Genomic DNA, 72,089 nt, shown 5'->3' on the forward strand with positions numbered 1-72,089 from the left:
TGTATTCACGATAAGCTGGCCTTCTACCTTGAATACCACTCCACAAAGTAAACATCTAAAGTGACATCAGACAGCACGATATTCTGCAATGACTTGCGTTAACTTTACCAGAAAGTCACAGTCGCCTGCTAGACGCTTGGCCCTGCAAAGATTTTTGTTTTGATAAGAGGAAATGGTTGTCGTTGAGAAACTGGAGGTCTCTCTACAGTCGTGCTCTGTGGCTTCCTGCAGCATCTTCAAAACAGGTGGATGTTGTGCTGTGAAAGGGCTTGAGCGTGGTGCAGAAGAGCGGTCGACAAGTCAGGCTGACGTATGTGCAGCTGTGTTGATCTGATGAGAATGTGTAAATAAGCAGGGTATTGCCAGCATCTCAAGAGATCACTGGGGATTTCATTACACGTGCTGTCCCTCTTTTACTGAGCTTTTCACTCTGCAGCTGCTGCTGCCTGACCTGTCTCTTGGTAGTTAAATGTCCATGTTTTTCCCCCTCTTTTTGCTCAGCAGCTGCCTTCATAGATCAGTGACTTCTGGCTATATGATGGAGCATGGAAGCCATTTGAAAGATGCTTCACCTGCACCATGTGAACAATTCTGTTTGTCACCTCCTATGACTCCATGGAAATGTGTCTTCAGCTGAAAGCCACACAGTCCTGACAGAGCTTCAAGAAAAAGAACATCAGACGTGGCTTTTCTTGGAACTGGGTTTTGTTAATCAGACATTCACAGGATTCAGGAAATGCTCGTCTAGCATGAGTGAGCTAAAGTATTTTGGTGATACTAGGTGTCCAAGGGATCAGCATTTTGGTTGTACACTTTGTAGGTACCTAACTCAGCTACCTCCTAGACATGGATGCAGTAAGTTTGCTGAGTGGTGAAGACTATTTTAATGAGGTAGCAAAACAATCTGCTGGAGGAACTCTTGAGTAACACGCACAAAATGCTGGAGGAACTCAGCAGATTTGGCAATGTCTTTGGAGGGCTACGCAATACCATGAGAAGGTGGCATCCTCGCGCATCCTGTGGTCATTCCGATTATTGGCTTCAAACTCTCGGAATAAAGACTATTAATGAATCTCTGAATGCACAGTAGATGGCAAGCTGTGAGACACTGTAAGTTCTTGCAGCTCCAACCAAGGGGTTTCTGACATGTGAAATTTCACTCGCGTGCTCACCTTACAGGCACCAAATAAAGTGATCACTGAGTGTAAGCAGTGCAAGAAGAGAGCAAGATAGAGATGTAGTGTCCACGGGTTTATGGGTCATGCAGAAATCTGATGGCAGAGGGGCTGAAGCTGAGTGAGCATCCTCAGGCTCCTGTACTTCCTCCCTGTCTGTAGCAATGAGAACAGGGCATGTTCCTTAATGATGGACGCCACCTTCCTGAGGTACGGCCTTTTGAAGATGTCCTCAACGGTATGGAAGCTCATGTCCACAATGGAGCTGGCTGATTCTACAGATTTTATCGATCCTGTGCATTGGGGCCTGCATACCAGGTGCTGACACAACCATTCAGAACGCTCTTAAAGGTACATATGTAGAATCTTCGGTAATGTATCAAATCTCCACAAACTCCTCATGAAGTCTGGTGTGCCTTTTTCATACTTGCATCGATGAGTTGGGCCCATGATAGAACCTCTGAGATGTTGATATCCAGAATTTGAAGCTGTTTTCCACAGCTACGCCCCCAATTCGGATTGGTGTGTCTTCCCCTTGCTGGAGACCACAGTCAGTTCCTGGGCCTCACTGATGTTGAGTGCAAGTTTGCTGTTGCAACACCACTCAACCAGCTGCAGTAATCTCATTCCTGTGTGCTTCTTCATGGCCAGCTGAGGTTTTGCCACCAACAGTGCTGTCACTGGATTAACTTATAGATGGTATATGAGCTGTCCATAGCCTCACAGTCACGGGTGTAGATAGAGTAAATCACCGGGCTAAGCACATATCCTTGGGTTGACTGACAGTGAAAACGAGATGTTATTTTCGATCCACACTGACTGTGATCTGCTGATGAAGAAGCCAAGGATTCAGTTGCACAGGGAGGTACTCAGCGGCTGATATTGTAAAACACTGAGCTGTAATCAATGAACAGCAGCCTGACGTAGGTATTGCTGTTGTCCAGGTGACCCAAGGCTAAGAGGTAAGCAACATTAAAATTAAGCCATAGTCGAACAGGGTTTTGATGATGAGAATTCAGGTCAATGATGATTCAGTGGTAGTAGTGTCTAAGGTGGGCAAGACTGAGTATTTTGTGTCACTGACCAAGCAGTTGTTGTCAAACCTTATCTGCTGTTTGCTTTACAGGTTTACATGTACTGTTGTCAGGAACCAAAGTTGTCACCACACTAGAACTATTGCATTGCATGGTCAACTGAACATTGCTAGAGGAATTCAACAACACTGAGCAATTCGTACATTCAAGGGTCTTTATTCCAGCAAAGTGACTGCATGGTTGAACTCATCACTAAAGGTGTACAATTGACAAGATGCTATAAGGTATGGATTGTTGCCTATGTAATAAAAATGAGATATTCAAGGCCACAATCAATAGAAAAAAATCTTTGAATATGGAAGTATTCAGGCTGCTGCGTAAACATAATGTCATGCTTACAGGAATGAAGTCCTCATTCATACAGAATGATTTGCACAGCAATTTATACTTCTGCATGTGTCTAAGATGTAAAGTAGAACAGATCTTAGCTCAGCTCAATATTGAAGGAAAAGTGGAAGGGAGACGGTTGACGGGAAACAAAATTATGAGTCAAGCTATTGTGAGAAACACTTCAAGCAACATCCCTGTACTATTCCTTGGGTAAATCTGGATACAAACAGTCAAAGGAAAAGCAGAAGCAATCATGAAAGCAAACAATCCAAAGAAGTTGCAGTACTTAAATCATGGTGCAGTACTGTGTTAAAGTACTGCTGGATCTTGCAATAGTATTGAACCTGTTCTGTCAGTTACTGACAAAAACCAACAACATAGAATTGAGGCAAAGAGCAGCATGCAGCTTATGACTTAAATAAGAGGATTCTGAAAAAGCAGGTTTTTGCTCATTCACTCTGCATCACTTAATAGTGGTAGAAATTATATTAATTTTGAGAAAAGGGCATTATGAACTAGCTCAGAAGTGAACAAATCATCAAGTTGTTTAGTAGTCTTTGCTACTATTCCTGATCCTAAGTGGCTAATATGCTTTGAGATTGAAAAGTTGGGCCCTTGCCTTATCTCAATATGATTACACCATCCAAAGTTATCATACAAAAATTCAGACATCGTGAGAAAGTACAATCTACACATTTAAAATAGATGTTTTTTTCAGTACAATATTGTTGACAGCTAAGAAGACACAAAAGGATACCATTCTAAAACTTCACAAGGATGAAATGAAACAGACAAATGTCCAAATAAAGATGTGAAACAACAATATTTCAGGTGATGTGAGTTGACAACTGGACTAATAGAGATAAACAGGGTGTATATTAATTGTATTGAGAAGAGAAGTTTTAGAAGGACTTTGCACTGAACATCTGGTTTCCTGAGCATGTAGACAATAACCAGACTCCAAATATTGTCCCTGATTCAATAAACGTCTTGAAGTTGATTTGGAGTCTACTGAACCAGCCAACAAAAAAAATACACCATTAAAAAATGGCTAATGAAAACTTTACATTGATTATTGAGATCAACATCTATTGAAGAGCAGTTAAGGATGGGCTATAAATGTGGGGCTTTCCATTCATTTCTATAGCTTGAAACATCAGGCCTCACATTTATAGCCCATCCATGGATCCATGGTATGGTAAAATATCTTGTGAGAGAGAGGAGAAATAAATGAAGTGAACTTAATTTATTGAAAGGAAATGCAAGAAAATGTTGGAGAGAGATATGGATTATGAGTGTATCCCAGAAGCTTTTCCATTGGAGACTTGTTAGAAATGACAGAAGGTTATACTGATTTGAGGCAGTCAAGTGTCACTTCCCTTGAGTCAAGAAATCAATGTAGTGCCTACAACACAAGTTCCTTTGAGAAGTTTAAAGAAACTCAGGAAACTTATAAACTTGTAAGATCTAAGAATTGTAGGAGAATATAAATCACTTTTTCAAAAGATTGAAAGCAGTGTCATGTACATCACTGAAAACTCTCTCATGTTATATATATTATATGTATGTGTATATATATAATATACACACAGTATATACGTACGTGTGTGTGTGTTATCATGAGGAAACGGCAGAGGTCAGTTGGTGAAAATCAATGAAGCCACATTGGTGTGATCTACTGATTAACTCTGTAGGGAGTAAATTTCTCACAATTTATAATCAGACCAATGAGTCTTGTCTGGTTCTCCCAGCAATCTAGTTCTCCCATTAATTCTCTTATAACCATTCTCTCCCACATGCCATCCATTCTCCTGATTGTCCTACCAAGCAGCTACAAAAAGACAATTTGAGAGAGAGAGAGAGAGAGAGAGAGAGAGAGAGAGAGAGAGAGAGAGAGAGAGAGAGAGACAGAAGAAAGTGAAAAGATTGAGGGAGCAGTGTCAGGTGAATTTGATACATACGACTCAGTTTCAGGCTCAGTGTGAACATATGATAAGAGAAAAGGAGAAAAGGGAAGAGGATCATAAATAGGCAAATACGCAATTAGAGAAGTGGAAAAGTTAGTCATAATTTACAGACTGCTATGAACGTTGTGCAGAAATTAGCCGCAGGAAAGAAAGGCATCACTGATCACACCAAGAGTATAAAACAGATCGAGAAACTGCAAGTCAACTCTCAGCTCAGAGAGGAGTGATACGTGCATTAGGGGTGAGGACAGATGATGAAGGTGATATAGATTGGGGTGATTTAGCGTGTGAGGTGGCGCACTATAATTGTGAGGATATTGGGAAATTGGCCCATCTCCCTCTGGACTTCTCCAAGAGGGGATGGAACCTTCAGCATCCACTGCCCCAACAATGCCGATGGTAATAGAGAGAGTTCAAGAGATACCAGAGCCAGGAGGGGGCTCGGGTGTGAGGACCAGTTGTAACTCAGTACTCAACCCTTTTTGACGTGGCTCAGTTGAGTGCTATAGCTGCAAATATACTGTACCAACGCGAGGGCTGGGAGAGGATCCTCCAGAACTTTTCCAGTGCATCCAGCAGCACAGGATAGTTCATGGTTTAGACGAAGCAGAGGAGCCAAAGTTCACCCTTCTGTCTCTAACTTCTTTGTTACACTCAGCCCTGCCAGAGGAACAGGCACAAGGCCGGAGTGATTTATATTAGAAGCTGCAGGGACTGATCGAGGTGACCCAGTAGAGGCTCTGCACAGATGCAGAGGGCAGAAAGGGTAACACCCCAGTGCATTTACAACAAGGTTGTAGTCAGTTTTCACCAGTGTTTACAGTTCTATTTTGGATAGGCAGAACTTGACTGAACAGCTGGGTGATAACTGCCTGAGGACTGCCTTGTTGCACAATACCTAGGAGAGCAGAAGGGTGCATGAAGTGTTTGATCCCACTGATCCCACACACACTGTAGCATGAGTCCTCAGAGGGATGATACAAGTTGGGAAAAGGAAGTAAGGGAAAAGTTACTAAGGAGGATAAGGGGAAACAGGGTTCTAAATTGGCCCCTATGAGAGAACAAGGTGCACAGTGGCAGAATGAAGGGAGATGGGAAGCCTGTCAGGGCATGGATGAGAAGTCTGTCAGAGTATGGATGGGAAGCCTATCAGGGTATGCTATGCCACCTTCGTGCTTGGCAGCACCACCTATTGCAAAGGGCGGTTGAGGATGTGGCTGGAAAATCGACATTCCTCCTGTTATGAATAGTAGACTCCCATGGAAATGTTTCAACTATGGACATTAAGGTCTTTTTGCTAGAGACTGCTCACAACCCAAATGGGTTGGGAAAGGTCAGGTTGTAACTAAGGCTCCATTGCCCCTGGAAGGTCCACCATGTTCCCCACAATGTAATGTCCAGGGAGCAGAGACGAAACCTCTACTGTATCCATAGTTACCTATAGGGATGGACTCCCAGTGTGCAAAGGTGGTGTCAGGCCTCCATTATGTGGGTATACACCGCAAGGTGGGATGATGCAGGTAGACCTCTTGTAGAAGCTAGAACAGAAGGCGGCCCTATAAAATTTTTTTGGGATAAAGGAAGCTCTCAAAACACCCTGAATACATCCACATTCAATGCACCTGGTTGGGAAACACAGAATACTATTCTTTTAATTGGATTAACTGGGTATTCACAGGTAGGGGAGTTGATTACATATCTGTACATATATGGATGGGACAACTGAGTGTGCCCCACTTGGTTGAGCTCATCAACCTGCCAATTGCTCAAAATCATATTCTGGGAAATGATTCTATTAGGAAATTGGGTTTGGATTTAATCCAAATAATTGTATGATTTGGCACTTTAATGTTGATAAGGAGCTGCTCCCTATAAACATTCCAGTCAGACAATATGGGGAAGGGCAAGTACAGCTGGGGAGATGTGGGTGAAGGCAGAAGATATGATGGGGGATAAATTATTTTAGACTGCCAGGCAGTACTTGCTAAACATGAACACGACTGTGGCAGGATGCAAGGAGAGGTGTGTATACGAGGCCCGCATCTGAAACCACAGAAGCAAAATGGAATTCCAAAACAAGCAGAGGCAGATTTAGAGAATGTTTTTCAGAGTTTGTTAACATGGGGAGTTTTGTTAGAAATGACATCTACAAATAATTCTCCTATATGACCAGTTCAAACATTTGATGGAAACTGGAGACTCACAATAGATTGCAGGGAACTCCTTTAACTCCCTCCACTGTAGCATCGAGTCCCAAGACTGATTAAGCAGAATACTGTAGCAAAGTGGTTCACAGTACTGGATATAAGTAATAGATTTTGGTCTGTTCCTTTGAAAAGAGAGTATCAATGTAAATTTCAATTCACTTGAAAGGGACAACAGTATAAATAGACAGTATGAAAGGTTTTCATGATTTGCCTGTCTTTTTCTGTCAATGGTTGGCAAATGGGCTGAAATCCTTTTCAGCTCCCTAGTTTTTAATTCAATATGTAGATTACTGTAACAGACAAAGACTCAAGAGGAACATTTTGAGTTACCTAAAGAACTACAGCAACTTTTACAGCAGACGGGTTTAAAGGTAAACCCCAAAAAAAGCTTAAATCGTAACACAGTAGGTTAGTTACTTGGGGGTGGTCGTATCCCCTGGAAGGCGAGAGATTGAAAAACTGTGTGTACGTGTTATGGCAGAACTGCCTTTTCCCACTGATGTGAGGGGATTGGGGTTGTTTCTTGGTTTGGTAGGGCATTGTAGAGTCCACATAGATGGCTTTGCCGCCAATCTTACCCACTTATGGGGCTCTTGAAGACAGGTGTTCCATGGGAATGGAAACCGGAACACACAAAGGCAGTTTCAGATCTTAAAACCAGCCTTGCAGGAGCACCTGCTCTTAAGACCCCAAACCTTTCCAAGCCATTCTCCTTGGAGGTTCCTGCCACCAATAATGCAACATCAGTTGTGTGACTCCAGGAGGCACATGGCAAACTGGAGCCAGGGGCATATGCATCTCGAATGCTTACCCCAATCAAACAAGGATATACACCATGTGACTGTCATCTATTAGCAGTGTTTTGTGCAGTTAAACAAGTTCACTTATATTGTGGGTCTTAATCCACCAACCAACTTAACAGAGCATATTCTCATCCAGCTTTTGCTGGATGGCCAAATCAAGGATGTAACAGTCTGTCAAACTCAACTAGTCTGATAGACATTGCTATTACAGAGTCATAATGTCACAGTTAAAAGAATTAACAAGACAGCCATGACCACCGACAATTTAACTTATCGGAGTGAAACTCATGAATGGCAGGTGACAGCAGAACAAGTACGGAAAGGACCAGTTGTTCCCATCATAAAATCAGGAGAGGAAACTGAAGTCACGAGACCAGAAATTTCCTCTTTAGGGATCTTTGTTGATGGATTGTCATCAGTTCATGATGGAGAGAGGCTTACAGGATTTGATATACATGTAGAGGACAAGGAAGGAGTAGAGATTGAAAGAGTTGCGATTGCGTTCCCAGACAATGAGTGTGCAAGTGGCAGAGCTTGCTGCTATAAGCTGTTGTTGTCAGCCATGCAGGGAGATATCCTTCAGCAGCAATCTTACGCCCAGGCAGTCCGTATGTTTGTAATAGTTTGACTGAATTTTTACTGTTATGGGAAGGTAGAGGTTACATTTCAGCAGATTGTATACCTTTACCATCAGCGCACTTGAAGTATACGGTATATTTGAGAAGGCAAGAGGGAACACTTATTAAGCAAAAAAGATAACGCCTCGCTTAAAAACATCTCTGGAAGGGAATGAGAAGGCAGATGAGTTAGCCAAATTAGCAGCAAAGTGTGGGGAGAAATGGAATCCAGATACAGAGGGAGACTTCCAGTCAGTTGGTGGAATGCTCAGACGCAGCAGCCTCTCCAGGTCCAACCAAATGTGCTTTTGTCTTTTTTATGTTTGCAAGATGCTACTGGACATTAAGAACTTCAAGTACTACCAGCCTACCCCATCAGCAAGTTGCTCGTTGACGGAGGAGCTGAACTTGATGCGAACCATGTTGCTTCCCATTACAGAAGGGTTTCGGAGCCAGTGGACAGAAGTGGTATGCTGTCAAACAGCGAATGATTGCCTGAGACATTTTTCTTGTGATCACAAGACCCTGTTGGCCTTTGGTAATGTAGAATACTGCAAGTCCAGTTCACTGGTGAGATCAACGGTGGGGAGTTGTGTGGTCTTTGTTGTGGCATGGCATCCATGCTGGACTGGGGGCTGGCCCTCCTGTAGGTGCCACCCCCCAGTGTTCACTCAGTGGAAGACAAGCTGGATTGTGTGCATTCATCTGGACTGATGAGGGCTTGTTCTTGCTGACAACATCCATGCACCATCAAGCTATGGGACATGTCATTTTGGAAATTGGGCTATATTTTTTCGTGTGACTGCATTTTACTGCTATATTATTCAATTCAATCAATTCAATTCAAGTTCAATTATCATTCGATCAAACATGAATAACCATGAATATCGCCAAATGAAACAGTATTACTCCGGGACACAGTGCAAAACACAGGACCAACAGTCACACACAGCACCAAGCAGACATAGCATGTACAAGATAGCCAGTATGTGTAAGACATCAGCAAAATACCACCATGTAAAACAAAAAATACTCCAGATCCTGAGTCTATGAATGTAACAGAAATCTGCAGTCAACCATAATACAGCACGTCTTCTTCTAAGGAAAAACTGGGGGCAGCACTCATTCCAGACTGGACACCACACCACATTGCTCCCAGATGGAGTGTGCTGTCTCTGACGCTTCTCTCCTGGTGGCTGTAAACAAGTGACATTTGGCTTGAGGTTCAGCTTGTCTTCTTCCGAGTGAACACCGGGGGGCAGCACCGATTCCAGCCTGGACACCACACCACACTGCTACGAGCGGAGCACCCCAGCTTCAATGCCTTACTTGTGCTGTATATGCCTCATGCTGTGTATGACTGTTGGTACTGTGTTTTCCACCTTTGTCCCAGAGGAATGTTGTTTCATTTGGCTGTATTCATGGGTATTCATGTACAGTTGAATGATAATTCATAGCAGTCATAGAGTCCATTCTCACGTACGGATGCAAGATGTGGACATTCACCAAGACTATGCGAAAGTCTCTAGATGGTTGCTATACATGAATGCTCCTGATGGCTCTTGACGTGAGTTGGCAACAGCAAATGACGAACGTCGAGCTCTATGACGACCTACCGATGCTCACCACTAAAACTGAGGCGAGAAGACTGCAACTAGCGGGGCACTGTCTACGACACCCCGAGCTACCTGCCAGCCTAGTCATCATATGGGAGCCCAAGCACGGAAGGATGAACCCTGGGCGCCCTCCCGAGACTATGGTCAACACGCTCCTAGAAGACAGCGGCTCGGCTAATGTAGATGAACTGAACACACCGATAAGGGAGAGGGAGAATTGGAGAGTCCGTCATCGTGCCTGACGCCGGCCCTCTCGGCCTGAGTCGACGTAGTAATGAATGATAATTGAGCTTGAACTTGAGTGAAGACACAGAAAACAGCAAAGAACAGGCCTATAGACTTAGTCAAGGTACAGCAACAGGATCAGGAGTTAGCAAAGGAGAGAATTTCGAAGAGCAGGGGAAAATATTCAGGAATACAGGTAAGGAATGGGATTTTAATAATAGTTGATTAGTGGTGCCAGAAAGTGAAAGGAACCAGATGATATATTGGTATCATGACATTTTTGGGCATCAAGGAGCAGATAGAACTATGGAACAGTTAAGGAATCTGTGCTGGTGGCCAAAAATGCAAAGAGATGTAGAACATTGTTGTAAAAATGGTTTGATCTGTTCCCAGTATAACTCATATAAGTGGGCTAGAAAAACAGTTTTCAGACACACACACCCTGTGGAAGGCATGGGTTAACCTGCAGATTGATTTTGTGAGACCTGGAGAACTGAAATATATCCTAATGATAGTGAATACTTACGCCAAGTGGATAGAGGCTTTCCCAACTCAAAATAACACCACCAAGTTGATAGCTCAGATTTTGTTTGAGAGAGTTTTTACCTATTGGGGATTGCCAAGGAGTCTGGAACCAGATGAAGATTTCACTGCAAAATCTGATGAAGCTGTTTGGGCAAAAATAGAGGTTCTACATCCCTTATTGGGCTCAGACCAGTGGAATTGTTGAATGGATGAACAGGACTTTAAAGACAATATTGCCTAAGATGGTTAAACAGCACAGGAGCACATGGGTCTCTGTCTTACCCCATGTCCTTATGATAATCTATACCAGCAGAGCTTCTTCCACTGGGTTAACACCTTTAAATTGATGACTGGGAGAGAAATAAGAGTGTTAGGATTCCTGGTTGGGCTAGATTTATCAGAGCCTGAGTATGATGGTATTGTAAAGGAAAAATGAGTACTGCAATTAATTGACAATATCAAGGAAACCCATTATGTTGCAGCCCATAATATGGGACAGAAGAAACAGCAGGGTAAAGCTTACTTAGACATGCAAATGAAACATAAGGAGTTGGAATTAGGACAGAAGGTTATGATCTCAGTACATCAGCTAGTTTCCTTGACATCTCCAAGGTTTGTAGCACCAGATGATGTCCTTGACAGAAACAGTCCATCTGCCTATCAAACCTAGTCTTCTCCTAATAAATAAGGTTGGATAGCATTAACCAACTTAGCCCCTTGGAGAAAGTCAATGTCTTCTTGCAGCTGAGGTCCATAAAGCACACTGTCAATGGGATGTTCTGTATGGAGATGATAATGATCTTAGAAATATTTTTCAGGCAATTGATGGTGATGAGGATGAAGGAGCAATTGCCCCAGTCAGTGAGTTGAGCAAGAGATGGAAGAGTTAAATTTAGAGGAAATATCAAATAGTTAGACAAGTGCAGAAACTGCCCAATGTTTTTCTCCAGGAATTCTGAAATGATTTGTGTTGATATACTACTGATGAGTGGCCTCATAACAGTTGAAGGCTTTGCTGAAGGTTATATGTTCTACAATAAAGTATTGGATAATTATATATTCATCTGGACAGATGCAAGTTATGAATATTGGGTTGGAGGCAGATGGATTCCATCAGATGCCATGGTCATAGTAGACTCTGTGAATGAGGAAGATAAAATGGTAGTATGAATTTATGAAGAATTGAGACAAGATTTTGTAATACAAGTAAGACCAATGTCTGTTGGTAACACTCAATGACAAAGATTTTGCTTCCTGAATACTTTTGGGTGTGTCTTATGGATTTTGGGCTGCTGGTCATGAGAATCACCATGAAATTTCCCTATCACACACCATCTTTTAAATTGCCAATATTTGTTATTTTAAATCATAATTCAAGTCAATTAAAATGTTGCCCATAATGTAAGTTGAAAAGTTTTATACCTTCTCTGTGCATGCCTGGGCATGCTCAGATAAGACGAATGCTGCATGGTTTTAGAAAGGCTATAAAAGCATCACACACACACACACACACACACACACACACACACTTCTGTGAACTTTGTTTGCGTGTATATCGGTTTGCGATCACATTGATGCACATGCTCTCTGCACATATCATATTGTGTGTAATCATAATAAAGTAGTTGTATTTTCAGGAGTATCTGTGATAGCAAAATGTCTCACCAATGTTGCAACAGCTGTGATACTTCCTATTATATCTGTAGTGATTATATGTTTAAATCTCAAAGACGGAGCATGATTCCTCTTATTAAGAAAGCCTATGAACTCTATTTTAGGTGGAAAAATAGTGACAAAGACAAAGCCTGGGCTCCTCACATTTGTTGCACAACATGCGCTGTCGATCTTAGAGCTTGGCTGAGAGGTACTTGGAAGTCAATGCCGTTCACTGTCCAATGATATGGCAAGAGCAGAAGGATCATGTGACAGACTGCTACTTCTGTCTGACAAATGTGTCTGGTTTCTCTGCTAAAAACAAGAAATCCATTGAACGCCCAATCTCCTTCAGCCATAAGACCTGTGCCGTATGACGATGGTCCCCCAGTGCCAAAGCTACCAGAGGCATGGAGTCCAGAGAAGGCAGACGAAGATGCCACAACGTACGAGCCAGAAATGGAAAATGACACAAATTCTGATAGAGATTTTGAACCTTTTACGTTGAGTGAGCCTCATCTGATAACTCAATCTGAGTTAAATGACTTGGTCAGAGACTTGGGTTTGTCAAAGGCAAAAGCAGAATTACTGGGTTCAAGACTGCGAGGATGGAATCTGCTGTCACGAGGCACGGAACTATCCTTGAAGTATTTCAATACTCTAGCAAGTGTTTCCCAGAATAACTAATGCCAAAATTAAGGAAGGCATTTGTGTTGGTCCACAAATCAAACAGGCCATCAAATTGACAGGCAATTTGAAGAACTTTTAGTGGGACTGGAGGAGGTCGTGTGGAAGGCATACAAGAATAGTGTTGAAATTTTTTTGGTAACTACAAAGCACCAAGCTACGTGCAGCTGGTTGACAACATACTTCCAGAATACAAGACCATGAAGTGTAACATGTCACTAAAGATTCTTTTTCTGCATTCCCATTTAGACTTCTTCCCTGCAAGTTGTGGCACTGCCAGTGACAAGCATGGTGAAAGGTTTCACCAGGAGTTTGTGGTCATGGAGAAATGGGTTTAGGGCGATTAGAATCCATCAATGCTGGCTGATTATTGTTGGACACTTAAGTGAGAAGCCTCAGACACTGAGTACAAACAAAAATCCTCAACAAAACATTCTTTACTTAGTGAACTATTGCAAACTGTTTGCACCATTAGCAATTAAACACATTGTATTCAATAAAAGCTAGTTTATTGTTTCTCCAGATTCTGATGTGTTGCGAGTAGTCTGAAATTACTTTTATGTTTAGATTCAAATGGTCTATCATAATTACAATATATTTCTGAGGAAGTGATACCTTTGAAAAAAAATTGCTGTCCAGTGTAATCAGGGGCAAGTAATGGTGATATGGGGGAAAGAGGGGAGTGCTAGGCTAACAGTGGGAAGCCATGTATTTTTTCTGTCTTATTTCGGGAAAAAGAGGGCTTTTAACTTAAGTACATCTTCATTGTGAATGTAATGGTACTGTTGGCATGGACACAAATCAGAAATGAGATCATCGGTTAGCATGTGGGATGTAATTGGGATGTAATGTTGGATTTGTATAAGGTATTGGTAAGGCCAAATCTGGAATATTGTTCTGGTCACCGAATTATAGGAAGGATGTCAATAAAATTGAGAGAGTACAGAAGATAGTAAAATGTTGCCTGGGTTTCATCTCCTAAGTTACAGAGAAAGGTTGAACAAGTTAGGTCTTTATTCTTTGGAGCATAGAAGGTTGAGGGGAGACTTGATAGAGGTGTTTAAAATTATGAGGGGGATTGATAGAGTTGACGTGGTTAGACCTTTTCCATTGAGATTGGGGAAGATTCAAAAAAGGCATGGGTTAAGAATTAGAGGACAAAAGTTTAGGGGTAACGTGAGGGGGAACTTCTTTACTCAGAGAGTGGTAGCTGTGTGAAATGAGCTTCCAGCAGAAGTGATTGAGGCAGGTTCTATGTTGTCGCGTAAAGTTAAATTGGATAGATATATGGACAGGAAAGGAATGGAGGGTTATGGGCTGAGTGCAGGTCAGTGGGATTAGGATAGGGTACGATTTCAGCACAGACTAGAAGAGCCAAGATGGCCTGTTTCCGTGCTGTAATTGTTATGTGGTTATATGGTTATATGTGCCCCAGGCACCTCAACCCCAGTTGCTCTGGAGCCTTGAGACCTTCCATGTGTAACTTACCCCAAGATTGAGTCGACAACAACTGATACCACAACCATTGCAGTGTCATCTGTTACTAGCCCTATATTGTGTGATGAGCTTCAGACATATAGAAAGGGAGTTGCATCAGAAGAAACAGAAGATTGAATTATTCAGGTACTGGGATAGAGAGATGTGCAAGTGTTGTTCAACTTGACTTCCCTCCACGTTCCCAGCTGGTGTAGATTAAGCCTCTAGGAGTTTTCCCAACATTTACTAATTGAGCAGTTTACCCATTCAGAATTTAAAACACAAGAGAGGTGAAGAAGGGGGCTTATTGAATTGGCTGTTAGATTTTCCACAGTAAATACACTAGATATTGCAGAGGTAAACTCTCAGTTAAAATTCTCTAAGGCAAAAAAGGTGAAAGAAATTTAAAATCGAGACTGTGAGGCTATGAGAGGAGTGAGCACTTTAGGTATGCTACAAGCAAATGTAGTTTCGGGAATCTTCCATATTTTACAATCCTTGGGAGATATGACAAGCCAAATTATTGACAGAATTAACAATGAAACTATTCAACATAATAAGAATGCTGTATGCACAACCTCTACCTCTTGTTACTTTCTGTAAATGGAGTTAACATGGACCACTGTATGTTGGAGCTGTTCTTCATATTCATCAGCACAGTGACAACTGAACATACCCGCTATAATGTCAGGAAATATCAAGAAGGAGTTTGGACTTCACGTACTAATCTACCTCATATGCTATTAAATGACAAGGATCTCTACGGCTGTAAATTTGTCATCAAAAGGGAGAATATTGGGGTTAGCTAAGAATGGATTAACAAATTGTGGGTTTATTTCTTACAGTAGATATTCTCTTTCTATTTTGCCTCTCAATAACAGGACATTGCTAAAACTTGCTTTGGTGAATGATTGGTACTTCAAACACACTTTACAAGAAGGGATCTTTAGTTTGCAGTTTGTTAGCTTTATGGTGGTGGTTTCCAGTGTTTTGAGGGACTTAGTTTTGGTTGGTCAATTATCACCCAAAGCTGTTGTAAAACCACCTATTCACTTGAATGTATGTATCAGTAATATTACTGAGGGCTTAGTTAGGTATGTATTTCCTGCTCTTCCACCTATCCCTTATTTTACTGCACAGTTAATCATAATGAAGTCATTATTATGCAATGGGATGAATTATCCGAGACTATTCAAGATCATGCAGATTTAGCTAGTGATGTTTTGCAGAATCCACCCTTTTGGAGTAAGGTTTGGAACTGGTGTCTAAACACTAATGCATATTCTTGAATTTGTATTATTTAACATGTTATTATAATTCTGCACTTTGTTTTAATGATATCCAATGTAATTTGCTTCGTGGCTTTCAATGGCAACTAAAACAGCTTAAGTGTTTATGAGCCATGTTTCTTTTTGGTGATTATGTCTGACTTTGCACCATGATGTTGTCTTACATAGTATTATGTTCTTGTACATCATTATATTTTATTTGCTGTTATATATGGCAATATATGGTATGAAATTAGGTATGTTTTATCATGTTCTTTTATGTGCATTGGTACTGATATTTTTAAATATGCTGGCTTTGATATCTACGCTTTACATCTATGATATTTTGCTTGTATCTTTATCAGTATTATTTGGTGTTGTCGTGAATGCTGGCATTCCGTTTGGACTGTATTAAACTCAGACACATAAACAATAATGTGATCTCTAGCATTTTCTGTGGATCAAAAGGCGGGGGGGGGGGGTGGATGTTGGCCATAAGGAATTGCAGTATGAAAGAAAACATCTAACTCAAATGAGTCAAGTATAGTGGAAGTAGACAAACCAATTGTCTTTATTTTTGCCATGTGGTTGAAGGAATGGTGGCTGCCATTTTGTGGAGCTGCTCTGTAATCTCCATTTTGTGAGCTGTTGTGTGAACTGGTTCTGCTCAGGAATAGTTGTTTCAACGTGCTTTAATATGTACATAATGGTAATCCTGATAATCTGCTGAACTACCAAATATTTCCAAATTAAAAGTTATTTGTGAGGTGTTCCTTGCTAAAATAAAACATGCATTCATGATTAGGGGAGTCTGTGTCTGACCTGAGTAATCTGAGCTTGGTAACTGGCTGGTCTGCCATGATTCAGAACAAAGAGACATTAATTACGAGTTATTATTTGTGAGTTGGGCAATAAAGAGATGCTGGCTTGGACCAGAACCAGTGGAAAGCTGATACACGTTAGCCGGATAGGCCAGAGCCAACGAGATGGAAACACAGCATTTGAACTGATAAGGAAAGTCTATAAGAATGAGGGGATTCAAATGTGAAGCGGCTAGAACTCTAGAGACTAACTATCACAAGGAAGACCCCCATGCCAGGAGCTGGGAGAAGAAAGATCAGTCATTTGTCCAACGGGAGATCCCATTTTTCATCATTATAAATTGGAGAAATGGTCTGAGTGAGATTATTGGTAGAAAGGGAACAGTAGGTTGCTGGTCTGGGGTTCAACATGGTTTGTGCAGAGACAATAAAGTTCAAGCTTTAATTAATTAAGAGTTGTGTAGTGAATTGCCTAACCTAGATCAGTTGATGATAGTCAACAGTGGACGATGTGAAACTCTAGATAGATACCACTGGTAATCAGCGGTGAGCTGGATTTCGGATTTGTGAGGCAACGATTTTCCCAACTGCATCACAGTGCCGCCCATGCCTTACAAAGGGTTTTACAGAATGAAGTCAATTGAAGGTGATTTAACTCCCAATGCAAATTTAGGAAGATTTCTGACTAAGAGCAGTAATTGAGTCAGTGCCCTTACTTCATCATTTTGCATTCTCTCTACAGGCATTTTCATAGGCAAATCATATAGTGAGGAAGCAGGACCTTCAGCCCACTGATCATTAAAGACCCATTTACACAGATCCTACACACCTCTTATTTCTCTCTCTCTTTGTTTTAGGGCACTGCAGAGCACAGAAGGTAGGGCTATTATCTCACAGCCCAAATGATACAGCTTCAATTCCGACCTCCAGTTCTGTCTGTGTGGAGTTTGCACATTCTCCCTGTGACTGCATGCGTTACCTCAGGGTGCTCCAGTTTCCTCCCACATCCCAAACATCTGTTGGTAGGTTAACTGGCCATTGTAAATTGCTCCTCATGTGTAAGTGAGAGGACTGGCAAATGCTGGGATTAGGCTACGTAAAGGAATGCACACTGGCGAAGTGTGAGTGAAAGGAAGGAACATACCATGTTAAATTGGTGGAATACTGACCCATCCACCCATCCCAGAACTGCAGGCCCAAAAACCTTCCCCTAAAATGGACAGAAAATATTATCATTGCCCTAATCTACCCAGCTTCAATGATATAAAGCATATCTTGAATGGGTTTGAGGAGAACCATTGATGATTTTTGTATTCATCGAGGAAAAATGAATGCAACTCCTCCAAAAGCAGTGATACAACTTCTCAGAGAATATTGCGTTTTGAATTTGATTTTCAAACTGAGTCTTCAATACTCAATGAGGGCCAACTATGATCATTTTTTTCTAAGGGCATTTTGCAGCTAGTGTAGAGGATGCAGGTGCAAATGACATATCACCTCTTCAACCTGTTACTGCCAGTCAAGCCCTGATTCCATCTATGCAGTTTATGCATCAATGGGACTATATATATATTTATATAGGTAGATAGATAGATAAAGGCCAACTTCTGAATGGATATCATCCAAAGCTATTTTATTCTCTGAATGGTAAACATGCAGACCAGAACTTGGTTTGACAATTTCCATTATTTGTGAGCTATAAACAATGTCCAAATATAAAAATGATGCTTGTACTATCTATGGAGCAATTTCCAGTGATTGCCACATCAGTAAAAAGTCTGCAAAAGTATGCAGAATCTGTCAGCACTAATTAAATGCTACTGCACACTATTAACATCAGGAGTATTGACCATGATTTACGCTAGGCTTACTGCTTACCGTTAATATAATGGCTATAAATAAAATTGACGTTGGGATTATTACATATAATCAGTATTATGATTACAGAAACTTAATATTGTGATGAATATACTCCATTAGAATTGTACTCCAAACAACATTACTATCAAGGTTGGAGGAAACCATTAACGCCTGAGTTACAGGAATCCATTAATAACTTGAGCTAAGAGCGTGTATGGGTTCAGATCACAAAACTACTGTTCTTAATAAAAAGGATTTGAAATTGCAATGTTAAACTGGTGAAATGGGAAGTGGTTTGTTAACACTGAGCAGGGTGAAGGAACATCTGATCCCTACATAATGATAGAATCAACTCTCTTGGTGAAATATTGTGTGATTTCACCCAACTAAGCATGGCATTTAAAAACAGGGGAAAAAAACATTACTGTCACCAACCAAACATTGTGATTACTATGCCAACTGTCAAAGTGAAACAATAATAACCCAGATGTTAATAGTTCAGCAGATATTATTTGGGAAGTAAAATTAGAACAGTGCCTGCAAAGGGTGACCATTACTTAACTTGCAACTAAAACAAGTGAAAGTCTTTCACCTGACTTCTCTTTCTTAAACCCTTACACATTCTCAGGGCTAAATATGATGCTCCTCATGAAATTAATTTATATAGATATATTATGGAAAATCTGTACTGAAAAAAACTTATAAAGAAGAGTTCATTTCATATGTTGAATTTTAGGTTCCTAACCAGTCATCAGAATCTGTTCCCCTGAAGGGAAGTACATTGTGAATATTTTAGGGAGGGTGATATGTTTAGTTAAATCTAAGCCATAATCCATAAGCATTACAACTTGTGCAACCTGCATCAAAGTTTCTGAAGTTCATTCCAGGCATTGATGTGTGCAGCTATATATGACAAATGGTTTTCAAATCTGTGTCACCTGTGGCTCATTTGGTACCACTCTTCTTTCTCTGAAAGGATAGAATGAGTGAATGGTTAGGTAAGGTTTGCAGGGGTTCCCAACCTGTTGTCCACGGACTCCTCAGTTAATGGTAGGAGTCCATGGCATAAAAAAAGGGGTTGGGAACCCCTGGGTTAGAGGGTTGCAGACAAATGGAACCAGCTCAGTATGATGACTTGGGCTGAAGGGCCTAGTTCAGTGGTGTGTTATTATGACTTTAAGAAAACGGAAGGGCTGCCAGCAACGGTGGTGGAGGCGGATATGATAGGGTCTTTTAAGAGACATTTAGATAGATACATGGAGCTTAGTAAAATAGAGGGCTATGGGGAAGTCTAGAAATTTCTAAGGTAGGGACATGTTCAGTACAGCTTTGTGGGCCAAAAGGCCTGTATTGTGCTGTAGGTTTTCTATGTAAAAGTACAGGATCTGATTAAAGCAACCGTTATATTTTAACTTTATAGAGCGAAATTGTTTCTTGTTTATTGTCCATAGGATTCAACTTTTCTATAATCCAAAGTTTACCCATCACTGTTCAGTAGTTTAGCTCATGCTGGTAGAGATCTCCAAAATTTATTATGTGAATTTTTAAAATTGTTTGTGTTTAAAGCAAAAATTGTTTTAAGTTTTTCTTGGTGTTAAGTTGATTTAGGATTGAAATCCATAAAGTGAAAGGGTTTTGCTCCCATCTGGTTAGGGTAATTGGTTCAGTTAAGTTATATCCATGTGAATGAGTGCAGTAGAAATAGAGGGACATGTAGAACAATGAAATGGAAACTAACAGCGACGTAAGGCCTGATGAGCATCTTCAAACTGCTACTCATGTATAAATCCTGAACTTAACATGGGTGGATTCTGAGGTGAGAGAAATATCTCAACATTGACCTGCAGGTGATGTCAGTTCCAAAGCCTCACCATCCCAGTCCCTGGTTAGTGTTCATTATGAAACCCATTCCTGAATGAACAACTAAAGTGTCCAATTTGTAATTCAAAATTCCCATCAGAGAGCCAGCAGCTCCATGTGGAGTATTGGGAACTTCATGAATTTGAGGTGGAAAACCTACCTTGGCTTAAAGTTCCTATTCATCTCAGTGGCAAAGAGCTACAGGCAATTTACATTTTCAATAACTTAATTGAGTTAACTTAAGTCTTTATAGACTTTAATATATTTATATATTTTAAATGTTGGAGTATTTTTAGTACTTTATTTATTTATTCATGTTCTTTTTAACACTTGTGAGCTTTGGAAAACATTTACAAATATTTATGTCTTTTGCTACTTTAACTGGTGGATCAGGATGGAGGTAGAATTCAACTGGTTGTGAAGACATTTCTACAGCATCTTGATTAGTTTGTCCTGCATAGCCTGAAGCCTCATCAAGCAAGTTAGAATGAGCTGTTTTGAGTAAGTTCTTACTCTGGGTCATATCCTCTTCCCATTACTATCATCTGGAAGGAGGTACAGGATGTCTGAGGTCCCACACGCAGCAGTTTAGGACCAACTCCTTCTCCTCTGCCATTAGATTTATGAACAGTTTGTGAAACCACGAACACTACCTCATTACTTCTTCCTTTGCATTATTTATTTTGTTTTGTAATTTAGGAAGAAGGTACAGGAGCCTCAGGACTCACACCACCAGGTTCAGGAACAGTTACTACCCTTCAGCCATCAGGTTCTTGAACCAAAGAGGATAACTTCACTTACTTCACTCAACCCATCACCAAACTGTTCCCACAACCTGTCGAAGTCCTGACGAAGGGTCTCAGCCTGAAACGTCGACTGTACCTCTTCCTAGAGATGCTGCCTGGCCTGCTGCGTTCACCAGCAACTTTGATGTGTGTTGCTTGAATTTCCAGCATCTGCAGAATTCCTGTTGGTTGCCCACAACCTATTGACCCACTTTCAATGACTTCTCATCTCATGTTCGCAATATTGTTTATTTATTTATTATTATTATTTCTTTCATTTTGTATTTGCACAGTTTGTTGTCTTCTGCATCTGATTGAATGCTCAAGTTCGGCAGGTTTTTCATTGATCTTATTATGGTTATTATTCCATAGATTTATTGAGTAAGAAAATTAATCTTAAGGTTGTATATGATGACATATATGTACTTTGATACTGCATTTACTTTGAACTTTATAGATTTTCTTGTCTTTCCAATGCGTTGTTGCCGTAAGGCAACAGATTTCATGTCATATAAAACAATGATAATAAACCTGATTCGGATCCTCCCCAGGTAAGAATGGCCTCTGGGGTGGGTGATTCGTGAACGTGATCTAAACGCTGCCTCGTGGAAGTGTTGAATCGTTCAATGTGGTTTTACCATCCACCAATTGCAAAATTTAGAAAAAGGAATTAAACATTACTTAAATTAAAGCAAACTCAAAGTAACAACGTGAATTTGAAGTATGATTTTATTCTGTTGTTGAAGCCATAAAGTATCAAAAGCAACATTCACAAAGTGTATATTTTGAAATGAGGGTAGATGTTGAAAATAGTAAACTAAAAGCTGATGCCCGTTGTAAGTGACTTACAGATCCAAATGATGGTAGTAAACCAGTGTGCATGTACTAGTCCTTCATTTGTCTTTCTTGGTAAATAACTACTTTAATTTTTACATTTTACTTTTGAGATACAGCGCAGAATAAGCCATGCCAGCCCTTCAAACCGTGTTGCCACAGTAATCATGGGACAATTTACAAAGACCGATTGACCCAGGACTGGGCCAATTGGTACTGTGGGTGGAAATCGAAGCACCTGGAAAAAACCCATGCACTCAATGGGGAAGACATATAGACTCCTTCCAGAAGACATCGGAACTGAACCCTGAACTCTGACTCTGATGCTTCAAGCTATAATAGCATTTGCACTAACTGCTGTGCTACTGTGTCACCCTTTTACATTTACTCTCCCAAATCACCTAAATTACATTGTCATTAAATTTACTTTTATCTGAAACCTCTCTATTACTTTGTTGGGTCTCTGTAACTTAAATAATTAAGTAAACACCAAAAAACAGAAAGGAAGGTGCTGTTCATTGTGATGGATGCCTCTGTTTACAATGCTAAGACTGAGTACTACTCTTTTGAGTTGTGCCAAGCTCTGAGGATATCACACTACAAATCTGTGTTCATTTCCCGTAATCAGTGTGGTTGTTTTGTTAATACAAGAGGCCTATATCAATGAGCCAGCCAAGAACTGAGTCTGGATATAGTCAAACCTCATTGTTCTAACTAATACAAAATATTTTCTTCTGTGCTTCACAGTAAAACTTGATTATTTTCAAGTGCTGAGCTTAAACATGCGATCCAAATGAGGAGATTTACTTCACACTCCTCCATAACGTGACTAAACACAAGGGTTATCTGTTTATTATTTAGTGTCCTGTTCAGTCTTGGAGAAAGAAATCCTCACTGTCAAACCTTCTGAAAGTAACCAGGGTGTAGAAATTTGGCTTTGGTCCTGGTACTAAATGGGTGCTAATGCATTCAGTGCCTGGACATGCAGTCAATAACCAACAATGGAATTGAATATAGGCTGTTTTGCATTGATACTAACTGTTCTGTGTCATTTTCTTATCAGTTTCTACTTCTAAGTACACTTTTCAAGATAGAGAAACTTCAGTAATCCATCAGCTCCCTCAAACCTTTACCGTCATTTAATATGATCATGGTTGATCTATGCTGTCTTCAGTTCCTCTTTTGTGCCTGTTCTCAACATTCTTCTAGTCCTCCAAGGATCAAATACCTATATACAGATCCATCTCTACTTTAAATACTTCTAATGATCCAGCTTCCATTACCCTTTGGGCCGACTTCCAAAACTTCACCACTCTCTATAAGAAGAAATTTCTTTGTATTCAGTTTTAAATGACCAGTCTCTTACTTTTTAGCTAGGTTACCTTTTTGGTGACTCACCCACTAGTGAAAAAATTCAAATCTTTCACTTTCCCCCAGCACATCTGTCACAGGTGATGCATTTCATTGTACGAATAAACTCTTCTCGGGCTTCCAGCCGGGTACAGGTATTGATTTTAACTGATGTTTTGATGAAAAACTCCACCATCTTCATCAGGGCTGATGCCTAGGTACATCTCGTCCAGTGACATATCCATCCTCCTGATTGGCTAGTCCTTGACCAATCAGATTTCCCACCTTGTCCCATCTTGTTTAAAATCAAATTCCAGTTCCTTGATGTGGAGGTGTATCCATTTGGGTTACCCAGAGAAATTGGTAGTAGCAAAACATTGCATTCCCAATGGCCGTAGGATTGGCTTTGGTGGCACAAACTGCTGTGTTGCACCATTGGCTTTTGGGACTGCCTGGTGAAGGAAGCCATTGAAATAAGACTAGAGAAAAAGAATTTTAACAAAGACAAAGGTCTTACTCGAAGTAAGAACTGAAATTCCATTTAAACAAAGTGTGACAGTGGAAATCTGAATGGCCGAAGACTAATCAATCAGAAGGGATGGAATACGGGGGTATATATACCAATGAACTAGTTGAGCCCAGGCATCATCCCTGATGAAGGTGGTAGGGTTTGTCATCAAAACATCAGCTAAAATCAATACCTATACCTGGCTGGAAGCCCAAGAGGAATTTATTCATCATATACGTCAAGAAAACACTGAGTGCTTTTTCATTTCACTGTATGTTTTGTTGTTTCAATGTAAAGTACATGTGACAAATAAGGCTAACCTTTATAATCTTCCTTTCTTTCTGTAGTACTGTATCTTATATTTTTAAATAAGGTCTCCCTTTGTTCTTCTAAAGTTCAAGGAACACAGGCCTAAGCTATTTAAGTGTCACCAGGAATTAGCCCTGTGAATCTCCTATGTACTGTTTTTAATCTTACTGTCTCTTTTTCAGATAAGGGGACTAAAACTCTGCACAGTATTATAGGTGAGGACTTCCGGCACCTCACAATTGTAACAAAACCTCCCCCATTCTTAAACTCTGATCCCATTATAATGAAAGCCAAAATGATGCTTGGCTTCCTAACTACATAATGGACTGCCTGGTAGTCTTCTGTGATTCATGGATTAGAACACCTTGATCCCTCAGTACTTCACTCATTTGCACATCCTCTAGTTGGATAATTAGCATTTTCGTAACTCTTGCCAGATCATAAAATCTTATACTTCCCCACATTCAACTCCATTTGCTAGTCAAGGACACGACCCACCCAGCTAACACACTTTTCGTCCCTCTTCCCTCCGGGAGAAGGCTCAGGAGCTTGAAGACTCGTACAGCCAGATTTGGGAACAGCTTCTTTCCAACTGTGATAAGACTGCTGAACGGATCCTGACCTGGATCTGGGCCGTACCCGCCAAAGTCCGGACCTAGCTCTCGGTTTTTTTTTGTACTACCTTATTTTCCCTTTTCTATTTTCTATTTATGATTTATAATTTAAATTTTTAATATTTACTTTCGATTTGAACTCCAGGGAGCGTGAAGTGCAGAATCAAATATCGCTGTGATGATTGTACGTTCTAGTATCAATTGTTTAGTAACAATAAAATATAAAGTATAGTCATTTACCCAATTGCTCAATCTCTGCCATTTATTCAATCATCCAGTTTGAAGAATCTACATCTCAGGAACCGCAGCAGTTCAAGAAGGCAGCTCATCAGCACCTTCTTAAGGGCAGCTAGGGTTGGACAGTAAATGCTGGTTTGCTGATGATGCCCACATCATGTAAATGAATACATGAAAAAAATCTTCCCCAGAAATTCCTGCACAGCCTGCACAACTTCAGATGTCATTTCTCAGTTGTGAACCAGTCATAAAGTACCTAACCCACAATCAGACAGTGTTATGGATAATGTAAAGTAGCAGCACAGAGCTCTGAATGCATAAAGGGATGGTTCTGGGTTGGAAGAGTTTAGGAGAACGTTAATATTTTGATGGTTGTCAGGGACATGAAACAGGAGACTGGCAATGACTGGAGGGTGGTGGGTGGGCTTGGGCCTCAGATAGGAGGAGATTGCTGGGTTGGGAAGTGTCATATTGGGAACCATGGGATCTGGGACTCCAGTCATCATGGGATCAGGGTCTGCCAGATTTGGAGTGGGGAGGGTACATTGTTTGCAGTGTGTGTTGCAGAGGATGAGGGATAGAGTTTCAGGATGAAGCGGTAGGCTAGCGATTTACATGACAGATAAGCCACTCTGGCTCTTTGATAAGAAGACTACATTGAGCTATGGGTGGCTAGGCAGAGCATTGCACAAGAAATGATACTATTCTCAGCTCCATTGATGTAGAAACCACATCAAGTGTATGATCTGACTCACAACCAGAAGTTCCTAAACAAAAGTTTAGTACGTATACGCAAAACTTTCTAGAAGTGGGTTTTATTGCATTTCACTCCAGAAATCCAAAAAATTCAATTTTATTATTTAGAATAGCACTATTATATGGTTGGAATTTTAGGCTGAGAATGTTGAGAATATTTTCAGTGTACATCTCAGGAATAAACATGTAAAATGCTCAGCAGGTTATGCAGTATCTATGGTAGCAGAGACAGAATTCATTAATTGCTGAGAATCTTTCTTCAGAAATGGAAACTGTGAGAGATAATATACACCTCTGAGCTCTTTACCCACTAATTATTCAACATGACTGCAAGAGATGCGTGGCTTCACTTCTGTTGCTTGCTTCTCTTCTTGTTTATCAGCTCCAGGTAGCTGTCTGATTTCAGGAACCTGGGGTAAGGGTCCTTTGCCATAAGGCTATGAATGATATTTTGCGCCGTATCGAAGCTGGACTGTGTGGGCTCATTGATGTCTTTGGTGATATTCTCCCGTGTTGTAAAATCAATGTTAATCTATCAGAAAGAAAATCAAAAGCATGAGATCATTAGTATTTGAGGTACTTTTCCTTGGCTTATCTATTGATCAGGTTCGAAGTTTCCTGAAGATATCCTGTGATTTGTGTATACGAACAAGTGGGAGCTATGGACAAGGGCGTGTAACTGCAAATTAAGGAGCTGCTCGTTTAGGACTCAGGTGTGTAGAAATTTCCTCTTGTGAAATTCTCTGGAATGCTCTGCCCTGAAGGATGGAGGTTGGATTATTAGATGTATTTTGGGTGAAATAAATGAAAATTTGAAACAGTAAAGAACTGAGCGTTATGGAGAAATTGAGGCCGGTATAGATCAGCCATGACAAATTAAATGGAGGGTCCTGGTGACCTATACATGCCCATATTTCCTCAAGTTATAGAATCATAGGTTCATACTGCTCAGAAGCAGGCCCAACTGGTTAATGTTAACCAAGATTCCTAACTCAGCTACAGTAGTCCCACTTTCCCTTGTTTGACCAATGCCCCTCTAAATCTCACCTATCCGAGTACCGGTCCAAGTCCTGATGGAAGACATTCAGATATTTATTTGCTTTCAGGTTAGTTATGGTTGACTGCATTGCTACAATTCTAAAAATGTTTGGTGACTTCTAGTGTATTGTTTTGCTTCAGTGGCTAATTTGCAGGAAGCATCAAGGTGCTGGTGTGATGATAACATAAGCAGACAGCAGGTTCCTGTTCAGCAGAGCCACTGTCATTCTGCAAGCCCCAGCAAAACAGACCCAAGAAATGGGTCTGTTGGCCTGATTTCTGAACGGTTGTGATGTCATAGAACATAGGACATTGAAGATGACAGCACAGGAATAGGCCCCCAATGTTATGCAAAGCCAATTAAATTAGTACTCATGTCCTTCAATCTTTTTTGATTTCTACAGCCAGGACAGCAGTAGCCTCCATTTTCTCTACAACATACATGCATTGCTTGTGCTGCACTGCAGGCAGAGACAGATTATGGAGCCTCCCACCACTTCTGTCCCTGAAAGAAGACCTCCAGGTTATGCAGAAAGCTTTTTAGAAGACTAGCGCTGAACTGCTACTAGTCTTTGATATTTCAAACTAGTTTTCCAGCAAGCTTCCCAATGCACAAAATATGCCATTTTGCACCCCCGTCAGTCTTCGTTAGATTGGAATATGTCAAAAACCTGAAATAAAATGCTAGAAACACTCAGCGATCCTCTGTGCATAGTGAAACCAATTGAACATTTCGAGGACCCTTTGTCAGATTGGGAAGGACCAATGTGACCTTAGTTGTTATGGTGTCTGTACTAGAAATCAAGGTCCAAAATTTTTAACATGTTGCAATCTGTATGCCTACTTCTGAGGTTAATCAATAATGTGTCCTCTACATGTCTTTAATTTTATTAGCGAGTTTTAACACCACGAAGAAAGATAGCTGGTTGTGACGATTGGAGAAGAGGGCTCATGTGATGGACTCTTTCATGATGCATTCAACCAGAGCTGGCTGTCCTAACTGGTGGCTGTATGGCTGTTATAACACCCTTTCTGGCAGAGCTCAAATATATACAACAGAGACAGCTGTGGTCACTTCTATATTGATTCTATCTGGCCAAGCGACCCTATCACATTCAGTTGTTTCCCACGGTTTTAACTCCTCCGCATTGTTACCCCTTACCTCCTTTGATGAACTGAAACAGGCAGATCAATAATTGCATCGTCAAGCTTTACTGCACCACTCAGCAATCAAGCTTCACGCATTTAAACATAACCCAAAACTCCTTTCAGTATTTAAAGATCTTTATGATTAACAATAATAATTGGAATGGAATTGTAGCTGCTAACATTGGATATCTCCCTCTGTTATTGGAGCAATGGGATGTTCCTGTGCACAAAAAATGAAGTTGCTCCTCCAGAGGGTGTGGGTCCTAAGGCAGGATTAACAATATCTCTGACTATACACTAGATAACAAGGATTCTTAATCAAAATTATGTTTTTCTTCTGATCTGTTATGCAGACCTGCACTGGGAAAAACTCACAGACTAATATTTCCAATGCCTAATAGATGCCTAATTTGATCATTAGTTCTGCTTTAATAAAATTTGGGGAGATGTGAATGTCAATACTGGATGTAGAATCTTGGCCGGACATCAGCCTGCTACAATGCTGGAAATTGCATTAAGGACTACTATGTGGGGAGATACTTGGAGATTTGAAGAGAACAGATCGCTCGATACCCATGATTCTTGGAGCGGATGAAATTTGCTAGTCATTTCTGTTTCTTCTAGCTGCATGCTGAAGAATCTTTTTAATGGTACCCTTCATTAGTCTAGTGTTCTGGTGCTTTGTGGGGCTTTGTGTTTCCCTGTAGATTCTTTATTGTTTTGTAATAAAGACCACGTGCATGTGCATGACAAATTAGTAACAAAGACAGAAGATCATCAAAAAGTAAAGTCTGTCACAGACTGTGAGTGAACGGTTTGTAGAGTGAGCGAGCTTAGGAACAGTGTTACTTTGACCTTGAGCAAGAAATTGTTTAGCTCTACAGGCACACGATTTGGGTGCAACAAAGATATGTGGATAAAAAGAAATGACAGAAATAACACCACTATATATCATTATTCTCAAGCAAACCTGCTTTATTATAGCAGCAGGAAAGTATGAAATGATTATTCAGGTTCAAGCAGGTTCCATTGGGAGCTTCAGTGCAAAAAATCTAATGCATGAATCTTTTGGGATATACTCAGAACATGATTTTTTTTACTACAAATGACATAATGAAAATTGATAGTAGTGTTGAGATTGTGTCTACAGAAATTTATATTGTAGTTGAGCAAAATAAAAGCCATTCTTCTTGCTCAAATTATGCCACAGGAAGAAGAGGGTGTCAGCAGAAGTTGCAGGATTACCATTTTGATTCTTAAACCATCAAATATTATACAGAGCTACAAAAGTCGATGAGGATCATAGGTCAGGTGACAGTATCAGTAGGTAAGTAGTCTCTTTGCGTTTTTTGCCTCAGATGTAAACAATTGGCAAGTGTGTGCTGCATGACAGTTTTGTTTGTGGCTTAAACAATGAGTGTACTAAATCAAAGACACAAGATCTCTCACATTTGCTCTTGCAGGCTAAGTGATTGAGCTAGGGAAATGGCATCAAGGAATAACTAAAATAAGTTATCCAATGCAAGGTACACCAGCAACTGCAAAAAAAAAACACAAATAGTGCAGGAAACACTTTGTAGGTCAGGCAACATCCGTGGAATGATAAGCAGAGCTAACAGTTCTGGTTGAATTAACTTCAGTTTCTGTTTCTATTGCAGGCTTTCAGAATCTGCAGTTCTTTAATTTACGTCAGCAATTGTAGCTTATTGTTCTGGCACATCAGTGAGCACTGGAGTGGAAAAGCAGAACGTGAACTACTGTACATGAGTGAGATAAGTTGCGATCACTGATGAAATCAAAGCCACCAGCTCACTGTATATTTGTTCAATGCAAAATGGCAATACATTTTCACTGTCAGAAAAGGGGTACTTAGCTTCCAGCATGCAAGTTTGTAGCCAAGATTGTTAGTCAAAACAGTTCTAGCAGTGTAATCTCCTTATAGAGGAAAGTTCTTACAGACAGAAGCCAAGGGAAGAAGTTTCCACAATATTGAAATCAAAGTGAGCAAGGTTGACCGCTTTTGTGTTGTGTTTACGCCCCAGGTCTCGTTAAATGGTCAGGACAGTGATATGGGCATCAACACAGAAGGAGAATGCTTAATTATGGACAAGGATATATAATAAAGGAAGTTCAATTAGCCAACAGGGAACAGAAGCAAGAGCAAGCCACCCAGCTCTTCAATATAGTCCTCATATGGGTGGGTGTATGGGGTGTCAGGGAGGGCCAGCACCTCTGATAGGGGAACATGTCGCATCCTTTTCAAGGCGGTTAGTCTACCTTTGGTCCCAACCTGGCACTCAGGTCTCATCTGTGGCTCCCCGTAGCTGTTTGCATGCGACAGCAGCCACACCCCGGGCAATGGCTTTGGCAAGCCGGCTAAACCAGGTGAGGATAGCCAATGGGTCTCAAACCCTCGGTGAGACAGGGAGCTGTCTATCCCTGCATGTGAAGACAGACTCCAGTGGATTGAGCGGACGAGACCAATGGAAGGTCCAATGGTCAAGAAGATGGTCTCTGCAAGCGTCGTGGAATGTGTAGAGCAGGACAAGACACAGAAGACGTCCTGGTCATCCACTGAGCCTAGTCCCATCTCCAGTCGTCTCAACTCTTGTCTTGCCACTGGACCCAGATGGGAATTGAGAAGAGAGAGTGAGGCAGATGCTGCGCAACTCTCCCTCACTTAAATCCAAGTCATGCGCTTGTCTCGACACCATCATGATGGTGTTGAGGTCCTCGTTGATGACAATGGACGAACACATATGGGTAAATGTGATAAGTGTAGATGGGGAAAAGTTCAGCATGGACAGGGTGGTGCATGATTTGATGACTCTATGCATATGAGTGGCTAATGGAACAAAGTTTTTCCTAATGGGAACACACAGTTGTCAGGCCAAGCATGTCAAAAAGACAGATTTTGGAAGAACTTCACCCTGAACATTCCAGTCATGAAGCCAACTGCTAGAAGTTTTGTTTACCGGCTAAGCTTAGATAAAGATCTCGATGAGGCGATGGACAAATGTACTACCTGTCCACATTGCAAACCGACTCAGGAAAGAGTTAGAAACAAAAAAAGAGGGCTTTGCAAGGAGTATTCTTTGGAAAGAATATTGAGGGCGGCCCGGCCGCGGAGAGGTTGGCATACTGCTATTACAGTGCCAGCGAACCGGGTTCAACTTTGTACATTCTCCACATGGCTATATGGGTTTCCTCTGGGTGCTCTGGTTTCCCCTCACGTTCCAAGGATGTGCGAGTTAGTGGGTCACATGGGTGTAATTGGATGGAACAAGCACGGTGGGTCCGACGGGTCTGTTATAGTGATGTATCTCTAAGTAAATAAAAATAAATAAATATTCATTGCTTGTTGTGAGGAGGAACTTGAAGATATCTCCTAAAAAAATTGCTGGATATGAATTGATGTGAATCGGGTTGGGTCCTCCAACAAAGGGCCCTATCAAAGACTTGAAATCCATTATCTCATCTTGTCTTACTGGAAGGACTGGGAAAATGACCCTTGGTTATGTTCACTTCTACCTGGAAACAATGGCATCAAACCCTTGCAAATTTCAGGCAAAAGCTTGAGATACTGACAACATCTGACAGTTCGTCATCCACCGCTGGGTAGGTGGGTCAGTGAATCCATTCTAAGAAAGCTGACTGTTCTTTATACCTCTAGGCAAAGGGCAGCAAGTACTGTGATGCCATGAAGACTGCATGTAGAACACACACAAGAAAATCTGCAGATGCTTGAAATTCAAGCAACCCACACAAAATGCTGGTGGAATGCAGCAGGCTAGGCAGGGTCTATAGGAAGAAGTACAGGACGTTTCAGGTCGAGACCCTTTGTCAGGACTAAAGGAAAAAAGAGCTAGTAAGAGATTTGAAAGTGGGAGGGGGAGGGGAGACCCAAAATGATAGGAGACGACAGGAGGGGGAGGGATGAAGCCAAGAACTGGGAAATTGATTGGCAAACGGGATACAAGGCTGGAGAAGGGGGAGGATCATGGGATAGAAGGCCTTGGAAGAAAGAAAGGGGAAGGGGAGCACCAGAGGAAGATGGAGAACAGGCAAGGAGTAATTGTGAGAGGGAAAGAGAGAAAAAAAAATCTAAATAAATAAAGAAAGAAAGAAAGAAAGAAAGAAAGAAACAAAGATGGGGTAAAATGGGCCGCACATTTTAATTCCACATCCCCCCATTCCCATTCTGATATGTCAATCCATGGCCTCCTCTACTGTCAAGATGAAGACACACTCAGGTTGGAGGAACAACACCTTATATTCAATGCATGAGCATTGATTTCTCTAACTTCTGCTAATGCCCCTCCTCCCCTTCTTACCCCATCCCTATTTATTTATTTCGATATATATATTTTTTGTTCTCTTTCCCTCTCACAATAACTCTTTGCCTGTTCTTCATCTTCCTCTGGTGCTCCCCTCCCCCTTTCTTTCTTCCAAGGCCTTCCGTCCCATGATACTCCCTCTTCTCCAGCCTTGTATCCCGTTTGCCAATCAACTTCCCAGCTCTTGGCTTCATTCCTCCCCCTCCTGTCGTCTCCTATCATTTCAGGTCTCCCCCTCCCCCCTCCACTTTCAAATCTCTTACTATCTCTTTTTTCCGTTAGTACTGACGAAGGGACTCGACCCAAAATGTCGACTGTACTTCTTCCTATAGATGCTGCCTGGCCTGCTGCGTTCCACCAGCATTTTGTGTGTGTTGCATGTACAGCATGTCATTTTCTGGGTATTGCTAATCAACTCTGGAATAAACTTCAGACAAGACGCGTCAGTTTGCCCTGTGTCACCATACCCAGGTTGGTCCTGATATTCTGGCAGTTGTCATGTGCCCTTCAGACTGCAGTGGTCTGCTGTGTTATGGGGACAAATTATATCTGACATTTGGATGCTAAAGGCTAGCTGCTAATAACTGGGTTCTTGACCTTGATGTGTAAGCCATGGGTAATGCATTCAAAGAATGCCATGTTATCATTGCAACACATAGTACACCTTACCACTGACAAGCTGCAATGATGATTTTGCTGCCTTGACTGCTCCATGGACCTACAGGCACATAGCTGAAGGCCTAGACAATTGTTAACTCACTTCTTAATAAGTACTTGTCAGTGTACCTCTCCTGGATATATTTTGCTCACACTCTGATGTAAGTAGGTGAATTGGCATCATTTATGAGTACTTATCTCCTGATCCTCCTAAAGGGTTAGAATCCATGTCCCCACCCCTCTCTATGTGCAGTTGAAAATAGACAGCTGCAGCTTTGGGCACCATATGTTGAGGGAGGAGGCTGCTAGCCGCAGGCGCTTCCTAGGATGTTGAAAGAATCTGCAGAGAATTTTCATGGTTTTCAAATTTTGTCAAGCTGTAACTTGTTAAAAAGGTGGTGTGCAGGTAAATATAATTCCCATTCATACCACAGAAAATCAAACCATATAACTTTCATTGAGACTGAACTTCTGTTTTGTTAAAATATCCCAAATTTCTTTAGATACTTAATGGAAATATATTTTAGTGAAAGAGTAAGTAAAGGAAAGCTTCCGTAGGGTAGCTGGCTCAAAGAATGAAGGGTTTAGGGAGCATCTTAAAGAGGAGGGAAAGGTGGATACAGTAGACATGTCCAGGACCTGTCTTGCTGAAGGAATGACAATAAAAATGGGGAAAGTGAGGCAAAGGAAGACAAGTGACTAAGTTCATGGAAGGTTGTTAAGTCAGTGGCATTTACGAGGGGTGATTGATAAGTTCGTGGCCTAAGGTAGAAGGAGATGAGTTATTAACTTCAAACTTTCTGCATTTTCACTCAAAGAATTGAACTCCACGTACATGTAATGGGAGCTGTATAACTCATCTCCTTCTACCTTAGGCCATGAACTTATCAATCACCCCTGCTGTGGACCACCTGGAGGTCCAAGATGCTCTCGTTACATGCACATGCATAGAACCATAGAACCATAGAAACTACAGCACAGAAACAGGCCCTTTGGCCCTTCTTGGCTGTGCCGAACCATTTTCTGACTAGTCCCACTGACCTGCACACGGACCATATCCCTCCATACACCTCCCATCCATGTATCTGTCCAATTTATTCTTAAATGTTAAAAAAGAACCCGCATTTACCACCTCGTCTGGCAGCTCATTCCATACTCCCACCACTCTCTGTGTGAAGAAGCCCCCCCTAATGTTCCCTTTAAACTTTTCCCCCCTCACCCTTAACCCATGTCCTCTGGTTTTTTTCTCCCCTTTCCTCAGTGGAAAAAGCCTGCTTGCATTCACTCTATCTATACCCATCATAATTTTATATACCTCTTTGAGTGATAATGCAGAAAGTTTGAAGTTAATAACTCATCTCTTTCTACCTTAGGCCGCAAACTTATCAATCACCCCTGCTGTTGACCACTTCTACAGAGAAGGGATTCGTGTGCTCCATGACCGCTGGACTAAGTGTGTACATGTAGGAGGGGACTATGTTGAAAAATAAATGTGCTAGGTTTTCTAAAATTGACTTAGGCCACGAACTTATCAATCACCCCTCGTAAAAGGAGTGATGGAGAAAATTGGATAAAGGTGTAAGCTTTAAAACTGTGAATTTAGAACAATGTGATAAAAAGAATCCACTTGTCACTTCATCTGAAGTTAGTGCTAAAGCAATGAAACCAAATTCCATACCTCGTTAGGGGCCTCAACTTTTATGAATTCAGAGTAAATCTTCCTGGCCGTAGAAGCCATCTTCTCAGGAGAATTGATCTTCCTGTAAGCCTCACAGGCAAGCCAGAAGTCAATGTTCTCCTCACTGAATTCTTTCCTGAGGAAGTTTCTGAAAGCAACCTGGCCAGCTGAGAACAAGGAATGAAGACTTAGCAGAATAATGGAAATGTGACTGGGCATGCTACAAACAAAAATGGAAAGTATTGGTCACTTTCTGTAAGTCACTGTTCATCTGTGGATTCGAAAGGTAAGTTCAATGCATTAATAATGTTAGATGTGGTTCATTCAGTAGCACTTATTCCTCTGAGCCATAATCTCCCTCCAGATACATTTTGTGCAGTGGAAAGCATTCTCATTGGTTGCTTCATGGCCTGCATGGAAACTCCAATGACCATAAGTCAGTTACGGAGCTGGATAAAGTTGATTGGAATGGGACACTAGTAGGGATGATGGCAAAACAGCAATGGCTGGTATTTCTGAGGGAAATTTGGAAGGCACTGGAAAGATACATCTCAAAGATAAAGAAGTATTCTAAAGGGAGGATGAGGCAACTGTGGCTGACATGGACAGTCAAAGACACCATAAAAGCCAAAAGAGCACATAAAATAATACAAAAAAAGTAGAAGATTGGGAAGCTTTTAAAAATCAACAGTAGGCAGCTAAGAGCAATAACGAGAGAAAAGATGAAATATGAAGGTAAGCTAGCCAATAATACAATAGAGGATACAAAAAGTATAGAATCCCAGGGACCTGAAAGAGGTAGCTAAAGAGATTGTGAAGGCATTAGTAATGATCTTTCAAGAACCACTAGTTTTTGGAATGGTTCTGGAGGACTGTATAAATTGCAAATGTCACTCCACTTGTTAAGAAGGGAGGGAGGCAGAAGAAAGGAAATTATAGCCAGTTAACCTGACTTCAGTGACTGGACAATGTTGGAGTCCATTATAAGCATGAGGTTTCAGGGTAATTGGAGGCACATGATAAAATAGGCCAAAGTCAGCATGGTTTTCTCATGGGGAAATCTTGCTTGACAAATCTGCTGGAATTCTTTGAGGAAATAAAAAACAGGATAGACAAGCGCAAGTTGTTGAATGTTGTTTATTTGGAATTTCAGAAAGCCTTTCACAAGGTGCCACAAGTGAGGCTGCTTAACAAGATAAAAGATCATGTTGTTACAGGAAAGGTAGTAGCATGGATGTATAATTGGCTGACCGGTAGGAGGTAAAGTGTGGGAATAAAGGGGACCTTTTCTGGTTGGCTGCCAGTGACTAGTGGCGTGCCACAAGGGTTAGTGTTGGGACTGCTTCTTTTCACATTATTTCTTATTGATTTGGATGATGGAATCGATGGCTTTGTGGCTAAGTTTGCAGATGATACAAGGATAGTTGGGAGAAACAGGGCTTTCTGGTAATTTTGTTTTGTTCCATTTCTATTGAGTGCCTTGTTGCAAAGAAATTTGAGGGGGTGGACAGGGTGTTAGGTGCACAGGAAAGGGGTGACGTTAGCAGAGAGTGAAGGATAAAGGAAATCCATGGTAATTTACAGAAGGAAACCACTCTCCAAGAACAAACTTATAAAATGCTTTTAACAAGGCAAGAAAAGAAATGAACTGTATATTCTCCTTAACTTTTCATAGTGGTTAATCTTTGCTTACCTTTGTGATATAGTAAATTATCCACAGATTCAGACCACAGTAATGCCTCTTCAAGAGTCACCCTATTAGATAAGAACAGGTTACAATTGCCAACTTTGAAACTCTTTCCTCAGAGAAACCAACACATAAATTAATTTTTGATCCATGCATCCTTTAATGGTAACAGAATTTTGGTATCATCATTGCATATGATTTATTCCAAAAATACATACTCATCTTTCAAACAGTAACACCGGACAGCTAATTTCTTTTGAAAGTTTTGCTTTATCAGTGTTTTTTGTGGTTATGATAGAAAACTTGAAGATGAGCATAAATACAATTTCAGATTACTTGTATCACGTAGAAGTCTGGAGAAATGAGAAATTAACTTTTATTGAACATAATGTGTTTAATTGCATGATGGTGCTGATGCTTTGCAACAGTTCAACTGAGCTAAAAATGTGTTATTGATAATTTTCATTTGTACTTGGTGTTAGAGGCTTCTCGCTTAAACGTCCAACAATAATCAGCCAGCATTGATGAATTCTAGTTGCCTTGATACCATTTCTCCATGACCGCAATGTCCTGGTGAAACTTTTCACCGTGCTCATCACTGACATTGCCAAGATTTGCAGGGAAGAGATCTAAATGAGGATGTAGTAAATTAATCTTTAGTAACATGTTGCACTTCATGGTTTTGTATGCTTGAAGCATGTTGTCAACCAGCTTTACATAGATTGGTGATCTGTAATTGCCAAGATATTTTTCAGCAACATCCTTGAATGCCTTCTATTCAATTTTCTCTGGTCTCACTAGGGGTTTTTCGAACTGCCTATCACTGATGGCTTGTTTTATTTGTGAACCAGCAAAAATGCCTTCTTTAATCTTGGCATCAGTTGTTCTGGGAAACATTTGTCTCAAATATTGAAACCCTTCACCTTCCTTGTTCTGTCACAAAATTTTTCGTAAGCCCCTGTTTTATATGAAGAGAAGGCAAAAATATTTCTGTTGGGTCTACAAGTGCCTTATGTTCCACACTTTTCTGCCCTGGAACTACCTGCTTAACGAGTTTTTGTGCCTGGTGACAGCAGATTCTATCAATCAGATTGCAAACGAATGTATGTAAACAAAATGTATAGGATGGTATGTGTGTGATACTTCTATAGCCTTTCTAAAACCTGTCCTGCTATGCAGCATCCACCCTGTCTGAGCATGCCCAGGCATGTACAGACAGATAGAAAACTTTTCAGTTTATATTGTGGGTAACATTTTAATTGACATGAATTATGAATTGAAATAACAAATATAGGCGATTAAAAAAATGGTGTGTGATAGGGAAATTTCATGGCGATTTTCATGATCAACGGGCAAGAATCCATAAGGTGCAGCCAAAAGTATTCAGGAAGCGACATCTTTGTTGTCCAGTGTATTTAATGTAGAGAAAGTGTATTAAAATAAATGCTAACTCACTCTATTGCCATCTTCTTAGCCTTCTCTTGGACCTTAAGCTGAAGAGGCAAACCACCTGGTTGAGTTCTGTGAATGTAGAAATTCAATGTGTTTAGTCTTCAACCCCTCACTTTTGTGATCAGTTAAATATTAAATCTGCTGACTGGAAGTAAAATGTTCACCTAACATTTTATGAAATGCACCCAGAGGAAGTAACCCCTGGTAAGTGAATACAGTTGCTGGATTTGAAGCACGTTTAAGGAACATTTATTGCTTGTTTTATCACCACAGGAGATTGTGTATTGTGGATAATTTCAAAGAATTATGTTGAATTGATGCTACAGAAAAAGGTCATTCAAATTGTCTTATGTCCTATTTGTGGTCCATGTGAGCCTCTTCCTGCCCGTACCTAATCTAATTTAATTAACATTTCATTTAATTCTTGTTTATATCACACTTGCTCCTTTGTTGCATCATCATCATTAATGCTAAAATAGAATATGGTAATATAGAATATCACATTTCCAGACAGGGTGAGTGAAGCAGGACTGTGGATGAGAGCTGGATTTAAATAGGCTGCAGATTAGGGGTCGCCAACCCGTCGATCTTTGAGACTTTCCCAGTAAATCCCGAAAAAAATAAAAAATAAAAACACAAATATTGTTGTAGTGTGAGCATTATAAAAATAAGTAATACTAATTAGGATAATGGTAATTTAGCAATACTTTTGCTATTGAACGCTGTTTATAAAGAGCAATTGTTTCTGGGTTGCGGGGTTTCAGTTCCGTTCTTTCTGCCCAGTGCGCACGTGTATAGTTCCCCCGCCATGCACCGCATTTTCAGCGTAGCTTGTGCGGCATCAAAGCGACCAATTAGATTAGATAAGAGTACAGACTTTTGCAAACATCAATATACGGCAGTGTCCCCAACCATCGGGCCGTGGACCGATACCGGGCTGCGAGGCATGCAAGGGTGCAGGGGTGCAGGGGTATTCGGAACCCACCCAGCACATCTTTAAGAAAAAAAGCCGAAATAAACAAGCTAATTAATTAGGTGCCGCCTGGCACGTAAATGTCGGCCCAGATCAGAGGCGACGCAATCAGCAATCGCCGCAGAAACCGTCATAAGCATCGGTCTGTTGGGCCACAAGGCTCGGGGCAGACTTTAACTTTAACCCCCCAATGAGCGCAATTCATGCCTGGAAAGTTGAGGAGCTGAAATCAGGGTTGAGGAGCTGAAATCAGGGCTGAAGGCCCAGCATTGTTTTTTACAAAACTTTCTGCTCAAAATAAGACTGCTATTGAAGCATCATTTCGTGTAAGTCACCTTTTGGCTAAACACAAGAAGCCTTTTATGGACGGTCATTTATTCAAGGAAGCAATGGCCATTACCACAGTGTTTTTAATGAATTTAAAAACAAAAACGACATCGCAACCGCAATACATAATATACCGCTTGGCCCTGCAACAGTGACAAGGAGGGTAGAGTCACTGTCAGAGGACATGGATCAACTTGTCACTCTGTGAATATTTTTCACTACAGTTTGGTGAATCACTGGATGTAATGGAAACAGCCCAGCTTGTACTTGTCAGAATGGCTTTCCAGGATTTCACAACAAAGGAGGACTTCCTCACTCTTTTGCAATTAAAGGAGAGAACGAGAGGTGAGGATATTTACAATGAGTTTTAAAAATATGCTCATGAAAATGACATCCCCATTCATAAACTGGTGGCAATTACAACTGATGGGGCCCCAGCAATGTGCAGTGTGTGCATTGGTTTTATAGCACTAAAAGTCAGTGCCTACTTTGGGTCAACTTATCTATGTAAAATTGCATGAAAATTATTAAATCTACGTACAGGAGCTGTCTTACAGATACCTCTCAAACTGGCTGTCTGTAGTTATGAGCCAAATTTCAGGGAACTAGCAGAAAGTATTCAGCCCCAGTCATCACACTGAGTGCAACAGTCAATTTTTATTCATTTATTTTCGAGTTCAAATAAAAGTAAATAATGAAACTTAGAATTAAAGTGTGAAGTATTGTAATATTCTTAAAGAAAGACAGCTATGGCCTGTTTGATATGCTAGTTACAGTGTTTTCTTGTTTGAATTAATTTGAAAGTTTGACAGAAGTATTTTGTGTATTTCAAATACAATTAGCCCAAATAAAAGGCCTCAAATTAGAAGTACAATCTGAGCTGCTTTTTCTCTAAACGATTTAGTAGGTAGATCTTGCCTTTCACTAAGGTTGAGGTAGGGGATCTTGGACTTAAAAAGGTTGTTGAGCACTACTGCAGATGACGAGTTGGAAACATACCACAGGTGATTTTGTTAGCTGGGTGGAGACTGTGAGGTGCCTGACTGTGCAGGTCTGACAGGGACAGAATGGGTAGGTCCTTGATTGACCTAGCAGAATATGCTCACCTAAAGGAAGTCATCCAGTGGCACGAGCGCACGATCTAGAATCAGTAGGAAACCATTAACCATCCGCTCGTATTCTCTTCCAACCCTCCCTCAATACAGTAACTCTGCAACAGTCAACCTCCTCCCTCTGCCCTGGATTCTGGTGTCCATTGCTTCAATGGATTCCCAACCTAATGCTGCAATTTCCAGTCCCGGTGCATCTTACACTTCGAGCTCTAGCCATTTTTGTACCCTATGTGCTGAGCCAAGATTGCCTTCATCACCTCTTTTTTGACTGGGCAAGCTCTGACTTGGACCACTGCCAACTGGGACAATAAAACTACCATTTGCAATAAATATGAGGAATATACCACAGAGATGCACCAGGTTTTTGACCATCCAGGAACTGGAAATGGACAGTGGAATGGATACTCCGCCTGCATCAAGGTTCACGCTCAGTGCTACATTACACCATGGAATTTTGCACCCTCTTAGCAGAGTGTGGCTGAAATAGATGAGGGCCGATAGTCCATTACCACTTCGGCCTCTTAGTGGACTTGAAAGTCAAGCTGTCCACCCAGGGATGTCCTTGACTTCAAAAGCCTAATCACTCTGGCTCTCCAAATTGTCCAGTGTCTTATGGAACGACCCTCCAGATCACCAGCCAGAATCCCAGTCCCATTCCCAGAACCGTTCCAGGCTGCAGGCCCCTCATCAACAATGCCTCTAGAACCCATGTAGTTAGGGAGAGCTCCCTTAACCCCACAAGAACACCTGCATCATTGGAGAATCAACTTGTGTGCTTACTGTGGAGTCGCCAATCACCTATGCATCAAATGCCCACTGCGTCTGGGAAAATAGCACCACTGCGTAGAGAGTAGGGACCTTCTATTTGGTAAGCTCCCCCTGACCTTCCATTTCAGCACCATAGCCCAACTCACTCTCTCTGTCCTCCTCCACGCTTTGACATTTCTCTGCACACAGGAGGCTTTGGTGGATTCTGGTGCAGCAGGCAACTTTCTGGACTGGAATCTGTGTGTGCAGCCTGGACTGCCTACTGAGCCCCTCATATACCACGGCCATTGACAGGCGTCCCTTGGGGTCTGGGATGGTCAGAGTGCACACGCAGCCTGAGCACACGAGCATCGTGGAACACCTTGAGTACATCCAGTTCCTCTTCATCGACTCACCCAAAAGTCCTCTCATATTGGGTCTCCACTCATGAGCCTCACTTTGCCTGGTCATCTGGTCCACCACTGAGGCAACCTCACTTCACCCTGTAAATCTGTGGAGATGGAGAAAACCCTTGACCTCGCCATACTCCCAAAGGAAAACCACGACTTAGTCATTGCCTTCAGTAAAAGAGAGGCCAGCATTCTGCCATTTCACAGACCACATGACTACGTGCTTGACCTCCTCCTGGGCACCACCACTCCCCAAGGTCCTTTGTTCTTCCTCTTCCCTCCTGACACCCAAGCCATGAATGACTATATCACTGAAGTGCTACAACATGGCTTCATTTGACCATCCCAGTCCCCAGCTGGTGCAGGGTTCTTCTTTGTCAAAAAATAAGATGGTGTCACCATTTTTGCATCGACTATAGTGTGAAGCAATAAAATCACCATTAAGAATTACTACCCCCTCACCTTGATGGATTGTGCATTTGAAACACTCCACAGGGCCCAGATCTTCACCAAACTGGATCTATGGAGCACGTGCAACCTGATCCACGTCCGCCAGGGGTGGGGGATGAGTGCAAATCGGCATTCATAATACACACTGACCACGATGAATACTTGGTAATGCCTTTCAGACTTTCCAGGCTTTCATTCATGAGATTCTCTGAGACTTGCTACAAAGCTATGTGTTTGTCCACCTTGGTGATATCTTCATCTTCCACAAGGACTTCCAAGACTACATCTGTCATGTCCCTTTAGTCTTTCAGCATCTCCTCAAAAGCCAACTGTACTGCAAGTTAAAAAAATGCTAGTTCCAAATCCCAGCCAATTCCTTCCTGGGTTATGTCCTTCCACCCCAAGGCATAACCACGGACTCAGAGAAAGCATGTGCCATCATTGAATAGCTCTGACTACACTCCCTCAATCAGCCAGAGTACTTCTTGGGCTTCTCCACTTTTACTGCTGTTTCATCAGAAACTACAGCCAAATTGATGTGGGTGCTGGGACCATCCTCTCCCAATAAGGATCAGACAGGAAGATACACCCTTCTTCTCGTGCAAGTTCAACTCTACACAGCACCATCATGGAGTAGGAGACAGGGAGCTACTCGGCATTAAATAAGCCTTTCAGGAATGGAGGCATTGCCTGATTGGAAACACCGAGCCCTTCCTGATTTGGACTGACAAACAGAACCATTCAACGGACCTGCCAACTCAACCTACGTTGGGCTCGCTGCCCCCTCCTTCGAGCAGTTCAACTTCACATTCACCATCTCCTATCGACCCAACTCTAAGAACATTAAGGCAGATGCTCTGTCATGACAGATGACCCAGCTGAAATGGAGATCAACCCTTGGACCATTATTCCATCCTTGCAGATCCTTGCCTTGATCAACTGGAATCTTGAGAACCAGATCCACCAATCCCTACAGTCTGAGTCTGCTCTGGGTGACACATCTGACACTGCATGTACATGCTGGCCTCACAGCTCTTCAGCCGCCAGGTCCACAGCAGACCCTGGATCTTCTGCGATGCAGGAGCTGACGGCCCACCATGATTACAGATGTCAATTCATCACTTCTGCCCTCAATGTACCCAGTCCAATCCCTCCAACCAGTGGCCTTCTGGGCGTTTGCGACCCTTACTGTCCCCTGGTGCCCATTGTCCCACATCGTTATCGATTTCATCACAGGTTTGGTACCTTTTGATTGCCCATGGTGATCATGACAGTGGTGGACCAGTTCTCCAAGGTCCCCCACTTCATTACCCTCCCCAAAATTCTGACAGCCACTGAGATGACAGATCTGGTTTTCCAAAATGTAGTTTGCCTCCATCATTACCCTCAGGATGTTGTGTCAGACTGAGGCCCACAATTTGTCTTCCACTTCTGGTGAGCCTTTTGCTCCCTCCAACGCACCTCAGTGAGTTTGTCCTCTGGCTGTCATCCACAGGCCAACAGTGGGTCAGAAAAAGCCAATTAGCAAGTCAAGAAGTTTCTGTGATGCTTTGCTGTCTCTAACCCTTCCACATGGAAGGCCTACCTGCTTTGGGCTGCACTGTCCCACAATCTATACAGCTTCTCTGCCATGCGTCTGTCACCCTTTGAAGTGCTTCATGGCTCCCAACCCCTGGTGTTCCCCACGGGGGAGCCAACAGTGGATGTTCCGTCCCTGAGGGGTCTGGTTCACTGAAGAGGGCACAGAGGGCCTTCATAGGTGCCAATTATGCTTGCTGACACCAGGCCAACCATTGACAGTGCCCTGCCAGACTACTCTGGCCTGGAGACTGTGTCTGGCTGTTCACTTGAGATCTGTCCCTGCACATTGACTCCCACTAGCTCTCACCGCAGTTCATGGGTCCCTTCAGGATTAACCATCACATCAATCGAGCTACTTCCCATCTCCGGCTGCCACAGTCCTTCAAGATCACACCTACCTTCCATGTGTCCTGCCTCAAGCTTGTTGACCATGGACTAATCACCCCAACTAAGCCTGCACCTCTGGAACCTAGGATGGTAGAAAGTGGTCCAATGTGCGTGGTTTGCTGGTTGATGGATTCACATCAGCATGGATGGAACATGCAGTACCTCGTTTGCTACGGAGGGATAAGGCCCAGAGGAGAGATTTTGGGTGCCATCCAGTTTCATCTTGGATCCATCGCTCCAGGGCTGTTAGGTGTCGGCTGTAGTGGGGAGGGGGTTCCTGTCAAGCCTGCACAGGTAGACCCCTCCCAATCTCCACCCAGCTAACAGGAGCCACCTGCAGCCTATTTAAACCCAGCTCTCATCCACAATCCTTGTTCACTAATTGAACCAGACAGCCTCATCCAGTTTGTCCTAGCCTTCGGTTATCTTGTTGCCTGCGAGTTTAGTATCTGTTTTCTCTTGTGGACCCCTGTGGCTTGTTATTTTGCAAGTATCATTTACTGCTAAATTGTCCCACTGCTTTTCTGTGAAGACCCCTCTACATTGCCTGACACAGTGTGGGTTATAGAAAAATTTCTAATTCTGTAAATACAATGCTGTTATAGAATATGTTAATATAGATCATCAGCAGATCAAACAAGATCAACAAGACGGAAAATGGAGTTGAATGGGGATCCTCCATCAGAACAGGGGAAAGTGAGAAAGCAAGTACTGATTGATGCTTTGAGTTAGTGATATATTTGATTGCGTGCTACACTGTTCTTACTTTCAGAGTGGATTTACACAATCTGTAGTGAATGGGGCCCAGGAGCTCTGTGTGGATGAATGCATTATAATGGCCTTGACAGAACCTGCCAGTGATGACATTGTCCTTTCCCAGGAAGTGTATCATGGAGCAAATTTATCTCCATCATAGAGGCCTCTCTTGTTGCACTAATAGTTAATATGGTACGTACAGTTTCCAGGATTATTGGCCATTAATATTAAATAAAAGAACAATTATAAGGCGCAGTGAGGCAAAATTCATTCTTGGTAATGTCACCTGCTCCTCATACTTTGCTTCTAAAATTCAAGTCATGTAATTTCAAAATGTGTTTTATCCCTTTAACCTTTAATGATCTTCGAAGGTTAAGTTACTAACACACAACAGTGTCAAGAGATTTTAAGGCTGACAAGGTTTATAGTGTACATGGGGAGATGTCTGAGGTTAAAATACCATGGAATAACAAAGCAAGCATTCAACGACCATCAGTCATAGAACAGAACCAGGTCTTTCAGCCCACCAGGTTCATGCCAGTCCATTGCTTTGACATACTCCTGATGGAGTTCTACCACATGAAAAGCTGCCACTGGAATGCAGTCAACGACCCAGACAGAGTGGAGGTGGTGAAGATGTACCAGAATAGAAGGGGGTCCCTCTAGAACAGAGATGAGAAGGATTTTCTTCAGCCAGAGGGTTCTGAGTTTGTGGAATTTATTACCACAGATGGCGGTGGAGGCCAGAGGATTGGGCATATTTAATGCAGAGGTTGTTAGGTTTTTAATTAGTTGGGATATCAAAGATTATGGGAGAGGGCAGAAAAATTGGGTTTAAAGAGAAAATAAATCAGCTATGATCGGATGGCAGAGCAGACCCAGTAGTCCAAATGGCCTAATTCTGCTCCTCTGCCTTTTGGTCTATGAAGATTATGCAGCAGTCTGTTTGTACTTTGTATCCACGACATGGAATCAGTGACTTTACATTAATTAATGAATTTCAAGGTAAGCCAGATGGCAGAAGCTGTTTTCTGACATGATCAACAAAACAGCATAAATTATACATCGGTTTTTGCATATCTATTCACATTTAACTATGCCGAGAGTTGCTGAAATAGCTGCAATAATTATGCATAAATGATATGGGGCAGCATTAGTTTCACTGCACAGCTGGCAGTGTCATTTGACTGAATATACTTCAGTATAATCTTCAGCCATGGGAACCTAGCAAACAGTATAGTAAATTAGTAAGAGGGGAACGTACTTCAGAACCTCTTGTCATTTCCAGTAACGTGATTATATTCTGACATTTGTCTGTTCAGTGTAATGTATACTGATGACAGCCAGTGCTGCATTCATATCAGATCTGAGGCAAGGAAGTCAAATTTGTTGTGGGAAGCAACACATCTGGGCCAGAATGGATGGGGAAGTAATTCACAAGGCTGTTGCTGGCACTGGAGGGCTTGTGTTGTAACGAGAGACTGTTTTAGCCCCAGTGAAGGAGGTTGAGAGGTAACCTGGTTTAGAGGCCATGTGCTGTCATGAGAGGCTGGACAAACTTGGGTTGTTTTCTTTGGAGCAGTGGAGGCTGAGGGGAGATCTCAGAAGAGGTTTATAAGATTATGGGAGGCATAGGGAGAGTAGACAAGGAGTATCTTTTCCCCAGAGTAGAAGTGTCTAATACAAGAGGGCGTGCTTTGAAGGTGAGAAAGGGTAGGTTTAAATTGGATGTGAGGGATAATTTTTTTACTCAGAGAGGTGGATGCCTGGAAAGTGCTATCCTGTGTGGTAGTAAAGGCAAATGCATTAGAGGCTTTTAGAAACATAGAAACAGAAAATCTGAAGGCCCTTCAGCCCATAAAGCTGTGCCGAACATGTCCTTACCTTGGAAATTACCAAAGGTTACCCATAGCCCTCTATTTTTCTCAGCTCCATGTACCTGTCCAGGAGTCTCTTAAAAGACCCTATCATATCCGCCTCCACCACCGTCGCCGGCAGCCCATTCCATGCACTCACCACTCTCTGCGTAAAAAACTTACACCTGACATCTCCTCTGTACCTACTTCCAAGCACCTTAAAGCTGTGTCCTCTTGTACTAGCCATTTCAGCCCAGGGGAAAAGCCTCTGACTATCCACACGATCAATGCCTCTCATCATCTTATACACCTCTGTCAGGTCACCTCTCATGTTCCGTCGCTCCAAGGAAAATAGGCCAAGTTCACTCAACCTATTCTCAGAAGGCATGCTCCCCCATCCAGGCAACTTCCTTGTAAATCTCCTCTGCACCCTTTCTATGGTTCCCACATTCTTCCTATCGTGAGGTGACCAGAACTGAGCACAGTACTCCAAGTGGGGTCTGACCAGGGTCCTATATAGCTGCAACATTACCTCTTGGCTCCTAAACTCAATCCCACGATTGAAGAAGGCCAACGTACCGTATGCTTTCTTAACCACAAAGTCAATCTGTGCAGCAGCTTTGAGTGTCCTATGGACTCGGGCCACAAAATCCCTCTGATCCTCCACACTACCAAGAGTCTTACCATTAATACTATATTCTGCCATCATATTTGATCAACCAAAATGAACCACCTCACACTTATCTGGGTTGAACTCCATCTGCCACTTCTCAGCCCAGTTTTGCATCCTGTCAATGTCCCATTGTAACCTCTGACAGCCCTCCACACTATCCACAACACCTCCAACCTTTGTGTCATCAGCAAATTTACTAACCCATCCCTCCACTTCCTCATAGAAAACATAGAAACCATAGAAAAATTACAACACAGAAACAGGCCTTTTGGCCCTTCTTGGCTGTGCCGAACTATTTTCTGCCTAGTCCCACTGACCTGCACATGGACCATATCCCTCCATACACCTCCTATCCATGTATCTGTCTAATTTATTCCTAAATGTTAAAAAAGAACCTGCATTTACCACCTCGTCTGGCGACTCATTCCATACTCCCACCATTCTCTGTGTGAAGAAGCCCCCCCCTAATGTTCCCTTTAAACTTTTCCCCCCTCACCCTAAACCCATGTCCTCTGTTTTTTTTTCTTCCCTTGCCTCAGTGGAAAAAGCCTGCTTGCATTCACTCATCTGGGTCATTTATAAAAATCACAAAGAGTAGGGGTCCCAGAACAGATCCCTGAGGCACACCGCTGGTGACCAACCTCCATGCAGAATATGACACATCTACAACCACTCTTTGCCTACTGCGGGAAAGCCAGTTCTGGATCCACAAAGCATGTCCCCTTCGATCCCATGTCTCCTTACTTTCTCAGTAAGTCTTGCATGGGGTACCTTATCAAATGCCTTGCTGAAATCCATATACACTACATCTACTGCTCTACCTTCATCAATGTATTTAGTCACATCCTCAAAAAATTCAATCAGGTTCATAAGGCACGACCTGCCTTTGACAAAATCATGCTGATCATTCCTAATCATATTATGCCTCTCCAAATGTTCATAAATCCTGCGTCTCAGGATCTTCTCCATCAACTCACAAACCACTGAAGTAAGATTCACTGGTCTATAATTTCCTGGGCTATCTCTACTCCTTTTCTTGAATAAAGGAACAACATCTATAGCCTTCCAGTCCTCCAGATCCTCTCCCGTCCTCATTGATGATGCAAAGATCATCGCTAGAGGCTTAGTAATCTCCTCCTTTGCCTCCCACAGTAGTCTGGGGTACATCTCTTCCGGTCCCGGTGACTTATCCAACTTGATGCTTTCCAAAAGCTCCTGCACATTCTTTTCTTAATATCTACATGCTCAAGCTTTTCAGTTTGTTGTAAGTCATCCTGACAATCGCCAAGATCTTTTTCCCTAGTGAATACTGAAGCAAAGTACTCATTAAGCACCTCTGCTATCTCCTCTAGTTCCATTGACACTTTTCCACTGTCACACTTGATTGGTCCTATTCTCTCACGTCCTATTCTCTAGTTCTTCACATACTTGTAGAATGCTTTGGGGTTTTCCTTAACCCTGCCCGCCAAGGCCTTCTCGTGGCCCCTTCTGGCTCTCCTAATTTCCTCCTTAAGCTCCTTCTTGCCAGCCTTAGAATCTTCTAGATCTCTATCATTACCTAGTTTTTTGAACCTTTCGTAGCTCTTCTTTTCTTCTTGAATAGATTTACAACAGCCTTTTTATACCACGGATCCTGCACCCTACCATCTTTTCCATATCTCATTCGAATGTACCTATTCCGAGCCCCACGCAAATATTCCCTGAATATTTGCCACCTTTCTTCTGTACATTTCCCTGAGAACATCTATTCCCAATTTATGCTTTCAGGTTCTTGCCTGATAGCTTCATATTCTCCAATTAAACGTTTACTCCTTACTCCAATTAAACATTTCCCTAACTTGTCTGTTCCTATCCCTCTACAATGCTATGGTAAAGGAGATAGAATTGTGATCACTATCTCCAAAATGCTTTCCCACTGAGAGATCTGACACCTGACAAGGTTCATTTCCCAATACCAGATCAAGTACAGCCTCTCCTCTTGTAGGCTTATCTACGTATTTTGTCAAGGATCCTTTCTGAACACACCTAACAAACTCTACCCCAACTAAACCCTTCACTTTAGGGACATGCCAATTGACATTTGGGGAATTAAAATCTCCCACCACGACAACCCTGTTGTTATTATACCTACCCAGAATCTGTCTCCCTATCTGTTCCTCGATGACCCTGTTACTATTAGGTGGTCTATAAAAAACATCCAGTAGAGTTATTGACTCCTTCCTGTTTCTAACTTCCACCCACAGAGACTCCATTGACAATCCCTCCATGTCTTCCTCCTTTTTTGCAGCCGTGACACTATCTCTGATCAGCAGTGCCAAGCCCCCACCTCTTTTGCCTCCCTCCTTGTTCTTTCTGAAACATCTAAAGCCAGGCACTCAAAATAACCATTCCTATCCCTGAGCCATCCAAGTCTCTGTAATGGCCACAACATCAAAGCTCCAAGTACTGATCCACGCTCTAAGCTCATCCACTTTGTTCATAATACTCCTTGAATTAAAATAGACACATCTGAAACCATCGGTCTGAGCGCGTCCCTTCTCTATCAACTGCCTATCCTTCCTCTTGCACTGTCTCCAAGCTCTCTCCAATAGTTTTAGCAAACCTCCCCGCCAGGCTATTGGTCCACTAGGATTGAAGTGCAACCCATTCTTTTTGTACAGGTCAGTCCTGCCCCAAAAGAGGTCCCAATGATCCAGAAATCTGAATCCCTGCCCCCTGCTCCAATCCCTCAGCCACGCATTTATCCTCCACCTCACTCTATTCCTATACTCACTGTCGCATGGCACAGGCTGTAATCCTGAGATTACTACCTTTGTGGTCCTGCTTCTCAACTTCCTTCCTAACCCCCTGTAGTCTGTTTTCAGGAACTCCTCCCTTTTCCTACCTATATCGTTGGGACCAAAATGTACCACGACCTCTGGCTGTTCTCCCTCCCACTGCAGGATATCGTGGATGTGATCAGAAGCATCCCAGACCCTGGCACTTGAGAATCGCCTGTCTGACCCCCTAACTACAGAGTTCCCATCACTGCTGCCATCCTCTTCCTTTCCCTACCCTTCTAAGCCACAGGGCCAGACTCTGTGCCAGAGGCATGGCCACTGTTGCTTCCCCCAGGTAGGCCTTCCCCCCCAACAGTACTCAAACAGGAGTATTTATTGTCAGGGGGTACAGCCACAGAGGTGCTCTCTAGTACCTGACTCTTCCCCTTCCCATTCCTGATTGTGACCCACTTATCTGTCTCCCCAGGTCCCGGTGTGACTACCTGTCTGTAGCTCCTCCCTATCACCTACTCGCTTTCCCTGACCGGACAAAGGTGATCGAGCTGCATCTCCAGTTCCCTAAGGGAGATGCAGCTCGTGGCACCTGGTGCAGATCTGGCCTTCCGGGAGGCTGGGAGTCTCCCGGACTTCCCACATCTGACACTAAGTATAGAACATCAGCCGCAACACATTCTTCCTGTCCGTATTCTACATAGGCAACCTACCTCGCCTCGACCCATTATCGTCTAAGCCCCGTTGAGCCAAAGCCTTCCTACTCTGTCTCCCTCTACTCTGGCGCCCACTCTATAAAGTGTCTCCTTTTAAACTCTTCTCACTTTTCTCACTGACTGACATCCACGCACTTGCGCAGTCGTGCCCTGATCGAACCGCTGAAGAAATAACTGTCTCCCTTTAAACTCTTTTCACTTTTAAACTCTTCTCGCTGTTCTCACTGGCTGATGTCTATGCACTTGTGTAGTTGTGCTCCAATCAAGTCACTGAAGAAATAAGAGACATTGAAATAGGCACATGAATATGACGAAGATGGAAGGATATGGACATTTTCAGGTAGAAGTGATTTGTTTTTGGGGCTTTTTGATTTACTGTTTAGCTGGTTCCACACAATATTGTAGGCCAAAGGGCCTGTTCTTGTGCTGTACTGCTCTTCTGAGGTTTCTTCATTCACCATGGTCATAGGTAAGGTGAATGGTCGCACTCTCCCCAGGGTAGTGAAGTTTAAAACTAGTTTAAGTTGAGAGAAGAAACATTTAAAGGGGACTTGTGGAGCAAGCTTTTTCCCACATAGAAGGTCAGAATTAGGATTAGAATCAGGTTAATTTTCACGGACATATGTAGTAAAATTTGTGGTTTTGCAGCGGCAGTAGGGGGCAAGACCCGGAGTTACTATAAGTTACAAAATAAAGAGTGCAAAAGACAAACATTGAGATAGAGTTCATGGGTTCAAAAAACATTCAGAAGCAGAATGGCAGTAGGGAAGAAAGTGCTCTTAAAACGCTGAGGGTGGTGGGAATATAGAACCAGTTGCCAGAGGAAGTGCTAGAGGCAGGTACAGTTCCAACTTTTAAAAGACAATGACATAGAAATATTTACAGAGACATTGACCAAATACAGACAAAGGGGACTAGCTTAGGAAGGCAGCTTGGTCATCATGGATGTGATGGGCAAAGGGTATTGTATTAGTCCCTGATTTTACGGCTCTGTGAAGGATGCACAGAATACTTTGAGCTAAGTTATTTAAAAAAATTCTTTATTTATCTTGATAGAAGGAATTTTCCTTAAGATCAGAACATAAAGGCTTATTATGCATTTACATGACTGATCCAAATAGTTTGAATCTTTGAGTTCATTTACAAAATATTAATTTTATTTCTTATATCCAGATGCTGTCTGATTTGAGGTTTCCAGCTTTGTTTATTTACTTTTGGATTATATATTATTTCTTTTCATATGGAGTCATTGCTTCGTGCCTTCATTATTTTGTAGGAAATGATGGAATGTGCAATCCATAACTAGCTATGGGTTTAGTAAATTTATAGCTTATTCAGAGTAGTCAAAGTAGTTATTAGTCTGTCTTGATTGTTGATGTGACTTCCAAAACAGAAGTACAGAATGTGCTGTCGTCCTTTTATGAAAGGCATCAATAGTGATATTGAAATGAGTAATTCAATTCAAATCGAGTCAAGACAAGTTGGCTTTGTTGTTGTGTGGATGAGTAGGGTAAGAGACAGGTGCAGTGGAAAAACCTGCTTGTAGCAACATCGCAGGCACGGAAAATAAATTATACATAAAAGCATCTAGGATCAGGAGAGAATGACTCTGAACTTAAAACATGCAATTTATTGATTATTTTAAGGTAACTTTAGGTGTTTTCTTTTTCTTTGTTAGCACTTAAGATACTGATTTTGAATTAATTTATTTCTGCTTTTGATCTTCATTTTCACAAAGTTTAAATTTTGCCTAGTTTCAATTTGAAGTCAGAACCTTCTATGTTGAAAGTCCTACACTACGAGATGGGTCACAGAACTTTAGGCTGATACTTCTGTGCAGGGTTGAGAGAATTCTGCATTGTCAGTGATACTGTCCTTCAGAAAGGACATTAAATCCAGACTTCACTTGCTTCGTAATGTAGATACAAAGGATCTCCTGGTACCATCATAAAGAAGAACTAACGAGATATTCCAAGTGTCCTGATCAAACTTTATCCCTCACTCAACATTGTTTAAAGCAGATTATTTGGTCATGATCACATTGATGTTTGTGGGTATGACAAACTAGTTGTAGCTTTTTTAATGCAACAATAACAACAGCACTTAATTAATTTTCATGCTTTTTGGGTTGTCTTGAAAAGGCACAATATAAGTATTATTATTCCTCATTATCTTTACTAAATCCAACTGTTTTAGCCAGCTTTATTATAATTTTTGAATAATATACAAGCATAATACTAGAAAGAAGAGTTGCATCTGGTTCATTGGGTTAAATCCCATCTTGTCACACTACTGAATCAATCCTAATTGGCTTGCTCCTAATTTTGATCTGATTAAGATGGTGTGAAATGGAGATGTTTGAAATTCATCCATTTGGCTCTGCAGCATTTGAGTTGAAGCAGACAGAATGCTGTTCCTCTCAGCACCCTGTGACACACCGAGCAGCAACATTGCCATTTCTTCAGTCCTTGCCTTTATTTTCTACGAGGCCGAGTTGCTCGGTTGATGCTCAACCCAGCGCAGATGGAAAGCGTGCAAGGAACCAGCCGGATTAGAACCTGGGACCACTCACCTCAAAGTCCAGTGTGGATGTCACTGCACCACCGGCCAAGTGAGGACAGAGGTGCCTCTCATTTTTTGCGACTAAAGGTTCTTAAGTAGCTTCCACTGGCAGTAAAAGCAAAAAAAACCCCAAAAACCTCAACAGTTCAGGTAGCATCTATGGAAGGAGAAACGGTCAATGTTCTGGGTTTGAATCCCCTCATTTCAGATATCCAGCATCTGCTGCTTTCTGTTTGATATCTACTGGAAGTACCTGTGATGAATCGGATTCAGTACTGGTGGCATGGGTGGTTAACAAATCCATCATACACAAAGAATCCCAGGATGAGCAATATTGCAGTGAATGGCTTATCTTGTGGAACTCCCACTAAAGAATTAAGACATGGGATAAGGAGAATAGGGATGGGAAGCAAGCAGAAATATGTGACAAACACTTCCTAAATTGTAGTCCTTTAAAACACCGACCACACTATCTTGCAGCCTTTTCACCTCACGGAAGTAGCAAACCGGGTCACTTGCATGGAAAAAAGATTCAATCGTGTCAAATTGATCTCTTACAGTATCTGTGGAAGCAACATCAAAGGATATCCCAAAAACTTACATCATAAATATAAGGATCCTTCAAATCTGGGTGATATTTCAAACATTCAGCAAAAGTACAAGGAACATGTTCTAAACAGTGTTGCGCAGTTCCAACCTCTGCATAAGGTAATTATTAGTGGATAGATTTTAGTGGATGCAACATTACTAAAGTTTATGATGAAGAATACTGAAATATTTCATATTCTGTCACAATATCAGAAACAGAATTTGCAATATTTTACTGTAAACTTGTTTCCTCTTTGTAATAACTAAACAAATTATAGAAATTGAAAAATTCACATGACCAAAACTTACACGTTCTTCTCTTGTCCTACTCTCAACCTGTCGGGTGAGGACAATGCCTTACCTGGATAAGTCTGATGCAGCTGGCAGGTTTATCTGCCCTTTAGCTGACAGTGATCCTCTCCACTTTAACCGTTTCACATGCCAGACCAAACTAGTCATTCCTTGGCATTGGTAATTTACGGTGAGCGCAATCCAACCTTTGACATTGGGGTGGAAAGGGTGAACATGAGGTTGTGGAATTGGAGCTGATCGAACCAACAGTGGAAAGTAATGCAGTACTCAATATGCATTGTCCCTCTGAAAGGATGTTCTCTCACTCAGGTTCAAGGTCAATACAGCCCCAAAATAGCAAAGTTGCTGCTTCATTTGGAAACACTGATGTTTGTGCTATCAAAATAAGCAGTCACCGAATGAACTGAATGCAAATATTTGGTGACATTTCTAATTTCTCAATTTGCAGGAGATATGGTTAAATGCTCTGGTAAAGATTTTGGTTCTCATAATTCATATGCCGAAAAAAGAAGGGATTTAAGCTATTGAGACTATACTGATCTTCAGAGCAATTTCATTGCCCCTCGTATTTCAGTGTAACCTATTACATACACTGACATGGGATTGCAAGTAAAAATAATCCTTCTGTTTGCACTAATGGGCAGGGTTACCTTGCTACAACCCATTTGCAACACAAATCAGTAAATTGGCACAATTTTAAATTCAAAGATGAGGTAAACAGCAGAACAAGACCTTGAGTTCAAACATTCAATCTGTTGTGGCAAGGCTATATTGGGAAATGGCTTAACACTGTTAACGGTGGTGACATATTATACAAGAGATATTTTAATATTACCTGAGGATTTCCCCACATTTCTTTAAATTGCAGAAGAGACTTACTATGCATTGGTTCATCACACGATTCAACCTGCCACCAGATTTTGATGGATTATGATACCTTATTAGCAACTGAACACATTGAGTGGCACCAGTCTACTGCTGAGCTCCAAATGATTTTCCCTCCAGATGTGCCCCTATGTTCTTCTTGATAGAGCAGGAATGTAGCCTTTTGCCCAGCAGGGTGTTGATCTCAGGGAACCTGAAATAAACCAGTCGCCTTCTCCATGAGCCCAGTTTTGCAGCACACGCTACTGCGGCTGTCAGGCAGTGAAATCTGTCCATAGACCCACTGCAGGTTGGTGGAAATCAGGATAAAGTTGTGGACATAGAAAACCTGAAGCCAAATGCTAGAAATAATCAAAGGTCATGCAACACTCTCTGAGAGAGAAATAGAGGACTGGTTTAAGTCAAGGACCCTTTGCAAACGGATGGCAAATTAAACAACACAAACATGGCAAATTCATTGAAATTAATGGGAGACATTGTCTGTCTGGAGAATGATCACCAAAGCTCTTCATTTGACTTAAAGAATTAGTTCAAATAATTTATCGGTAGACGAAGTGTGCACCTGTGTGGATGTTTTGAGTGTGTGTCTATGTTCATGTGTGCATGTATTCATTTTTACATATTGTGTGTGCATTCATTTTAATGTGCTTCTGTGTGTGTTTATGCCTGCTTCTGTCTGTGCTTGTATGCTTGTATGTAGTGTGTATGTATGGTGAGCATATGTGTGTGTTCATGGTTCTTTTTGTGTGTCTGTATGTTCATGTGTGTGGTGTGTATCTGCATGTGTCTTTGAGGCTGTGGTGTGTGTGTGAGTGTGTGAGTGTGTGTGTGTGAGTGTGTGTGTGTGTGTGTGTGTGTGTGTGTGTGTGTGTATGTATGTGTGTGCCTTTGTGTAATATGTGTTATGTTTGTAGTTTAAACAAACTTGTCTGGATTTTCATACACAATATGTGTGTTTGTGTAGGTGTGTGCATTTGTGTATGCGCATATTCTTGTGTGTGGTTACCTGCACATAATCATTTGCTTCTGTGTGTTTCTGTGTAATTGTGTAGGTGTGTTTGTGTATAGTTCATGCCTGTGTGTTTGCATGCATAACTTTGTTTGTGGGCATGCGTGTGGTTTCCTATGTATAGTGAGTATATGTGTGTTTTCATGTTCGCATGTGAGTGTGTTTGTGTGTCGATGTGTATGCATGACTTTGTGTGTGTTCTTGTTGTATGTGCTTGTGGCTGTCTATATGTTTGTCATGTGTAAGTGTGGTTCATTAGTGTTTGTGAGTGTGTCTGTGTATTGGAATACGTGTGTGTATGTTTCTGGTTTTAATTTGTGTATGTGTTCATTGCTGTGTTTGTGCCTGTGTGTGTATATTTTTGTTTTGTGGATATGTGGGTTGTGATTAAGTATGTGTGTTGTGCATGTTGTGTGTGTATATGTGTAGGGCTTATGCCTGTGCCTTATGTACAGAATGTGGCTTTTTATATGTTCGGTGTGTGTCATTGCGTTCATGCCCAGTTAAGTGGCCATATGTGTACATATCTTTGTTGGTCCGTGTTCATGCTTTGTGTGTTTGTATGTGTATAGAACTGCAAACAGGAACACGGTTCTACAAAGATGTTGTTAAGCTCATTGAACTTCTTTGCACACTGGAAAAAAGGGGAACTTTGAAAAGATCAAAGCAGGAACTGGAAGAGCACCTGGAAAAGATTCACACTGACTTGAAAAGGCAGGAGCGTATGATCATTCCATCTGACATCCAGCTAATTCAGCCCACACTCCCCCCCCCACTTACCACCTGGATTCTGACCCTGCGAAAAGAAGAGAAGTGGAAAAAGCAGTCTGATGGCAAGAGTGGCAATTGCTCCTCGGCATAATGGGCTATCATATAGGCTTTATAAGAACGCACCAAATGTCTTGGAGTTTCTTTGGAGGGGCATGAGGGTAGTGTGTCAGAGGCGAATAATGCCCAACACTGGCGGTGTCCTGATTCCAAAAGAAAAGGGTGTAGAAAACATCAGTCAGTTTCGACAAATCTGCCTTCTGAATGTCGAAGGGAAAATCTTCTTCACGGTAGTAGCACAGAGGATGGCCAGCTACCTGGAGAGAAACAAGTACGTTGATACATCTGTACAGAAAGCAGGAATTCCAGGGTTCTCCGGGTGTTTAGCATGATATGGCACCAGATCTAAGCAGCCAGGAAGAAGAAAAGAAATCTCTGTGATCTTCCTGGATTCGGCAATGCACTGAGCTCAATTCCCCATGCACTCCTCTGGGAAGCATTTGACTTCTTCCAGATACCAGAGTCCATCACAACGCTGGTGAAGTTGTTCTTTCAAGTCCTGCAATTGTGCTTCACAACAGCAGATTTTACCACAACATGGCAGAGACTGGAAGGAGGCATTATGGCAGGTTACACTCTATCGCCCCTGGCCTTCACAATGGTCATGAGGTCATGATCGGGGCTTCAGGCTGGGTGGTAGGCAGTGAAGGAACAAGTGCTGGATTTAGTCTTCCCCCTATCAGGGTGTACATGGATGATATAACAGCACTGACCACCACTGCAGCATGCACCAAGCGACTACTTGGAAAGCTGCAGGAAAACATCAGGTGGGCCAGAATGATCATCAAACCCAGCAAGTCACGAAGCATCTCCACAGTCAAGGGAAAGCTGAAAGCCAAAGTTCTTCATCGGTGATAACCCAATTGCAACAGTGCCTGAACAGCCTGTCAAAAGCCTGGGTAGATGGTACAGTGCCAGCCTCACGGACAAAGACCAGGTGCAGCAACCAAAGCAACACGTCGCCAATGGCCTGGATAACATCAGCAAGACAATGCTGCCTGGAAAACTGAAGCTCTGGTGCTTACAGTTTGGACTCCTATTCCCGGTGATGTGGCCACTCACTGTCTATGAGGTCCCACTAAAACCGTGAAGAAGCTCGAGCAAACCATCATGTTGTTCGTAAAGAAGTGGCTCGGTGTCCCAAGGTGTATCAGTATCACCAGTCTCTATAGTATAGGAGTCCTTGAACTACCTTTCACTGGCCTTACAGAGGAATTCAAGTATTCTAAGGTATGTCTACAGGTGACACTCAAAGACTCTTGTGACAAGATCATCAGTCATGCTGCACGGACTGTATCAACAGGGCAGAAATGGACCCCAGTTGATGTGGTGCAGCAAGCAACAGCAGCCTTTAGGCATAGAGACATTGTGGGGCAATTCCAACAGGGCAGGGGTGGCTTTGATCTGGCAGCAAGTGGACCCACCTGGCACAAGGCCACAATCCCAGAGCGAAGGAAGATGGTTGTCGAGGAAGTGCGGCAACAAGAAGAGTCAGAGAGAATTGCAAAGGCTGTCTCCTTGGCAAGGCAGGGGCAATGGATGTGGTGGGAAAGCATTAAGAGGAGGAAATTCAGCTGGAAGGACATATGGGAGGTGGAAGCACACAGACTTAGCTTTCTCATCAGAGCTACATATGATGTGCTTCCCTCACAAAAAAAAAATCCTCCAGTGGTTCAGTGAGAACCCAGCTTGTGCCCTGTACCCGATTCCGGCAACCCTCAAGCATATCCTGGCAAGCTGCAGAATCAGCCTCACACAAGGCGGATAAATATGGCGTCACAACCAGGCCTTGAAGAGTCTGGCAGTGGCAATCGTGACCAAGAGGGTAGCAACCAACTCCTTGCCCCCTAGAATGACTAATGCCCTGACACCAGCAGCATTCATTCATTCAGGAGGGAAAAGATCAAATAATCTCCCTCCTAAGCCAGAAACAGGACCGATGAACATAGTCCGTGACTGGAAAATGCTGGAGGATGTCAATAAACAACTCACCTTTCCACTGGAAATTGTTACCATCAACCTCAGGCCAGACTTGGTTCTCTGGTCCATTCATTACAGATCGTCTACATTGTGGCTGAAGCAGATGAACGGAAGACCCTACGCTATGCAGATCTGGCAGCTGAGGCTCAGGGATGGGGCTGGAACATCAAGGTTTGTCCCTTGGAGGTGAGTTGTAGGGGATTTATTGCTGAAGGAGCTAGGGATCCATGGTCAGATTCTACAGCGAACAATCAGAGCCACATCAGAGACGGCAGGAAGAAGCAGTCACCGGCTTTGGATCAAGCAAAAAAACCTCTCTTGGGCTCCAAGAGAGCATCAAGAGAGTGGGAAGACACAATGGGAGGTGATTCTGGGACACCAGAAGTCATCGTCAAGCCCTCCAGAGATGTAGTGGGCTAGTTGATGAAACATTGAGGAAGGAGGGTGCCCACTTGATAACCCCTGCGTGGCAACCCTGTGCCACTCCTAACATCAAGGCTGTCTCGAGCATGTCCTCATGACTCATCGGCATGAGGGATATTAATATCTTATCCTGTTCTTTTAATGTTATAAATCTTCTGCCAATATTTAATTCTGTCACTAGTCTTGAGTGATCTGACTGCCTGCAAATGCTAACTTTGGCAGCAACTGAGTGTTGAGGCAGGTTCTGACTAGCTGCAAAGCAGCTCTATAAGTGAAGCTGGTCACTGTTGAAGGCAGCTGTCCTGCCTTGTCTGGGCTGATATCCCGGGATAATGATGCACAGTCCAGACCGGCCAGCCCAGCGATCAGCCCACAATCTGCATACCAACGATCACCTTGTTAGATCTACTATTGTTCAAACCCATTGAGTGAAATAACTCTGAAATAAGTGAGACTTTGTCCTATAGAAGAAGCATAAAGAGGAAGTGATTGAGAGGGCATGGAGCATGTACACACAGCACGTGAGGAATCACATTGCATGCTGGAGTTCACAAATAAACAGAATCACATTCTAATTTGAAACTGTAAATTTATCATAGTTAAGGGTCTTTGAAGGTATGTCTTACAACAGCTTGATTATTCAGTACAGTAACTAACACTACAGTGAGCAATTCTGAAGCAGTGGGCCTAATCAAGCTCCCCTACACGCATTCATTGTATTATCCTCGTGATGAGAGTAAACTGCTTTTACGATTTGTCAGTATTTCAGAATGAACAACATATTTTTCTCTACTGTCAATATAGATGAAAAATTCATAAGAGTTCCAAGAATAGGAGTTATTCACTTTTATTCATGTGAATCTACCCTTGCGTGCCGTTGCGTGTCTCGTGACTCATGAGTATAGACATAATCCGAGCACGTTTGACGTTCATTAGTGCAGCGTTTAGACCAATAATCTGTACAAATGTGAGCCCACATCCCAGTGTGACAATTTGAGAATTTGAATTTGGTTTAAAATCCAGGAATTAAATGCTGCTATTAATAAAGGTAATGCCGATAAAGCTGTTAGATTGTTATAAGAGCTCAACGGCAGTCAGGGCATCTCAGTACTTCTACTTCCGCAGAAGGTTAAAGAAATTTGGAATAAACTCTTTTACCCATTTTGGTGGTGGAGGAACAGAGGCCTCTTAATGTTCGATTGTTGTTTAAAAAGAAAGGAAGGAGTAAACAAGGAGAGTTAATTGAACTTCAGTGGTGGGAAAATTTTCGGAATCTAACTTTGAGGGACTTAATAAACTTTCAGTTGGAAATATGCAGGATAATCAAAGCTTGTTGCATGAGAGGGAAAAGCTTGGTGAAGTAACTCGGAGGCAGTGCATTTTAATTAATCTATACTGTTCCTATCAAGAGCTCAGCAAAGGGGATTACTTCTTTCCCGTGGAGACCAAAAACCAGGAACAATAGATCTAAACTAATTAGTAGGAGGATTTACAGGGAGCTAAGCATTTTTTACGTCTTAATCCGTAGAGTGGCAGGTTCTGGGAACTCACTGCCTGAAAAGATGGTGGAGGAAGAAACTTTTGGTTGATTTAGAAATTTCCTGGATCCATGCTTGAAGAACCATTACTTACAGGGCCACAGATGAAGTGTAGGAAAGTGGGATAAAGATGGAGATATTATTCTTTCAGACGAGCACAGAATTTGGTTAAGTGGCTTCCTCCAAATTGTACCTTACCATAATTCTATTTTCTGTGATTCTACTTGTAGCAAGCCAGGTAGATACAATGGTTAAGAAAGCATAGAACATAAAATATAATTATGGTGCAATGAAGTAATGGTGGAACTGAGTGCAGTACGAGTCTTTAAAGGTCTGTATAGAGTTCTGGGGAGCACATCACAAGGAGGAGCAATAACACTAGAGGGGATGCAAACTGATGAAGAGTTTGCCAGGGTTGTGAGGAATAGCTTTATAGAATGATTTTATTTTATTGAGATACAGTGTGGAATAGCTTCTTCTGGCTCCTTGAGCCACAACACCCATCAGGTCCCTGATTTAACCCGAGCCGAACCACGGGACAATTTACAATGACTAATTAACCTACCAAATGCTACACCTTTGGACTGTCAGAGGAAACCGGACACCCGAAGGAAACCCATGTGGTCAGGGGAGAGCAGACAAACTCCGTACAGAGAGTGGTGCAAGACTATGGACATAAGGTTAGGACATAAGAGCGCTTTTCCCTAATGGAGATGTCAAGAACTGGGGCCATAGCTAAGTGAAAGATTAGAGGAGAGATGAAGAGTTGTGTAGAAGTCTTGGACTTTGTATCCAAGATGATGAAGGACGCAGAAACTCTCTTCTCATTCAAACAACCCTGGATCAGCTCATGATGTGTGGTATCTCAGAAAGCTATGGACTGAATGCTGGAAACTGGGATTAGTTTGAATCAACCTTCTCTGAAAATTATGGGCTAGTTGACCTCCTTTTGTGCATAATCTCCTGGGCTACTACATTTGATGAGAATCATAGGATCTATCTCAACAACAACTCAGCCCTTCCACTGCGTCTGTTTTGTCATGTGGCTCTTACGACATTCAGACATGGATGGGCAAAAATTCCCTTCAAAGAAAACATTGAGAAGATCAAAGCCATCAATCTGTGTTTCAATCCACACCACTTGATGACTGTCTCCACTGAGGTGTTATGGGGAACTGTGCAGAGCAGGACGGAGACACTCATCCAAAGGAAGAAGAACTCCATTAGCAAAACTAAGAAGGTGTAAGAGGACAACAGCCAGAGACTTTCCACAGGATTCACTTCAGAAGAGTGCAATTTGTTTTAATAGATTAAAAGGAGCATGAAGATGAGGGCATGTCTACCACCAGACAGCAGCTTCTCCCTTCTCTGTCAAGATTACTGTGCCATATCTCTCCTCATTTCCACTTCAGTGTCCAAGCATGTTCTGATTTCTTTATCTATCCATCCTCCTCTACTACTCCCCCTTGGCTTCATGCTAAGTCACATTCCCCCTCTCACCATCAACAAATGCTGTCCATCCATTGGACTCCTCTCCCATTCCCTGCAAGAAAAAGAATGATGGAGTGTGAGGGGAGGGGAAAGAAACCAATATGGCCCTCCACCCTTCTGACAGCTAAAACCCGCACAGGCTCTGGTGTCCAGTGGAGCTTCACCATGCTTGGTTCTCAGAGGGTGTGGAGGTAGCATTATCCTGACTTCAGGCAGAACGTAACATGAAGTACTATCTCATGTTGACCTGACACGAAGTGAATGAATTACAATGCTCTCTGAAACTTCCGGGATACTTGGCTCAATGACAAAGGTTTCCCAACAGTGCTTTCCTACTTAACTGAGGGTGCTGATAAAGACCATTTAGAGCAGGTATCTCTCACTGAGTGTTGTCTTGTCCTGCCATTTATGCAGACCCTGCATCGGCTGACTGTGTACACATCCATGGCAATAATTAGAGAGGCTGTGAAACGTGCACCCAATCGCCTGTGCATCATAAATAAGCACAAGTGGAGATGGAGAGAGGGAGAGTACTAGAAGTTCTCAGTCAGAGGATGGAGACGCATCAAGCTCTGTTAAGTTGAATACGTGCACTCAATCCCTTGATATGGAGGAGAAGCACTGAACAGCACCAGTGAATGTACAATGTATTAGAAAGTATTTCAAAAGCTCTGCCTATGACTGTGGAGAGTTTTGAGCAAGAGCGGGATGCTGTGAGGGTGTGTGGCAACAACATTCCCATGGAGAGATGGGAGTTCTATAGACACTGCGCGGAGCTGTAATTGCAAGAATTGGACAAGTGGATGAGGTCCTTCAGCATTACCCTGCCAAAGAAATGGTGCTCTGTAGCACCCAAAGAATGATGAATAGAACCTTAGAAAGCATAGACACATAGAAAATAGGTGCAGGAGTAGGCCATTCAGCCCTTCGAGCCTGCACCGCCATTCAGTATGGTCATGGCTGACCATCCAACTCACAATCCTGTACCTGCTTTCTCTCCATATCCCCTGATCCCTTTAGTCACAAGGGCCATATCTAACTCCCTCTTAAATATAGCCAATGAACTGACCTCAACTGTTTCCTGTGGCAGAGAATTCCACAGATTCACCACTCCCTGTGTGAAGAAGTTTTTCCTCATCTCAGTCCTAAAAGGCTTCCCCTTTATCCTCAAACTGTGACCCCTCGTTCTGGACTTCCCCAACATCAGGAACAATCTTCCTTCATCTAGCCTGTCCAATCCCTTTAGAATTTTATACGTTTCAATAAGATCCCCCCTCAATCTTCTAAATTCCAGCGAATATAAGCCTAGTCGATCCAGTCTTTCTTCATATGAAAGTCCTGCCATCCCAGGAATCAATCTGGTGAACCTTCTTTGTACTCCCTCTATGGCAAGGATGTCTTTCCTCAGATTAGGGGACCAAAACTGCACACAATACTCCAGGTGTGGTCTCACCAAGGCCTTGTACAACTGCAGTAGAACCTCCCTGCTCCTGTACTCGAATCCTTGGATTTGATCCTTCTGTGCTCCATTCATCTTTTGTCATGTGCTGTCTGGGGCATCAATGAAGAAGAAGAACTGGGTCACAGAGCCAGGATAGAGAGGGAGTCCATGTAGAACAATTTCCCCTTTCTTGATCTCTTTCTCTCCATTTCTGGAGATAGATTATCTACCTTCATCTTTTACATATTCATTGACTCGCAGTTACGCTGACTACTCCTCTTCCCACCCTCTCATTTGCAAGAATGCTATACCCTTCTCTCAGTTCCTCCTCTACTGCATCTGTTCTACCCACCACCCCCGTCCCCACACACATAGAAACATAGAAAATAGGTGCAGGAGTAGGCCATTCGGCCCTTCGAGCCTGCACCGCCATTTATTATGATCATGGCTGATCATCCAACTCAGAACCCTGCACCAGCCTTGCCTCCATACCCCCTGATCCCCATAGCCACAAGGGCCATATCTAACTCCCTCTTAAATATAGCCAATGAACTGGCCTCAACTGTTTCCTGTGGCAGAGAATTCCACAGATTCACCACTCTCTGTGTGAAGAAGTTTTTCCTAATCTCGGTCCTAAAAGGCTTCCCCTTTATCCTCAAACTGTGACCCCTCGTTCTGGACTTCCCCAACATCGGGAACAATCTTCCTGCATCTAGCCTGTCCAATCCCTTTAGGATTTTATACGTTTCAATCAGATCCCCCCTCAATCTTCTAAATTCCAACGAGTACAAGCCCAGTTCATCCAGTCTTTCTTCATATGAAAGTCCTGCCATCCCAGGAATCAATCTGGTGAACCTTCTTTGTACTCCCTCTATGGCAAGAATGTCTTTCCTCAGATTAGGGGACCAAAACTGCACACAATACTCCAGGTGTGGTCTCACCAAGGCCTTGTACAACTGCAGTAGTACCTCCCTGCTCCTGTACTCGAATCCTCTCGCTATAAATGCCAGCATACCATTCGCCTTTCTTACCGCCTGCTGTACCTGCATGCCCACTTTCAATGACTGGTGGATAATGATACCCAGGTCTCGTTTCACCTCCCCTTTTACTAATTGGCCACCATTCAGATAATAATCTGTTTTCCTATTTTTGCCACCAAAGTGGATAACTTCACATTTATCCACATTAAATTGCATCTGCCATGAATTTGCCCACTCACCCAACCTATCCAAGTCACCCTGCATCCTCTTAGCATCCTCCTCACAGCTAACACTGCCGCCCAGCTTCGTGTCATCCGCAAACTTGGAGATGCTGCAGTTAATTCCCTCATCCAAGTCATTAATATATATTGACTGTAAAAGCTTTTATAGATATGTGAAAAGGAAAAGACTGGTAAAGACAAATGTAGGTCCCCTACAGAAAGAAACAGGTGAATTGAATATGGGGAGCAAGGACATGGCAGACCAATTGAATAATTACTTTGGTTCTGTCTTCACTAAGGAGGACATAAATAATCTTCCAGGAATAGTAGGGGACAGAGGGTCCAGTGAGATGGAGGAACTGAGCGAAATACATGTTAGTAGGGAAGTGGTGTTAGGAAATTGAAGGGATTAAAGACAGATAAATCCCCAGGGCCAGATGGTCTGCATCCCAGAGTGCTTAAGGAAGTAGCCCAAGAAATAGTGGATGCATTAGTGATAATTTTTCAAAACTCGTTAGATTCTGGACTAGTTTCTGAGGATTGGAGGGTGGCTAATGTAACCCCACTTTTTAAAAAAGGAGGGAGAGAGAAACCGGGGAATTATAGACCGGTTAGCCTAATGTTGGTGGTGGGGAATCTGCTGGAGTCAGTTAACAAAGATGTGATAACAGCACATTTGGAAAGCGGTGAAATCATCGGACAAAGTCAGCATGGATTTGTGAAAGGAAAATCATGTCTGACGAATCTCATAGAATTTTTTGAGGAAGTAACTAGTAGAGTGGATAGGGGTCCTATCATAACTTCTGAAACTAATCTGTGAAGCCACTCACTTTCAAGAGCAAAACCACTGTTTTCTTCTGGAGGAAACCAGATATAGTATTGACTATGAATGGGCATTGTGCTACATCCAGGTCATCAGTGTAATAAAAGACAGGCAATTCATTGTACAATGGCTAAAATTTGTTTTAAAATGGACTTTATTCTTTAGTATACTTCTAAATAAAGCTGATTAACCAGGTTGTCAAAATCAATGTGATTTTTTAAAAATCTTCCTACGTTTAGGTCTTCCTCTGCTCCTGATCATACTAGAGTTCACAGTCTAGTTGCAGGCTGATGTGAAGTGTCTAGTTATCCAGGCAGTTTGGTGTCAAATGGGGTTTTAAAGTTTGAAGTCCAAAGTAAATTTACTAGCAAAGTACGTATATGTCCCCATATATAAACAACACTGAGATTAATTTTCTTGCTGGCATACTTAATAAATCCATAATAGAATAATGACCGTAACAGAATCAATGAAAGACTGCAACAACTTGGGCATTCAACCAGTGTGCAAAAGACAGAAAAACCACAAATACAAAAAAAAAAGGAACAATAACAAATAAATAAACAATAAATATTGAGACCATGAGATGTAGAGTCCTTGAAAGTGAATCCATAGGCTGTGGGAACCTTTCAATGATGGGGCAAGTGACATTGCGTGAAGTTATCCACTTTGGTTCCAGAGCCTGTTGGTTGAGGGGTAATAACTGTTCCTGAACCTGGTAGTGTGAATCTTGAGGCTCCTGTACTTCTCCCCAATGGAAGCAGTGAGAAGAGAGCATGATCTGGGTTATGAGGGTCCCCGATGGTGGATGCTGCTTTCCTGCAACAATGCTCAATAATGGGGTGGGCTTTACCTGTGATGGACTAGGCCATATCCACTGCATTTTGCAGGATTTTCCATTCAAGGGTATTGGTGTTTCCATTCCAAACTGTGATGCAGCCAGTCAATATACTCTCCACTACGCATCTACAGAAGTTAGTCAAAGTTTTAGATACCACGTCAAGTCTTTGCAAACTCCTAAGCAAATAGAGACTCTGCTGTGCTTCCTTCATAATTGCCCCTTATGTGCTGGGCCCAGGACAGGTCCCCCATAATGATAACACAGAGGAATTTAAAGTTGCTAACCTTCTCCACCTCTGATGAAGACTGACTCATGGACCTCTGGTATCCTCCTCCTGAAGTCAATAATCCCCTCCCTAGTCTTGCTGACATTGTGTAAGAATTTTTTTAATGGCACCACTCAGCCAGATTTTCAGTCTCCCTCCTGAATGCAGATTCGTCACTACCGTTGATTTGGCCTATGACAGCGATATCATCAGTGTCTTTGCAGGATTGACATGGATCCATTTACTTTGCTGGCAGCTCTAAGGTATTTGGGGAGTGGTTTGCTTCTGGGTTTAATGATTACCTGATGAATTAGGAGAGGGATGGTATTAGACATATGTCCTGAAGAGGTAGCCTAACTTACAGATTCTAGACCGGTTGAGCTTGATTTCATCCCTGTGTGTGAAATAAGATGGTCTGAAGAATTTACCACTGTGTACTTACTGATATAAACCAATACTGCATAAATATTTTACAAGAGAAGTTATTTCTGAGAATCATGAGGTAGCTGTGAATTTAATTGTCTTCACAATTCAGCTCCTGTGAATTCCTGTTTCTTCAAACAGGACATGTTTGTTGTGTGTTGGGATCTAACCCCTCTCCTCTTTCATGGCTGAAGGATTGACCAAGTTTCCCCACAGTCAATCTTCAAAAACACATTAAGTCTTTTCCAAGTATACCTGGTCTGTGTATTCTCGAGATTTGGGACCAGGAGTGGCTGACAAGGAGGACCTTCTCTTAACTTTGTGCAATGTCATACAATTTAATATTATTTCTCTCATATTTCAGGTTTGATATGTTTAAACTATATTATTTCAATTTGATATTTGATTTATTATTTCAATTTTTGCTTTGTTTTTCATTCTCACCTTCTAAAAGCAGAGTAAACAAAACAACAAAATCATGTACTTATATTGAGCAGATGGGGAAATATCCCACGTGGCTTAACCAAAAACCAAACTCCCTTGCTGAGACAAGGGAGGTATATGACCAACTGAGGGTGTATGGAGTGACTTTGAAGGAACAACTATGGTGAAGAAGGAACTGGAGTGACAATGGAACTTGAAGGGGGATTTCACCAGGCTGCTTAAATGGTGTGGTCAAGTAGGCAGGCACTTGTTTGTTCTACTACGATCCAGCAGCGACTCCAGTGCGTCAAATTGATTCCTTTTAATGAGTGATATTTCTAAGAGACCAGAATCAGATGAAATGGTGTGGCAGCAAGCAGGATTATTCTGCGGAGGTAAATTCTGGTGCCTGAGAACGTGCCTTGACGTGAAATTGCAATGGAATTCTTGGCCAGATTTTATTGCATGACACATGGTAATGCTGCACTTTGTCAGTTACAAGCTTCTTGAACTCGACAGTTCCACTCAGGACCTTGATCCTGTGCAGGTTGCAAATTTGCTCACCTGGGCAGCCTAGAATTTTGGTGTGTGATGTGGTAACAGTTTCAAGCAATAGTGGGGGCTGGCCTTCTTGTCATTTGGTTTGCTGAACACATCACCAAGTTTCGGCATGGCTGTCAGCTGAAAGCCACCTATATGCATGGCCATGCACTTCGGTAGTAGAAATAAATGTGCAGACTACTTTCTAAACGGAGAGAAAGTCCAAAAATCTGGGATGCAAAGGTACTTGGGAGTCCTTGTGCAGAACACCCTAAAGGTTAACTTGCAGGTCGAGTCGGTGGTGAGGAAGGCAAATGCCATGTTAGCATTCATTTCAATAGGTCTAGAATACAAGAGCAAGGATGTGATGCTGAGGCTTTTTAAGGCACTGATGAGGCCTCACCTTGAGTATTGTGAACAGTTTTGGGATCCTCACCTTAGAAAAGATGTGCTGACATTGGAGACGGTTCAGAGGAGGTTCACAAGGATGATTCCAGGAATGAAAGGGTTATCATATGAGGAACATTTGGTGGTTCTGGGCTTGTACTCGCTGGGACTCAGAAAGATGAGGGGGGATCTCATTGAAACCTTTCGGATGTTGAAAGGCTAGACACAGTAAACACAGAAAACCTACAGCACAATACAGGCCCTTCGGCCCACAAAGCTGTGATGAACATGTTCTTACCTTAGAAATTACCTCAAGTTACCCATAGCCCTCTATTTTTCTGAGCTCCATGTACCTATTCAGGAGTCTCTTAAAAGATCCTGTTGTATCCGCTTCCACCACTGTCACCGGCAGCCCATTCCACCCACTCACCACTCTCTGCGTAAAAAACTTACCCCGACATCTCCTCTGTACCTACTTCCAAGCACCTTAAAGCTGTGTCCTCTCATACTAGCCATTTCAGCCAGGGGAAAAGCCTCTGACTATCCACACGATCAATGCCTTTCATCATCCTATACACCTCTGTCAGGTCACCTCTCATCCTCCGTCGCTACAAGGAAAAAAGGCCAAGTTCACTCAACCTATTCTCATAAGGCATGCTCCCCAATCCAGGCATCATCCTTGTAAATCTCCTCTGCGCCCTTTCTATGGTTTCCACATCCTTCTATAGTGAGGCGACCAGAACTGAACATGTTACTCCAAGTGGTGTCTGACCAGAGTCCCATATAGCTGCAACATTACCTCTCGGCTCCTAAACTCAGTCCCATGATTGATGAAGGCCAATGCACTGTATGCTTTCTTAACCACAGAGTCAACCTGCATAGCAACTTTGAGTGTCTTATGGACTCGGACCCCAAGATCCTCCACACTGCCAAGAATCTTACCATTAATACTGTATTCTGTCATCATATTTGACCTACCAAAATGAACCACCTCACACTTATCTGGGTTGAACTCCATCTGTCACTTCTCAGCCCAGTTTTGCATCCTATCAATGTCCTGGTGTAACTTCTGACAGCAAATTTACTAACCCATCCCTCCACTTCCTTATCCAGGTCATTTATAAAAATCACGAAGAGTAGGGGTCCCAGAACAGATCCCTGAGGCACACCACTGGTGACCAACGTCCATGCAGAATATGACACGTCTACAACCACTCTTTGCCTTCTGTGGGCAAGCCAGTTCTAGATCTACAAAGCAATGTCCCCTTGGATCCCATGCCTCCTTACTTTCTCAATAAGCCTGGCATGGGGTACTTTTTCAAATGCCTTGCTGAAATCTATATACACTACATCTACTGCTCTTCCTTCATCAATGTGTTTAGTCACAACCTCAAAAAACTCAATCAGGCTCGTAAGGCTCGATCTGCCTCTCAGATAGCTGTGCAGACTATTCCTAATCATATTATACCTCTCCAAATGCTCATAAATCCTGCCTCTCAGGATCTTCTCCATCAACTTACCAACCACTGAAGTAAGACTCACTGGTCTATAATTTCCTGGGCTAACTCTACTCCCTTTCTTGAATAGTGGAACAGCATCTGCAACCCTCCAATCCTCCGGGACCTCTCCCATCCCCATTGATGATGCAAAGATCATCGCCAGAGACTCAGCGATCTCCTCCCGCATCTCCCAAAATAGCCTGGGGTGTGTCTCATCCGGTCCCAGTGACTCATCCAACTTGATGCTTTTCAAAAGCTCCAGCACATCCTCTTTCTTAATATCTAGATGTTCAAGCTTTTTGGTAGATGTGGAAAGGATGTTTCCCATGGTGGGAGAGTCTATCACAAGAGGGCACAGCCTCAGGATAGAGGGCACCCTTTTAAGACAGAGTTGCAGAGAAATTTCTTTAGCCAAAGGGTGGTGAATTTGTTGTCACATGCATCTGTGGAGTCCAGGCCGTTGGGTGTACTTAAGGCAGAGATTGAAAGGTTCTTAATTGGACATGGCATCAAAGATTGTGGGGAGAAGGCCCGGAACTGGGGTTGAGGAGGAGCAAAAAAAAATGGATCAGCCATGATTGAATGGCAGAGCAGACTCTATGGGCCAGATGGCCTAATTCTGACCATTTTATGGTCTTATATTATCTCACTGGTTGACCAGCTGTCTAAAGAGGTTCAATGGGCCAGCAGGGTTGTTAGATAGCCAGAGAGTGGGAGGGAGTGCATTGGTTTATATCTAATGAAATATATGAAAGTACAAGTCTGGAAAGGAATGATGCTGTTGCTGTTTTTTTATGAAGTTGACTGGAAAGCTAAGTAATGTACTTCCTCCAAACAAATTACATATCTTAATGCTGATCACTCTGCCAAAATTAAGTGAACCAGTTTCTTCTGAACTGTGGTCTCATGTTCTCTGAGAAAAGAACAGAGCGTTTGAAATAATCTTAATGTTCTTTCAAGTTGGAAAAGTACAGATAACATATTTTGGCTCTCTTGTATCTATGTGGTTCTTTTTCTGGTCGACTCTGTTTTGAAATCTCTGAAGCAGTCAGATTAGACTTGTGATAGAATAACAGTTTGAAGCAGTGATGTCGTCAATGTCGGCTGACTGAGTCGTTTGGCGGTTATCTCAGCTCATCAACACCCTCTGAATCAGTGCAATTTCAGAGAATATTTTTCAGACTGCTCGTATTCAGCACAAAACCGACATGAAAAGCTAACTGTAAGAAATTCCATCTCTCATTTTGTTCAGTCGCCACTGAGGTCAATTCATTGCAACTCAGAACCCGAGAAAGCTGCAACTTGTGTCAAGATGTTGGTTTTGCTCAGTGGTAGCATTCTGTTCTGTCTTTTGAGTTCGGTAGATTCAACCTTCCCTAACACTGAGATTTACATGTGGCCGCTTTATTTGGCACAGGAGATACCCAATAAAGTGGCCACTGAGTGCACATCCGTTGTCTTCTGCCGCTGTCGCCCATCCACTTGAAGGTTCCACGCGTTGTGCATCCAGAGATGTTCTTCCTCACACCACTGTTGTAACATGTGGCTATCTGACTTACTGTCACTTTCTGAAATCTTGGACCAGTCTGGCCTCTGACCTTGCTCATTAACAAGGCACTTTCGCTCACAGAACTACCCCTCACTGGATGTTTTTTTTTGTTTTTTACACCATTCTCTGTAAGCTCTAGAGACTGTCGTGTGTGGGGGGTGGGGGGAACAAGAGATCAGCAGTTACTGAGCTACTAAACAACCCCATCTGGCACTAGCAAATATTCCACGGTCAGAGTCACTTAGATCACATTTCTTCCCCGCTCTGATGTTTGGTCTGAACAACAACTGAACCTCTTGACCATGTCTGCATGCTTTTATGCATGAAATTGCTGCCACATGATTGGCTGATTAGATACTTGCATTACTGAGCAGGTGCAGGGGTGTACCTAATAAAATGGCCACTGAGTGTGTGGTGAAATGTAACTTGGTATTGACAACAGCCAAGAATGACAAGCAGTGAAAGAAAAATTGGAGTTGAAGTGGAGTTTGTTGTCATATGCACAAGTACATGAACGCACAGGGGCAATAAAAAACGTATTTGCAGCAACATCACAGTTACATAGCATTATGTAAGCAGCAGTCACAAAAACATAAATTGAGCATAAGTTATATATAATTTTTACTTGAAAGAACATAATTGGAACAAAAAAGGTTCATTTTAGTTCAAAGTGATCAAAATGGTTATAGTTTTGCTAAACTGTAGTAATTAGAGTTTTGCTGGTTGGCTCGAGAACCAACTGCTTGA

The 72,089-nt window shown here is 42.2% G+C and overlaps 1 protein-coding gene and 1 long non-coding RNA gene across 2 annotated transcripts; one reads left to right on the top strand and one right to left on the bottom strand.

Annotated features, from left to right (window-relative positions):
* Positions 1–378: 378 nt before the first annotated feature.
* Positions 379–22,208, top strand: LOC140206076 (uncharacterized). The gene is made up of 3 exons (XR_011888053.1): positions 379–1,526; positions 2,302–2,493; positions 20,884–22,208. It is a non-coding gene; the product is annotated as an uncharacterized lncRNA (long non-coding RNA).
* A 3,641-nt stretch (positions 22,209–25,849) lies between these two features.
* LOC140206238 (regulator of G-protein signaling 21-like) lies at positions 25,850–42,411 on the bottom strand. Its single transcript, XM_072274556.1, has 4 exons — positions 42,362–42,411; positions 36,130–36,191; positions 34,437–34,603; positions 25,850–26,109 (listed from the first exon to the last, which is right to left on the bottom strand). Exons 1-4 carry the CDS (start codon positions 42,409–42,411, stop codon positions 25,924–25,926), a joined length of 465 nt encoding a protein of 154 aa, XP_072130657.1. The 3' UTR covers positions 25,850–25,923.
* Between the last annotated feature and the right edge of the window lie 29,678 nt (positions 42,412–72,089).

This window comes from Mobula birostris, chromosome 12 (genome assembly GCF_030028105.1).
Source record: "Mobula birostris isolate sMobBir1 chromosome 12, sMobBir1.hap1, whole genome shotgun sequence".
NCBI lineage: Eukaryota > Metazoa > Chordata > Chondrichthyes > Myliobatiformes > Myliobatidae > Mobula > Mobula birostris.

What these genes read in the sequence shown, in the direction of transcription:
- LOC140206238 (XM_072274556.1), bottom strand. Translation starts at nt 42,411, where the DNA reads ATGGTGAATGTGAAGTTGAACTGCTCGAAGGAGGGGGCAGCGAGCCCA. An exon ending in GAGGGGGCAGCGAGCCCAAC is followed by an intron (nt 36,192 to 42,361) that starts GTAGGTTGAGTT and finishes CTTATCTAATAG; the next exon opens with GGTGACTCTTGAAGAGGCAT. An exon ending in TAATTTACTATATCACAAAG is followed by an intron (nt 34,604 to 36,129) that starts GTAAGCAAAGAT and finishes CCTTGTTCTCAG; the next exon opens with CTGGCCAGGTTGCTTTCAGA.